This window comes from Chamaea fasciata, unplaced genomic scaffold (genome assembly GCF_029207755.1).
Source record: "Chamaea fasciata isolate MVZ Bird 193981 ecotype frontalis unplaced genomic scaffold, bChaFas1.0.hap1 SCAF_4, whole genome shotgun sequence".
NCBI classification, from domain to species: Eukaryota; Metazoa; Chordata; class Aves; order Passeriformes; family Sylviidae; genus Chamaea; species Chamaea fasciata.
The window spans coordinates 33,514,661-33,586,749 of record NW_027094089.1 but is presented as its reverse complement, the minus strand read 5'-3'; the positions used below and the strand labels follow the sequence as shown (position 1 = coordinate 33,586,749).

General features: G+C 38.2%; 1 protein-coding gene across 4 annotated transcripts; it reads left to right on the top strand.

Moving 5' to 3' along the window:
* Positions 1-22,060: 22,060 nt before the first annotated feature.
* Positions 22,061-57,460, top strand: TMEM161B (transmembrane protein 161B). 4 transcript variants are annotated; one of them, XM_066181262.1, is made up of 12 exons: positions 22,061-22,095; positions 29,404-29,507; positions 33,920-34,000; positions 37,014-37,111; positions 38,805-38,961; positions 44,047-44,198; positions 44,714-44,774; positions 46,491-46,631; positions 49,680-49,793; positions 50,928-51,102; positions 53,151-53,247; positions 54,110-57,460. In XM_066181262.1, the coding sequence occupies exons 2-12, from the start codon at positions 29,434-29,436 to the stop codon at positions 54,385-54,387; spliced, it is 1,428 nt and encodes a 475-aa protein (XP_066037359.1). In that variant the 5' UTR covers positions 22,061-22,095; positions 29,404-29,433; the 3' UTR covers positions 54,388-57,460. The 4 variants fall into 4 exon arrangements, with proteins under 4 accessions (XP_066037359.1, XP_066037358.1, XP_066037357.1 ...); XM_066181261.1 differs by lacking the exon at positions 22,061-22,095 and adding an exon at positions 22,281-22,360 and having other exon boundaries at positions 44,050-44,198; XM_066181260.1 differs by lacking the exon at positions 22,061-22,095 and adding an exon at positions 22,281-22,360.
* The last annotated feature ends 14,629 nt before the right edge of the window (positions 57,461-72,089 follow it).

Genomic DNA, 72,089 nt, shown 5'->3' with positions numbered 1-72,089 from the left:
TGAGAAAAATAAAGTATTAATAATACATGGAACATATTAAGAAAATGTTTAGGAAGGCTTCTTAAATTCAGGTAGAAAATCCAACTTTGTTTTAACTCCTCTGCTCTTGGTCAAAATCTACTATTATTAAAATTATGGAAACACTATAAAGGTAATATTCATCATTGGATCACAAACTTGTTTAAAAAAGACCAAACAATCTTACAAAACATTTGATCCAGTAACAATTTTGTGGACAAAATTAAAGCTTCCTAAAAACTGCAAATAGTTTGGATTTTACTCTATTCAGCAAAAATCAGTAGCTTACAAGGTTACTCTGTGGGTCGAAACTACAGATGAAGACCAAAGCAAATGGTTCCGTTTCAATAGGAAATATAATAAAACCCCCTTTATCTAAAAGCCATCAGGGACAAGCACTCAATACAAGTTAACAAGCAGGAACTGATAAGATAACATTTATGTGAGGTCAGAAGTCAAATGCCAGTCAAAAGCTTTTAACCTCTTGGGTCATAAACAGGAATAGGTAAAACACATAGATAGTTATTTATTGGATTTTAAAGGAATCTGATAATCGTAGGTGAATAACTCAATGATTTATGTAATTGATACTTACAGAAGAGGATTTTTTTCATTAACATAAAATGCAAAGCTTCTGGTCTATAATTCTTCAGGATTTTTTTTTTCTTCTAATTCACTTTTGTGTCTCTTGTTAATCTATACAATCCAAAACATACAGGCAATGAAAACAATAATCATTGTCTTAAAACAGGTGCATATCAAGTAAATAAGAGAATTGATCTGTGTAATCCAAGGTTTGTCTGAGCATTGAATTGGCTAAATATTTACAGTCAGCATACAAAAAAGAACATTAAAGAACAATAGTCAACCTCCCCATTGTGGTGTTAATACCAATGGAGTTTTGTTTTGTTGCTTTTCTTTGAGTCCACTAAAGTAAAAACAATCTCATTTCACAATAAAGAGATGTCCCTTTAAAGAAATTTTAATAAGAAAAAAATCAAAAAGCATCTGATATTTAAAAAAAATAAAGTTTTAAGTGCATAAATATTTAATGTAGATTTATAAAAACTTTAATTACACTTCTAATATATCCGGGAACACTAACTTCTCCCCTATGTAGTTTTTATTTCTTCTTGTATATTAAGTCTTCAATTTCTGTTTATTGCCTATTTTTTTGTCCAAAAGTAATTCTGAAGGCAATGCTAAAAATATTACCAAATAAAATGTAATACTCACCGTCCAAGAAAGAAACAAGGATTGACAGAAGGCCTTTCTAGGCATACTGCTTCTTTAAACATAGTTCACAATACACTAGGCGAACACTGTGGAATTAAAACACTTTAAAATATTTATCAGAAGAATTTTATCACCCTATTTAAATGCTACCTGGAGCACACTCACGTTTATTGACAATCTCTGTTCCGAATGTCCATCTGCTCCACGAGAGACCCCCAAGCAGAACAACAAGGACTAACTGTTTTGATTCAGTCAAATGTTTAGTAAAAAATCAAGCAACCCTAATCAGCATGCTGATTGTATCGTCAACTAACAAATAATTTACTACTCTCAGCATTGCATTCCATTACAAACTCATTAAATTTTCTGTTCTCCAATGGGAGCTTTAGCTTTTGATTTGCATGCTTTTTGCTCCAAATTATCACTTAATTCACTTTTTTCAGTTCCTGCTTGTCCCCTGTGCGCCCCCCCCCCAATCATAGGTAGAAATTTCAATATCTAGATACACAAAAGCAAGGTAAATAGAGCTCAGATTTTGATTTCTTTTCTGAATTCAAGATCTTTGGCTGCCAGGAGCAATCAAGAGCGAAACTACTTTGCTAGATTCTCACTCGAGCATTTTAACTTTGGTGAAACACCCCTCTTCCAAGGGCAGGAATGGCAGGTGATTTAGGTATGGGAATGCTTTGAAGAATTTGGTGGGTGGGGAGAGAGATACATACTGTTGCCTTGGAAGGCTGACCTGAAACAGAAACTGGACAGAGCTAGAGAATAAAGTAAGTATTTATTGAAAGGCCTCCAGGATCTGCCCTAGGCAGGACAGAAGCCTGAGCAAGGCTGCACTTCGAGTGGACCAAGAATAGTCACAAAATGCCCCCCCCCATCATGAGATCTTACACTTTTTATAAGTTTTGGTCCATTTGCATATTATAGTTCAATTGTCCAATTACAGCTCCAGGTTGTGAGGTCCCGTCTTTCTTGTTCCTCCCTTCAGTCTACCATTGTTTATGCTTTCCAGCCTGAAAGGTGTCCTTGGTTCTCCACAGAAGAAGGATTTGTTTTGTCTACGTACTCTGTGAAGAGAGCTTACTGCCACTTAATATGAGGCTCAGAACTACATCCCTAGGCAGCACAGAATCTGCAAACATGAGAACTAAAACTAAAACTTAAGGCATCATTTCGTTCCTTTAGAGGCTTGACAAGGCCTTTTCCTTGTCAAGTCTCTATCCTAAATGTCTATTAATAATAGGTGTTCAATAACAAATAAGTAACTAACAATAGTAAGCAGCTAGTGGTAATGAACATTTAACTATAAATAAAAATTTAGCAATAAAAATGCTAAACACTAGTAATAAACATCTAACAGTAGTATTGTCTTGTACAGTTAGGTATTATGCAAAGAAGAACAATGATCATTGTGCACAGTTCTTTAAGTACAGAGGAGAAATCATTTAAAGCATGTTTTTGTCTGCATCAGTCTTAGTCTCTGTTTTACAGTTGTTTCTGGAGCAGAAGCTCTCTTAACTCTGGAATAGTGAATTCAGGGGTTTTTGCCAGCAATTTTTGACTGTGGTGAGAGTGGTCAGCAGAACTTGGAATGGTTCTCTCCACTTAGCTTGTAGAGGATCATTGTCACACTACTTAACATAGACTCAGTCTCCAGGTTGGAATGGATGCGCAGGTGTGTTGAGTCTTGTGGGTTTGGTAAGCACAATGGAAGTCTCAAGCTTCTGCGAAGTGGAATTTAAAACTATTAAACATCTTTATAAACTATGTTTCTCCTTCATGTGAATTTCACTAAAAATACATGGGATCTGATATGGTTTGCTATATAGTATTTCATAGGGACTAATGTTATCTTTCTTTACATGGTAATTCTACAAAATCTATTTGACAGTAATCTTTAGGAAGATCTTTTGCTTTTGTTACTCTTAATGTAACTCTTTTCTTCATGTCAGGGTTGTTTTTACAGCAGATTTCACATTTGCTCACTACTGATTGTATAATGTTAGATATTCTCTTTCCTATTACCACTTTTTTTAGCTGTTTCAGAAGGTTTTCAACACTAAAATGTGTGTCTGTGTTCTCTTTGAGCTAGCTCTCGCAGGATCAGGGGTGGGACTACAACCTGATTTGCTGGTGTAATAGCCTACTCAATTTCTGTGATTTCAGCTTTAAGAAACTTGATTAGTTTGTGGTCTGCTTGGTCATATTTTGGGATGAACTCTGACAACCTAATTTCTTTCTGTGGAATTACTGTGAGAATACTTTTTTCTGCAATATTTCTTGCTGTTTTATCAGCCAAATGGTTTCTCAATTCTGGAGTGGTTTTCTCTTTTTGGTAACTTCTACAAGGCATGATAGCTACTTCACTTTTTTTTTAATGCTCTCTAAGAGGCCAAGTATTTTTTCAGCATGTTTGATTTGATTACTTTGAGCATTCAGAAGTCTTTTTTCTTTTCAGATGGCTCCATGGGCGTGGACAACACTAAATGTATATTTAGAGTCAGTCTATATATTAACTTTTTTTTTCTTCATTCCAGTCTAGGGCTCTCATTAGTGCAATCAGTTCGGCTTTCTGTGATTACGCATCTGCTGGCAGGGCCTTTGCCTCAATTTTTTTATCTTGCGTGGTAACTGCTTAACTCGTCATCTTTTTGCTATTTTTTATAAAGCTGCTCTCATCTGTAAGAGGTTCTTAAGCTAGATTTTCCAGGGGCACATCTCTCAGGTTCAATCAACTGGAATAGACTTCTTCAATAGTTATTCTCACGAAAGTTTGCATCTTTCTTACATATCAGGCTCTGGGAGTCGACCGATGGCTTCTTTCTGTTCTTTGCTGAGTTGCCAGTGTCTACAGAAGATCTCAAGGCCTAAATAAACTACCGCTTCTTTGGCAATCTGTGCTTTGTCTTTAGAAACCTTGTACTCACTTAGTCTCAAAAAGTTTAATAACTTTACGGTAAATCGTATGCAATCATCTTTAGTTTTGGTTGCAATCTGGATGTCATCTGCATATTGAAGAACAACTGCTTCTGGCTTCTGTTCACTCTAGTCTTCTAATTTTTTTACTAGCTGGTTTCCAAGTATTGTGGAGCTGTTCTTGTAATCTTGCGATAAAACTGTCTATGTGAGCTGAGTTTTTCTCCTTGTTTTAGGATTTTTTTCACTCAAAAGCAAAGAGCTCTTGGCTGTTTTCATGCACAGGAAAGCAGAAAAAGGCATCTAAAACAGTAAACCACCCTAATTCGTCTGTCAGTGTGGTCAAAAGAGTGTAGAGATTGGCTACTACTGGGTGTATGTCTCTGGTAGTTTTGTTAATTGGTTTTCAATTTTGTACTAATTGATAACTCTTACCATCTGCTTTCTTAACAGCTAGAATTAGGGTGTTGAATTTGGACTCACATTGCACTAACAGACTATGCTGCAGGAATTTTTCAATTACAGATGCTAATTCTTTACAGTTTTCTAATTACAAAGGGTATTGTTTCTGCCTTACTGGTGTAGCTCCTGGTTTGAGTGCAATACTCACTGTTCTGCTCGTTTGGATCTTCTTGGGATATCACTGGCCCACATTATTGGATTTACTACATTTTCAACTTTAGCAGGGATTTTATCAAATTTTTCTTGTATAAAAAGTGCAGCAACTTGGACAAATTTAGATTCAGGAATTACTTGTACACTTTTCTTTTTTTAAAACTTAATTTTTGCTTCTACTTTTTAGCAAGTTTTTCCCTAGCTTAAATTCTAAAGGTTGGAAGAAATTCTGTGTTTTGCCCGTGTGATGCAAGTTTACAGGCTTGAGAGCAGAGAAAAAAACACTCTTCCCATGGGAGGTTCCTTCTCTGCCCTCTCTACAGAAGGCTTTGCCCCCTGGCTCCTCCTCTGGGGGGGGTGCCGTGGGCTGCAGACGCTGGCTGTCCCTTCCTTCTCCTTCCTCCTCCTTTCCCGCCTGGGAGCCCGCCAGGGGCATGACCTGCCTCCCCCTGTTCTCGGATGGCGGTGGGAGCGGTCTGGTCGGGGACAGGGGCGGGAGCAGGGGGACGGGCTTAACTGGGGGCAGCAGCGGCAGCGGCCCCTTCGCTCTGACCGGGGGATGTGACAGGAGCGGTGGGGGGCATTCCCATCAGGGGTGGCGGTGGTTGTCTTTTCTTCTCTGCTTGCTCTAATGTCAGCGGGGGTGGGGCCAGGACTGGGGGGGCCTGCACCGGCAGGGGCGGGACCAGGGGTGGCGGGGCCCTGCTCGGACCCGCCCTCGGCTCCCAACTTTGATCAGAGTCTGTGAGGTCGAACTCCACTTTCTCCTTGTTTTTACATTCGCTATTCTATATCAACTCATTATTTCTCTTACTTTTTCTTTTTCTTTTTTCTTTAAGACTAATATATGCTCTTTTTTTCTGGCTCGTGGTGACAAACTAACACTATAAAGAGAATAGGATATTCTAGATCATCCAAGTATTGGTCTTTGCATATGTGAGAGATTAAACCTGATATTAACTTCTTATCAAGATTCTTGAATTTATGCTACATTTGGTTGTTATCTAGTTCATAAGTCAGCCAGATTCTTTTTGAGAGTTTAGTGAGTTTAGATTTAAAGAATAAGGAATCTTTCTTAATTAAATCAGTCCAATTTGTCAAAACTAATGCCAAGAGATTATCTCTTGGGATGTCAGTAATACAATATTCAGAAAAAAATGTACACCCTATACTTCAGCAGTTGCAAGAGAGAAAGTACTTAGGGCGAGAGGGAAAGAAAACAAGCAAGGACGGGATTCGAATCCCTGCCCTTGGTAGCTACAAGGCAGGGACTCACTTCCTGTGTTTCTGCTGGCTTCACGTTAACAGCACTAAGATCCAACTCCAAGGCAGGGACTCACTCCCTGCGCCATTGCTGGCTTCACACCAACAGCACCAAGATTTAACTCTAAGGCAGGGACTCACTCCTTAACATTTAACTCAGATGCTAAACAGAATATATTCTTATTTAATTGCTCACGCGGCTCTGTCAGGTGCACAGAACTTTGGATTCTTGGGCTCTGATACCTCCTGGGCCACAGCTGGGGCCACCACCCTCTCGGGGTACCGGCAGGAGCTGGGTGTTCTTGTAGTCCAGGGGGGGGTTTTCAGATGCCTCACCATCCCATCTGGGGTGGCAGAAACTGTTGCCTTGGAAGGCTGACCTGAAACAGAAACTGGACAGAGCTAGTGAATAAATTAAGTATTTATTGAAAGGCCTCCAGGATCTGCAGGACAGGAGCCTGACCAAGGCTGCACTTCGAGTGGACCAAGAATAGTCACAAAATGGCCCCCCCCCATCACGAGATCTTACACTTTTTATAAGTTTTGGTCCATTTGCATATTATAGTTCAATTGTCCAATTACAGCTTCAAGTTGTGAGGTCCCGTCTTTCTTGTTCCTCCCTTCAGTCTACCATTGTTTATGCTTTCCAGCCTGAAAGGTGTCCTTGGTTCTCCACAGAAGAAGGATTTGTTTTGTCTAGGTACTCTGTGAAGAGAGCTTACTGCCACTTAATATGAGGCTCAGAACTACATCCCTAGGCAGCACAGAATCTGCAAACATGAGAACTAAAACTAAAACTTGAAGCATCAATACCACGGCAACGTTTTGTCCCTTAAATTGGAAGCAATTGTTTAATAAGAGAGAAAAGCAAAAAAAAATATAAAAAAAATCCCAAACCCTTTCTATTTTATTCATGTAAATAGTGAACAAAAGAAAGAAACCCACCCTTTAGGTTACAGTGCACAACATTTCTTGTCTGCCCTAAATATCAAGGATTGCATTTAGGACACTTTGGTAGGGCTCACAGGGGAGTAAAAAGCTCATCTTCCTCAGCCTTGCATACTAAGGAGCACATAATCATTATATTTAATAAGTAAAATGGAAGCAAGTGTCAGCCCCTAAATCAAAATGCATCTTTGGATTGCTAATTGTGCTCATAGCAAATTTGGGTCATTTTGCATGAATGACTCTAATGTAGGGCTGAGATTGCCGTGTAGCACAGTGAATTCCTGATTCTCTGTGCTAATCCTGAACTCAGTGATTGTGTCAGGTGTAGTTCTGTATGCTTCAGCCGCTGGTTCATCCGCATCAATGCAAATAAAGCAACTCCTACAACTAAAGTCTCATGAGTGTAAAGCCTGATTGCTGAGGACAGGCTAAAGTGCTACACAGGCTCACTTTCAAATCACACTAACTGATCAAACAACTTTAATGTCTCCCCCCCCCCCCCCCCCCCCCCCCCGTTTCAAAGCCAGCCTTGTGCCAAAAAAGACCAAACAAACTGAGAAAAAAACATACATATGGTTTGTTGGTTGGTGGTTTTTTGGTTTTGGGGTTGTGTTGTTTTGTTTTGGTTTTGTTTTTTGTTGTTGTTTTGGTTTTGGTTTGTTTTTAGTGCAGTACAAGCATTGTTTTGGGTGCTTAGAAAATTCGTATATATATGTATATGTGTATATATATATATATATATATATATATATATAAACTTGAGTGAATGTCTGCAGTGGCAATAATTAACATAATATTTGAATGCTTATGAGAAAGCATCCGAAGCCAGTGAGTACTGACATAGCCCGCCTCTTTTCTCAAGGACGATCCTCCCAGGCGTTGCAGTGTCTCCACACCCACCCTGCACACCACTCATCTTAAAGGCGAGCGGGTTTTGTGTGTTCCACACCTACTCAGCTCTTCCTCCCGGCTTTCAAGAAAATCCTATGGAAACCCCTTACTGAAATCCTCCCTCTGTCTGCTCCCCAGCTTTTAGGGTTTGTTCTGCCTGCCTTTCCATTAAGTCCATTAAGAAGCTGGAGAAAAACGCTACCGTGAAAAGAATAAGGCCATGAAAGGGGCTATAAAAATCCAAAGGCCACTCCAGGGGATCCATATCAATGTATATAATACGAAAGCATACAGTCTAACGCACACAGTACTATAAATGCAAAACAGGAGAAAAAAATAGCCTTTCCAGCAAGAGCAAATCCCCTTGGGCATGGCGAAGAGGAGACCTACAGCCCGAGTAGCACCGCCCAGAGGCCAAAAACTTGTCACGGGAATATTCGGTTCCAGAGAACCGGAGTTTCAGGCAGCAGGAGCTGCGCCGCTTCCCTCCCTCCAGGCAGAGAGAGAGAGGATGGGAGCACGGCAACCCGCGTCCGAGACAGGACTTCGAGATCACCCTCGTACGGGACACAGGGCAAAACCAAACCACCTCTGCAAAGTATGGGAACGGAAACACCAGATTTTCCTTTCCCTCTTCACACCTCACCCCTTCTGCCTACTCCGTTCACAGGTTTTAGGAGGCGCGGGCAGGGCCATAAGTGCAACAAGTTAGTCTGACTTCAAAATCCTGTATTTCCACAGTGGCTGCAACCCGAAACCTGGTCTGCCTCACCACTCACCCCTCACCCCCTCCCCATAACAGGATTAACAGATATTTTCCTAAAAGCAAATCAGAATTTGGCACATCGTGTGTGACAGTCGATTTACTCACAATATCCACTCTTTTCGGGTATGAATTCAGTGCGGTTCTCAGACAGTTTAACCTTGGCCGGCACGGGGCATCTTCAACGAAAACGTTTGCCTGGCAAAACACTTATACCCCCCAGCATATCTCCTTCAGCAACACCCAAAAGGGGGGTCCTGGACCCTCGGGAACCATTACATCCTGATGACTTATAAATAAGATTATTGCCATGAAAGGATCCCGAATATGTTTCAGTAATCTGTTTTCTGTGCTGTTCTGTTTTGATTCCTCCCCCAAGACCCTCCGACCCTTCCCTGCTGCACTAGCCTTTAAACACCGGTGCAACTCACGCTGCAGGAGAAAAACTAGCTCGGCCCATCCAGAACAGGGCTGAATCCTGCAAATCGATACACCTGGGGTCAGCTTTCAGGTTGTGTTCCCTCTAAATGGGATGAGGCAGCTGTCCCTCCCCAGCCTTGGACTGGGAAGGCTGCTCAACTTGTCACGGCTACTGCAGGGCCCCGGTAGGCTCAGGGGAGATGCTCTGCATCCTCCAGGTGCTGCAGCTATCTCCTGAGGAGTCTTAAAATTTAAAAATCTGTTTCGCTCCAAAATCCATTTTACCTTAGGGTTTTGTGGGGTTTTATTGGTTGGTTGGGTTGGGTTTTGTTGGTTTGGTTTTTTGTTTATTTGAGCTGTTTTTCCGCCCCTGTGCAGGGAGATCTTTTGGCTCTCTTTTTGTAACAGGTGCAGTTAGGCAAGAGAGAACCCCTAAATACATCCTCTCAAACAGAAATTTGTCCATACTTCGATTTTCCTATATACTATGAGAACAGAATGAGTGATTATTTCACTTCCAGTAATGATACGCATCTCTAGCTCTATAATTTTGTGGTGTTTTCTGTGTCTCTCCCAAGGTGAGGACATCAGATTTGAATTAAAAGTTACTTGACTTCTCAGTAACCTCCTTATAAACTAACTAGAAGCTTGTGAAAATAGCAGTAATGTTTCACCAGTCCCATTCTAATGCAACTTTCCCTCCTTCCGTTAGAAGTATTTCCTTTATGTGGAACTCATGGTCTTTGGCAATTTGGGGTCGGAGGAATAACATGGGTACATGTAACAAAAATGACACATTGACTTTTGAAACTTAAAAAAATAGAGTGACCCACATTTTCTGAGTAATTCACAGTGAGTTCACAGAGCAGTAGCTCCATAATTTGCAGTTTTGAAGAATATGGCATAAAGGCTTTAACCATGTCCGGTCAGAGGAAACAACAGTGCATGAGCATGTCTTTTCGGCAAGGGAGTCCCCTGCCAGCAGCAACCTCCTAAATCCATTTGAGCAGATACACAGGCAACTTTTCTCAGTATAACCTGAAAGCTGTTTGGCTAACAGATTTCCAGGACTAGTAAACAGAATGCAAACAAAATAAATTCCTCCATTCTTAGAAACACCAAAAGCTACCTTACATTCATCTCCACAAGTCTCTTGGTGGGCTTGGTAGGCTCCTTGCAGATTGACTCAGCTCCCAATCTCTTTCCTGACCAGCACAGAAATAGACATTTAGCTTTCCCTGCTTTTTATAGTGTCAGCTAAGGATTTCTGACTTGTCCCACACTAAAGGCCATGTATTCCTTTTTCACTGAGGGGTGGCAGATGTTCGTGCCCATAGTAAACTCACAAAAATATATCAAGAGCCTGCTCATGATCAGTGACTGTCCTCAAAATGGTTATTTGAGCACCTGTTGTTAACCGACATATTTTAATAAGGCTCCACATTTGTACACTCCTTAGCCCTCAGAGCCACCATATGTAGGTGAGGTTTACAGCAAAAGCTCACTATGTTCTCATACTCCATGACATATCACAGACTTTAGGAGTTGGGATGTCCATTCAGTATGAGCTAAGCAAACAAACAGGGAAGCAAATAAATAGCAATATAGCTAAAACACAAAAAACAAACAAAACAACACACACACACAAATAATTAATGTATGAAGATGGCCTAATATTGAATGTCTTAGTGACACGTACTAAACACACTAGTTCTAGATAACAGTAGCATATTCCATGGTAAGAGTCACAGTTTTGGTCAACACAGGTTATTGAACTGGAGTGAAACATAATCATGCAGCTAAATTTAAGAAGTCAGCTGCCATCCCACCTCTCAGCTAGCCAAAAAAAAAAAAAAAAAAAAATATCAGTCCTGTACAAGAAAAGAGGAAAAAATACATGCCAAAACATAAAGCTGGTTGAGGCACATACTATAATCTTTAGGATTTATAATTTCATCTTTATACTGACTACCAAGTACACTTTGAAAGTATAGACACGATCCTTACATATTCTTTGAACTATCTCACTGTTCCAGCTGATAATCTCTACTGTTTTGAATTTATCAAACCTATACACCAAAATGCCTTATTTGAAATTCAAATAAAAACTGTAAAATGATCACATAATAACTGTAAAATTATCTAAATTTTAAAAGTTCCAATTCTGACCATTAAGGCAATACTAAAGATACTCTGCTGATAAACAAAGAGGATCAACTCTTACTATGAAGAAGCAATGTGTCAAATCAGAACTATCAAAACAATTTCATTTTCCATTATATCCACATTTTCTTATTTTCCTTGTACATAGACAAATCACTAGTATTTAAAGGAATATGGGACGGTGGAGCTGATTATAGCATATTTACTCAAGTAAGTATTTGGGTGTAGTAATGAGTTTGTTTTAAAATATTCGTATCATATAAATGTTAGTTGAAGTTGACAGTAAATATTGAATAGACATATTGAAAGGACAGCATGTCACCTTCACTTCTCCTGTATTGTGTAATATCCAGGCAGCTGTTTGCTCTGGTTGTATCCATTTTCTTACAGAAAATTAATTTTTAAGCCTATACCAAAATGATGATTGAGTATGACAGATAAAGAAGTCGGGATTTTATCGGAGGGAGTTTAGCGATTGAGCCACTCACAAGAGATTATGATAAAATTTCCAGGGCTACAGTTCCATTTGTATCAACAATGACTTCAGGAGGGGAGGGAGGTTCCGGGAAGGGAAGGGAAGTTTTGGGAAGGGAAGTTTTGGGAAGGGAACTTCCGGGAAGGGAAGTTCCGGGAAGGGAAGTTCTGGGAAGGGAAGGGATGTTCCGGGAATGGAAGTTCCAGGAAGGGAAGGGAAGTTCCAGGAAGTTCTGGGAAGGGAAGTTCCAGGAAGGGAAGTTCCAGGAAGGGAAGTTCCGGGAAGAGAAGGGAAGTTCCGGGAAGGGAAGTTCTGGGAAGGGAAGTTCTGGGAAAGGAAGGGAAGGGAAGTTCTGGGAAGGGAAGTTCTGGGAAGGGAAGGGAAGTTCTGGGAAGGGAAGTTCTGGGAAGGGAAGTTCTGGGAAGTTCTGGGAAGGGAAGGGAAGGGAAGGGAAGGGAAGGGAAGGGAAGGGAAGGGAAGGGAAGGGAAGGGAAGGGAAGGGAAGGGAAGGGAAGGGAAGGGAAGGGAAGGGAAGGGAAGGGAAGGGAAGGGAAGGGAAGGGAAGGGAAGGGAAGGGAAGGGAAGTTCTGGGAAGGGAAGGGAAGTTCTGGGAAGTTCTGGGAAGGGAAGGGAAGGGAAGGGAAGGGAAGGGAAGGGAAGGGAAGGGAAGGGAAGGGAAGGGAAGGGAAGGGAAGGGAAGGGAAGGGAAGGGAAGGGAAGGGAAGGGAAGGGAAGGGAAGGGAAGGGAAGGGAAGGGAAGGGAAGGGAAGGGAAGGGAAAGGAAGGGAAAGGAAGGGAAAGGAAGGGAAAGGAAGGGAAAGGAAGGGAAAGGAAGGGAAAGGAAGGGAAAGGAAGGGAAAGGAAGGGAAAGGAAGGGAAAGGAAGGGAAAGGAAGGGAAAGGAAGGATTGCCTGATGCAGTCCCTCTGCCCAAAGACCAATATTTGCCCAAGAGGTAGATAAAATAATTTTGGTAAATCCATTTTTTGGTCACCTAAGTGGCTAATTTCTAAAAGATTCAATTCACCAGTATTCACTGGAGTCTAAATATAAAGTCTTCAATTGAGGACGATTCTCAGAACGTTAACTGAAAATGCAGCAACAGCACTTAATCAAGTTTTCTGTAAATACTAATCTATATACTATATAGACACACACAAGCATACATGAACACACATTTAGACATGTGCACATCTATACATATATCTCTAAAGACTTTTCAAATATATGTATATTTATACACACACACACGTATATGTACTGTCTTTCTCTGTACTTCTGAGTGTCTACAAGGCCAGGTGCCACTTGTCTTTAATGTGAAGACACTTCAGAGATTATTGCATAAAAAACAGTGCATAAGTTTTCAAAAACACTATGAAACAGTCAACTTTCTTGTCCTGGGTGCTACTAAACAAGAGGCTCAAACTTGACTGGGTAATCTCACATTAGCAGTGGCACTAATGAGGCCTGATCTCCTTTGTATCTGTGTCTTGTGCTTGGATTTGCTAGTGTCTTAATAAGATATGCAGGCCAACTGATGCTTTGCTTGCATTTGGACATAGATTTTCATAAGGGGGGAGTTCACACTGTAGCACTATCTCTGCTTGTAGCAATAATGAGAGTCTCCCTTGTAGGGGTGTGACACTGGCTAGAAGTCAGGCACCCATGAAAAACCATTCACTCATTCTCCTCTGCTATAGTTGAGCAGAGGAGGGGGAAAGAAAAACTGAAAGGCTCATGGGGTGAGATAAGGGTTAGGAGAAAACACTCTAAGGGCAAAACAGGCTCAAAACTTAAAAGGTATAAAGCAAAATTTATTAACAGAAGTAAAAGAGGATAATGGGAGCTAAAATAAACATTTAGAACACCTTCCCTCCCCCCCACCCCAGCTCTTTTTTGCTTCCCAAAAACAGAGCAGGGAGACAAAACATGGGGGGTTTTAGCCAGCTTGTTACTTCTAAAAATCTTTCTTCAGTTTTCTTATGGAGATGATTTTCTTCTTCTGTGTCATGGGGTCCTTCCCATGGACTTCTCCAAGGTGGTTCTAATTTTCAGTCCTGCCCAACCTGCTGTACCTTGAGTCCCTCCCACAGACAAAATAGTCTTCTCAAACTACATGGCACGGGTCAGTTTAGTTCATGGGGTATAGTTTTTAAGGATGAGTTGTTTGGAAGCAAGGCTTCTCTATCTCTATCTTCTCTCTCTCTCTCTCTTTGAGTTTCCCACTAGAATACAGCTTTTCAGCATCCATGTGCTCCAGCGTGAACACCTTTTCTCACGGGCTGCAAGTGGACCTCTGAATCCCCCCATGCACTTCATGAATTACATGGCAACAGTTTGTTTGTTGGATTACCGTCCTCATCATGGCTTGTAGAAGAACCTCAGCTCCGATGCCCGGAGCACCTCCTGCCCCTTCCTCCTTCCACCAACCTTGGTGCTGCCACGTTGCTCTCCTCACGTGTCTTTACCTTTTCCTTTTCTCTGACTCAGGAGAGAATTGGAGTCTGTAGGTTTGTTTGTTCTCAAGTTCCATCAATTAAGAAGTTCTTAGCAGTGCTGAAAAGTTGATCCTGTCTGGGCTCTGCACCGGGAAATGGCTTGCCATGCCCCTCGCTGTTGGCCACGTGGTCCTTGCTGGCTGCTGCTCCATTCAGGGCCTCTCTTCACATGGGGCACCAAAAAGGAGAAGCTGCTGCTGCCCCTGCCCTTCTGCCCTCAGCACAGTAAATTAAAAGAGGCCAAGCAAGCACAGTTCTCTGCTGACCATGCTGAGATAGCCCCAGCTCCATGGTCCAGCGGCTTCCATGGGAGGAGAGGAAGAAAGAAGAATTGCACGCATTTTTTCCCTCCTTAAATATGTCATCACAGGGGTATTGCCAACTACTTTAATTGGCTTGGCAGGAAGTTTATTTTCAGAGCCAGCCCACGATTGGCTTTGCCAGGCATGGACGAAGCTTCTAGCAGCTTCCATGGCTGGCTTCTTCCCTCCTCACCAAAAAATCAAGTAATGCAAAACTAACACATCTCTCGACAATCCCTGGGGTTCACAGTTTCATCAGACTTATAAGAACTTAGTATCTTTCAGGCAGGCTAGCTAGGAATTGGACAATAAGGCCTGAAGTAACTGGGTAAAATTATCACAAAACTATCATGAACATCCACATGCAAATAAATATAGAATGATTCATAACAGCAGAATTCCTTAGAAAACAGACTGAAATGCTTAAGGATGTAAAAACATGTTTACTTCCAGTATGTTTGAGTCTTCCTGTTCCCCACAGTATGGTAGGCTGTTAGAGAATCACTTTAGAGCACTATAGCAGAGTTTGACAGAATAATAGTTTTATTCTTTATAAATATTTTCCAATTTTTAATTTATTATTCCCTTTAATCTTTGAGAGACAGAAGGGCACAATTGAAAAATTCAGCTTTTTACAATATGTCTCGAAATTTAAGGATCCTGGCATTCAAAACTATATAGCCCCCGCTAACACCAAAACACTGATTGTTTCAGCATCATTTATCCAAAGTCAGTTTATAAAATTAATTGATCTCTCTTTATCATACCAGAGAACTAATGCTAACTCTGCCTCTGTGACACTCCACATTACAGAAGAATGGAAGAATTCTTCACATTTTTACCCCAGGGCTATGTTGGAATCACAGTAAGGCACACAAGGACACACTTGAAAACACTCAACAGATAAGTTGTTCTGTTGCACTTTTTCATTTGAGCCTCACATCATGACTACATTTCTTTTGGACATTTTTGACCGATTTATCCTGTGTTGAAAAAAATGAAATTACATTGGGAATTAGTTTGGCCCGTTATGCTAACATCCGTATGTCTTCATACTATGCCTGTATCAAGATGTTTTTTAAGATTTCATTTTAAACTGCTTAAAGAATTGCTCCTATATATATCATTCTGATAAGAAGCACAGTGAAGAGCAAGAAAAAATGGAGAGAGAAGTAAGTACAGGCAACAATACCTTGATAGCTTTTATTCAACGATCACAGAGCACCATTTCTAGTTAATGCTACTGAAGAAACACAAGACTTTATTACTGGATATAAACAACACATAATGAGTATCTATGGGACACTAGATAACTCCCATTAGTGAAGGAAGATCTTCATAACTCATATGTTGGTTTACCACTTCATTTTATTAGCTCTCACTTATTAGACGGCAGTTGTGCTTTCCACTACAACAGCTAAATTCTTCAGGGCCCACTGTGTGACAGCTTCCCCAATGCTAGCTTTTTGGGGATTTTTCTGAAGAAAGGATTGCACATATGATTTGTTTATGTGTTGGAAAGGTAGACAGATAACAAATAAAAATGAGGGGCTGCTTGGTTTTCTGTGTCTGCAGCCTTCTGTACAAAGCTGACTGAGCCTGACCTGTTCCCTTCCCTGACAGCATAGGAAGCTAAAAAATTCATCACTGACCTTGACGAATAGCAGAGGGACGAGGAGGGGGCGAAAACTTGTGTTCTGACCCTTGTCTCCCGACCAACAACATGGGACTAGAATACCTAATTACCTGATCACTACCCACTCATGGTGAGTCTATCTGGGGCCTCTGCTACGGTTTAGAGCTCTACAAATCATCATTCTTGTGAGGAATGGAGAGCCATGTGATCAGAGCATCAAAGAGGGGCTGGAGAATTCCTAGTCCTGAGTCTTACAAATATCTATATTTGATATAGCCTTTATATTGTTTTGTAGAAGTAGAAGCATATTCTTCTAGTCAGTGTTTCATTTGCTTCTTTGTTTGTTTTTTTTTAACATATGGTTGTAATACTTACAAGTGCTTGGGATACACTTCCTAATGCCCAAGGAACTGAGACACTGAGCAGAGGCCTGTGGCACCATCCCCAAGCATTTAAAGAATATTCCTGACAGGTAGCTAGCTTGCTACCAAGCCTCCAAGCATACCAGAGTTACTCTGCCCACTACATTGCTTCTCTGAGAAGCTGTTGGAGTCCAGGGCATTCCTTTGGATGCCCTTGGAGGCCACAGACCTCGGCAGAGAGGTCTGGGACCCGAGCAAGAGGGTTTGAGATCTGTACAGGGGGGTCTGGAATCTGTACAGGGGGGTTGTAGACCCTGGCAGAGAGCCCAGGAGGACAGAGTCTTTGACTTCAGCCCATGGAAAAAAAGCTTCTAACACTGAGAGAAGAATTACAAGTCACAAAGATGTGACAGACAGTAGTGTAGTGTGTCACAGGGTGGAAAATGTTGTAGTTTTAGGATTCTTAGTATGTAGGTGCATGGGGAACAAGATGGAGGATTTAGGGTGTTGCCCAGAGTTATTCCTTCTTCTCCCCTGGCCTCCATCTTCTGGTGATGATGACACAAAGTAGTTGAAGGAGATTGGGTCAGAGTAGAGTTGAGTACAGTTGACCCCTTTAGTATAGATATTAGGCATTGGCACATAATTGTAAATAAGATACACATAGTTATCTGTATAAAAGGCAGCGACCTCCCATTGCGGAGGGAGTCGTCCTGTGTTTGAGCAGCTGAGCAGCTGTGAACATCTCGGCCGGGCAGGCGAGAAACAAAAGAAAACTAAGACCTTGAAGACTCTGCTTTTTTCTCACGTCTGGCTCGGGGTCTTCAGAAGGCAAAAAAGGCTCACTCAAACCACCACCTGAATCTCAGGAAAAGAAAACCAAACCCGAGAAGAAGCAGATGAATAATTTTAAAATTCTGGTTTTGATCTGCAAGACCTTCAGTGGTCCAGCTTCTGCACATGTACACAAGACCTTTCCCCAACTCACTGCAGATTCCAGTCCACTAGTCATCATCTACTGCTGGCTCTAATACCAACATACCATCCCTTTTTTTGCATTACACATCTGGAATGCTTTGTCAATTTTTCGCCTGTTGACTTAGGACAGGATTTTTTTTACAAATGCCACTCTGGGACACTGCAGCATGTACTAGCCCATTGCTGACATAGTTATGTTCTGATGATGCTGTTATGACTTTGTTTTTCAGATAATTTACTGTATATTAAATCAATGTACATGAAACCTCAAGACACAATACAGAGAAAAAAGCATCAAAACAGTGTTTTTTGAAAGGAAATACTACCATCAGAGTCATGTTTTTAATTTCTTCTAATAAACAGTGGTTAAATAAAATCACAACACTGGCCTTTTTAGCAATAAACTGCTCAGCAAGAAGGCGCTTGCTGCTCATTGACTTGATTTTTTAGGGGGAAAAAAGTGCTATCAGAAAGCATATTTCAAGTTAATTGAACAGAACAGTAATGAATTCAGAAATGTCACATAGTAGATAAAATGAAGAGTGCCTAGTTTTAGCAGTGATATATTTGTCTGTTTTACGCTGAGTTCCATTTGAAACAGCACAATTAGACAGCACAAGTTTTCTATGCATATATATATGCCTGTGTGAATATTGTGTGCATGCCATAGCTGTGTGAACCATGTATTAAAAACATGTCCTTTCATATGGAGTCAAAATAATTTGGTTATATTTTTAAAATTCAATAGAGAGGCTAGGGGTGGGGATTAATATTTAGAAAACTCAGGCCAGACCTAGATCCTGAGGCAACTTAGTAAACACAGACATAGACACATGCACACAAAAATTAACCCAATGCCTTTGTAGTTGTAATTTTCTGCCTTAGGGTAAGGTAAAACAGGTGAAACAAACACTCAACTGGCAAGATACAAGTGTTTTCCTTTCGTTCTGATGACTTATAAAGTATATGGCGCTGAATATGGGCCATATGTATATTCCTATGGATCTGTCTGCTTCTATGCTGCTAAGCAATTTTTCAATTTATTCAGAACCCACTGGCCTGTTTCAAATGAATTTACCAGTAGAAATTCTTGATTATAATTACACTGCCCGTGTGTCGGTCAATGATACCATAAATGCCCCAAGCAGACACACTTGAGAAACAGAAATGTGCATTTCTAATCTAACAATTGTGAGAAAAATCCACAGGAAGCCAAACTTCATTAGCTCCACTATTCATGGAACTATTTCAAATAAGCTGGGCAGTCAGCTGTGTAAGTCCAAAGTACCACAAAGCAAACCCATTACCACTTTTTATATTTTTATATTAAACCATAAAGTCACCATAGAATGGTTTGGGTTGGAAGGCACTTCAAAGCTCTTCTTGTTTCAAGCCCTTGCCATGGGGAGTGACACCTTCCACTAGACTAGGTTCTCAGAGCCCCATTCTAGCTGGCCTTGAACACTTCTAGGCATGGGACATCCACAGTTTCTCTGGGCAACCTGTGCCAGTCTCACCACCATCACAACAAATATTTTTTTCCTAACATCTAATCTGAAGCTACCCACTGTCAGTTTAAAGCCAGTTCCCCTTGTCCTGTCACTACATTTTAAAATGCTGGGAAATACTTCTATAGTAGTCAGAAGATTTAGAATTATATCCCTAAATGGAAAATTTTTAGCCTGACATGCTGCTTGCCAAAATAGAAATTAATGACTCCTTTTTGGAACATACTTTGATGATTTTGCCACTATTTTTCTTCAGTATCCTCTCGTGTTAAATTAGGCTTTACATGAATCTCTTAATATAAGTCTTTACCTTACAAAAATGAAAAGTATCTCAAATAATAGAAAGCTAGAAATAAACAGGACACATGGCAATGATGTATTCCTGTTTTTCACTTAATAAATTCATATAGGATGCAAGTTTTCGTGTATCAGGTGACTTGGCCTTTGCTGATCTAAAGTTACCTTTTGTCACTTAGGGATTGTAGACAGTGTTATAATGAATTTTCCTTCAGCACCACAGTTCCTTTTAGCATTACACTAGAAGACTACTTAATTATCTTTAAGTGTTTCAAGTGCTTCAACTGTGGCTGCTGAGACTACATTTGACAGTCTAGAAATGTATTTTTCTGGGGAGCCTTGCCTCTTTTCTGAATAATGAGGTATAGACATCCAACTTAAGAGAGCCTTGCATCCAGCTCGCACAGGCAGTAAAAACGTGTCTGCTCTAATGCATTTCTTAAAACTTACCCACCGTTTGAGACAAGAGCACCCAAGAGAGCAACTTCACAGATTATGTGGTGTTTGTACCAGTGGCAGTAATGCATGGTAAAGCTTTCTTTACCTTGCTGCTGCAAAGGTTCCACTAAGCCCATATAAATCCATTCAAAAATCCATTTTTCCATAGTGAACAGAACAACTTTGGCCTTGTCTTTGTGTGAAACAAATTTAAACCACATTAGAATTAAAATACTAGAGCTCTGAAATCATGATTCTTAGAGTTCAAGCTGACCAGTTGTAGTTTCAGTTAATGAAACAGTTCTGCTCACTTCCAATTTTGATTATTTTGTGTAAAATGCCACCAATTCATATCAGTGATGAAATCTTATGTCAAAGAGTTCCACAAGTAAGAATTTTGTTTAAAACACTTTTGAGACTCTTACCTCCACAAGTAAACATGTCTCAAATCAGTTGCTTTCCAAATGCTTCTAATCTCTTACCATCTCTACAAGATTGACACCTTTTTGTTGTAACTTTGCCTTTTAAAGAGCTAATTAATTTTATTTAGTACTCTGTCTGCAAGAAACACATGGTGTAGAACAAATGCCTTTAGAATGTTATTTTCTTGACATGCTTCATTTGCCATAAATGTCACCAAATTAGCATTAATAAATTGGGAAGCCAAAGACTTACCCGTTGACTAAAATTAAATGGTTTGAATGGTTGTATATTGGTACTATAGTCTCTGGTATCTGGAATTCCTTTGAAATCTATTTGTTCTACTGGTTTAGAAATGTGATTTTGAGTGGGTTTTGTTGTTTCTTCAGCTGTGACATATTTCAAAGGAACAATTAAAAATGCCAAACTAACAGTTTGTAACTCTTCCTTACAGCTGTTGAGACTACTAATTAACTTCTCCTAGGGATTCATGTGTGGAGCAAGGATTTCAAGGTTCTGGTGGACAAAAAGCTGGACGTGAGCCTACAAGGTGCATGTGGAGCCCAGAAAGACAACCATGTCCTGAGCTGCATCCTAACCAGCCAGGTCAGCAGATCGCAGGAGGTGATTCTGCCCCTCTGCTCTGACCTCCTGAGACCTCCACCTGGGGTTTTGTGTCCAGTTCTGGGGTCCTCAGTAAAAGAAAGGCAGTGAGTCCAGATGAGGTCTGCAAAGGTGATCGCAGGACTGGACCACCTCTGCTAAGGACACAGGCTGAGAGAGTTGGCAAAGGTCAGTCCAGGCAAGAAAACCCTCCTGGGAGACCTCAGAGCCCCTTTATCTAAAGATGGCATTACCAGAAAGAGGGAGAATGAGTTTTTACACAGGCAGATAGTGATAGTACCAGGACAAGCAGTTTTAAACTAAAAGTGGAGAGATTTAGATTACATGTTAGGGAAAAGTTCCTTTCTGTGAGGGCGGTGAGGCAGTGGCACAGGTTGCCCATGGAAAATGGATGGAAACTCCATCGCTAGAAGGACAGGTTGGACAAGGCTCTGAGCAGCCTGCTCTGACGAAAGACATGCCCTGGACATGGTTCGGCCTTGGAATAAGATTATCCATACGGTTCCTTCGACCTCAAACCGTCCTGCGATTCTATGAATTGCCCTCCTGGGTTTCTCAGAAGGCAGGCAAAGCTTGACAAAATACGAACAGACGCTAAGTACTTTCTACAGAAATAGTATTAATCTGTTCGACCAAAATACTCCTCTATTTGTTTCCAGACCAAAATACTCCTCTATTTGTTTCCAGCTCGCACATAAGGGACCAGAGCGATGCACTTAAAACCACACGATTTACGACAAAACTGCTGAGCGACGCGACTATTTCCCAGCGCTCCTTTGGGACAGACTATCCAGGTGTATCCCTTCCGGACAGACCCAGGCGGCGCGCAGTCTGGGCATTCTGGAAGGACACCTATTTCCCTCAGGTCAAGGGACTCCGCCCCTTCCGCGGAGCGCCGGCCTCGGGTACCGCTAACCGCGGCCACGGCTGGGCACAGGCCCAGCAAACATCCGCCCTCAGCCGCACCGCCGCGCATGCGCAGCACCGGCACGGGGGAGGGCGATGTGACCTCCGCGCATGCGTATGCCGCGCTCCTGCCCCCCTCCTCCCCCCCCGCCCCCGCCGCTTTGCGTTCGTGCCGCCGCCGGGTCGGGCCCGCTCCCCCCGCTGCCCCGCTACTGCCGCTCCTCCCCCACCTCCCCCACCGCTCCGGCGGTGCCGTGCCTCACGCGGGGGTCGGGGGTGGCGGGGAAGTTCCGCGCTCGGGACAACCTCCTGCGTCACGTGGTTGGGGTCGCGGCGGTGCCCTAGCCGGGACAGGCTGGCCCCGCGGCGCCTGACAGGGCTGTCGCCAAACGCCCCGCGGGTCGTGCGCTGCGGTAGGCGCCCCCACCTTCTAGGCTTGTCGCCAGCCCGCGGGCGTGGAGCGGGGAGGCCGGGGCTGTCCGTCGCGGTGCGGTCTCAGCGTTCCGGGGCCCGGGCCGCACAGGCAGCTGGTTGGACGGCTCAGGCGGGCCTTGTTCGTGGCGGGATCCCGGCGTGACCTCGGCGTGCGCTGGTCGGGAGCGGCGGGCGGGCGGGCGCATTTATGTGCCGGGAGTGGGGCCGAGCCGAGTGGTGGCAGTGGCTGGCGCGGGCACCATGGTGAGCTGGGCGGCGAGGAGCGGGGCGGCCGGGTCCGCTCGCCTCCCGTGGCTCGGGGCTGAGCCGCTGCAGGCCCGTGTCCCCTGGCTGTGGGGACAGTTCGGGGGTTTGGGCGCGTCGGGGGCAGGGAGGTGGCGGGGTGACACCGTCGAGCTCTGTAATTTGGGCTCGTGAACGGGACACCGCGGCATCTGCTGCCTTCCGCGATCTTACACCGACACGGTTCCAATGCCCAGTGGGTGTTTCCCTCTCTGCTGCATTTCCACTGGGAAGTAGAGTGAGCCACTGCACTTAGTGCTGCGTAGCGGGGTTAGGATGTCTCTTTATAAATGCATAAGTTTATGCATGCATTTTTCTTCTTCTCTGTAACTATCTGACAGCAGGTTGTAGTGGGGTGGTGGCTGGTCTGGTTTACCGTGCCTGCAGTGAAATGCAGAGAAATGGCCTCAAGCTAAGACATTGGAAATACAAATTAGATTCTAGAAAATGAAAATTCACTGTTCGGTTGGTCAGGGATTGGAATAAGTTGCCCAGCGAGGTAGTGGAATCACGATCCCTGGAAGTGTTTTAGAAACGTTTGCACCTACTGCTCGGTAATGTGTTTTAGTGATTCAGGGATTTCAGTGGCAGTGCTGGGTTGACATTTGGACTTGACGATCTTAAGCTCTTCTCCAGCGTTGATTCTATGAGTATAACTGTTTTGTTGGATCTCCTTAAGTCCCCTGTAAATGGAGTGTCTTTGTGATCTTGGCTATATCCTGAAACCTTTGCCAGACGGTTTTGTTGCTCACGGCTACAGGTTCACACTTGGTGCTCTGGGTCATGTCACAGCTGCCATGTGTGTTGTGGCAGCACGTGTGTCATAGAATCATAGAGCATTTGGGGCTGGAAGGGACCTCATAAAAAATGTCCCACCTCAAATTGCTTTTCACAGCAAGAATTTCAGCACAGCTACAATTTATTTGGCTAAGTGTAGTGCACAATAAATGACCTTGTAACATTGGAGGAGAAAACAAGGATTGGTGTAATTCCTGCTAATGATGTAATCTTGTTGGATATATATTGCTTCAATAGAGCAGGCTAAGTATTTAATGAATATTAAGTTGTATAAAAATATATTTCTATAGGGATATGCTGAATTTTTTATTTAGGTCTTAGTTATTGCTTAAAACACTGGAGTTGATTGGCTCAGCTTTTAACATACTTATATTTGAGATACAAAGAACCGGGTCTGCAGGTATTTTGTAAGTGCCATTAATATGTTATATTTCTCTTCCGTATGATTATATGGACATAAGTATCAATATGTCATTTTAAGTATGGCACCAGTGTTTGTTCATTGATCTAAGTCTTAAGAAATGCACTTTACAAGTATAGTTTTGATAAAACCTGCCTTTTAACTGTTCTCATACTTAAAAGTTTAATGATGTTATTCCACTAAAGTACTTTTTGTAGTGTAAAATCTGGCTTATGAAAGCAGTTGTATTTTTTTCTCTTGAAGTCTTTCTTCTTTTTTTTCCTTTTCTCCAGGCACTAAAATATTTATTCAAAAGGCCTTGAGATGCTCCTCTCATTTGTAGGAGTCCATGAGTGCTGTGGTCTGGTCTTGGAAGCTACATTTGTAAAATTACAGGCAAAAAAGTTTTTCCTTTCAGTGTAGGTCCTCATTTGAATTAATTGAGTGCTTGCTTGTGTTGCCTAATGGGTTTGAAAGATCAGGTCCAGTTTTCTTTGCTGGGTGCTGGTAATGTAGTCAGATAGTCTTTGTGTGTGATTCCATGATGTAAGCAAAGGCAAAAGGTCTATGCTCTTTTTAAGGTGTATTTTCCAGTTTCAAAGCAACAGGTGAATGAAACAGTCATCAGTTTCTTTTGCACCAAGAGGCTTAGAAATCAAGTTATAAATGTCAACAGCTGCCAAGCTGGGACAATAAGGACTCTCCTGTGCAGCTGCAATGCCAGTTAGGCCATAACTTTAAGCTCTGCGCAAGTGTCTTAGTACTTTGTGAGATATGATGCTTTAGACTATTCAGGAGAGGCATTAAAGGCTTTTCACTTTTTATACTTTGAATGATTTCTGTAATGGCAGAGCTTGTTGTTTAAAAAGCAAGTCTTCTAAAGAGAGTAGGAACTTCTGTAGTTCCTACTTGTCTTATTTGTGGAAATATTGGGCAAACTAGATTTTGTAAATCTTGGAAAAATTATAATGGAATATAACCTTTTCTCTGTATAGTACATAATTTCTCTGAACTAGTTTTACTTATAATTTAATTATATATTCCATATATATTGGTGTTCACGGCAACAGGTATTGTGTATTGCTTTTTTGTAATAATGAATAATTTGCATTTTTATAAATGCTCTTTTTCCGTCCATGAGATTTCTATAGCAATAATTTGATTTTCCTGATGACCACTAGTTCTGTAATCTTCGTGCTTAGCCTCAGTGGTAAATTAAGCAAGACTGTCAGGTAAAATGCTGTTCACCAACTAAAGCATAATTTTGATTTCAAATGAATCACCTTGTTTTAAAGGGAGTCATCCATATCTGAGTCCTTCCACAGAGCAGTTTATGGCTCTTCTTTGACTCTCTGGAAGGACACTGGTCAAGAGACAAGTGACCTTTGGGTGTGAGTGATGTGGTGAGGGTGAGCAGTTGGGTGGAAGTATTAAACACCTTGCATATTCTTCGTGCCATTTCATGCATCTTTTGTTGTAAACAATGGTAGGTGCGTGAAAATTCTAATCAGGGAAGCCTTGGTCATGAGAATAGAAAAAAAGGAAAAAATCTGAATTTGTTGAAGAGTTCTCTTGGCATAAATTTCTTTTCCAAAATTAGCTGTAAGAATGTCTGATTTTTACAAATAATAGGTTTTGAACTGTCTAAGATTGCTAACTATAGCTGTTCTGTGAAAGTAGTCCTTTTCACAGGAAGGATTCACTTTAAGGTGTTGCACAGCAAACTCACTTTTCTTTGGCCATCCTATATAATATTTTCTACTGTTAGGAAACAATTTTGAATTGCATTTATGTTTCAGGAGAACACTGTCTTGCTTTTGCAAGCTGGAGCTTTAGCATGGATGTATACATTCAGAGAAAAATCTGTCAATGAAGAAAAATTTATCTGGGGAACAGTCTTATTTATAGCAAAAGCAATAATGTGTCAGCTATTATATGGCATTTCAAAGCAATTGTATTGATTTATCTTCTGGACTTCACAAATGCCATTGCACTTTTAAATTTCAGGAAATAGGGAGATTTGTTATATTCTCTTACTAATCTTGGTGGCCACAACTGTTACACCTTTTCAATTTTCTACTTGAAAAATCACAGCTGTGTTAGTATACTGTTTGTGTGCTACCACTGTAGATATTGTTATTCCCTGTATTAACATCTGTAGATTACTCAAGTCGAACTGTGTTAAAACCTTGTTTTTACAATACTTGCCACTTCAGAAAATAAGCATTGGGCTTTAAATTTCTGAGCGTGAAAGTGTGAGTGGGATTCTACCAGCTGGTTTTCAGTCATGCAGTTGTATCCCTTCTGCATTCCTGGTGCATACAGGAAGCAGTTGACTTCAGCTTAAGACCCTCATCTTGTAATGGAGGAGATACTTACTACCAGAGAACAAGCAATTTCAAAGTCCTGTGTAAGGTTGGGTATTTGAATTATTTGTAACATGTAGATAGGTTGTAAAGGGAAGAAAAGAAGGAAACCCCTGCCATTTTACTGCAGGTAAGGAGGAATAACCTTGGGCAAGGTCAAAATAAAGAGGCTGGAGTGGTGTCTTTGCATAATACAATCAGCCTTGTCTATCTTTGTACGTCATGTTCTATAAATCATTTAATGATGAAAAGAAACATGTTCTTTAGGTAGAAGTACTTTTAAAAATTTGTCGGGTTTTTTTTTTGTTACTCTGAGATAGCTGTTGGTGTTTTATAAGTACACTTAATTTGTAGATAAGAGTATTGTAACTTTATCTTAATTGCTTAGTCTTAGTTTTTGTCCTTCTACTAATCAGCAGATCTGTCTTCGGGTGTGTAGTATAAAACACTGTGAAAACCAAAGTCCAGCTTATATTTTATTCAACCTTACACTTTTGCCTTTTTGGCCTGCCTTTTTTTTCCAACCAATTTAAAGAAATCTGTCAATCTTCACTTTAATGTAACTGCTAAAACTATTCTTGTGGACCACTTAATGCATTCTCTGCTATGTTCTATTTAAAACTTTTATATAATGTGTGCTGTATTACTCAAACAAAGGTAGGAATGCCATGGTTTCTGGAGGATTGGGAAGTGAACACAGTGCTGAAGACTTCTGAGGGACATCTCATCAAAGATCTTCGTCTGTGGCAGAAACACGGCCAGACTGCAGTTTATCAGACCATGTTGCTGCTGCATGGCTGTACCATTTCAGTCTCCTTTTTGACCAGGGGGTTGCTTGCCAGCCTGTGTTTTGCAGAAAAGTTGACTTACATATTCAGCTTTGGTCCCCATGCTTCCCAGCATTAGAGAGAGTGGCAGAAATGTCTTTGATCAGCAGAACACACACCTCTCTCTCTAGTGTCTTGAACTTGGATTTTAAGTTTTAAGCTGCAAAGCTGAAGCATGATAGGGACATAGATGTATATGGAATCAGTGTTGAAGGCCTTAAGAAATGGTTTAAATTCCACAAATTATTCTATAACTGCAGACACTTTATTTAATAATCTGTGCAGCAGTTTCTCATCTCTTAATGTGTGAGTAGTGCTTCTCTTAGTTTTGAGTCGACCTGATCACTGATTTTGTGCTAATTACTTCAGCACAGATCAGGTGGTGGGTTCCAGGGTTTGTTTACTGCAGGTCCTCAAAACGCCATGTAGTGTTGGCTTTGCCATTGTGCATCTTCTCCCTCAAACACATACCACTCTATTTCTCATGCTCTTAAGATTTTTAAAGTTGTAGATTTCTTACTGTGTCCTCTAATTTAGCGTGTGCTAGTAGAGGATGTAAGATGTTTGTGAAAACCAACACCTAATCTTCATTTATGTTTCTGAAATAAATGGTTTTGAATTTAAACTGATATTGGTGTAATGTGAACACTCAGAAGCATGGGGGAGACTGGATTGAGACAGAGCCTGAATTGAACCCTGTATTTGGGATGGAGTGAAAATGTGTTCTAGTGTTGTAATATGGGGTAGTTTGGGATATTGTAGATTTTTCTGGAGTGTGTTACTAAACATACAAGAGTGTAAACACATCCAGGCAAAAAGGTAGAATTGCAAAAAATCATGCTGTTCACATAGCATGTTATTTTGACTCACTGTATCATCTGCTGTGCTCTGTGACTAGTGTTCTTGGCAGGTTGCAGGAAGATGAATGCGGTGGATTTTTTTTAAATTTCTTGTGACAGCTTTTCTCTATTAGCGTATTGCTTGTGATTGATTACAAACCTTCAAGAATTGAGAAAAATGCCCATATAGGGAAAATAAATGCATACATTTTTTAATTGCCCAAAGTGTAGAAAAATACCAGAAGTGTATTTCGTCCACAAAGTCAAAATTAAGTTTAGAGGTATCACTGAGGTTTTAGGTTTGATTGTTTATTTTTTCAAGTTGCTTAAAGCTTGCTAGGTTATTTTCATTTGTATACTGAAAGGTTTGTGGGTATTTCTGTTTTTGTCAAATACAGCAGTTACTTCATGGGCATGAGCACTATAAATTCCTGCTGGGAAGGAGTAGATAGGGTGCAGAAAGACCTTCCTTAGCAATTTAGTGAGGTAAGTATAGCATATATATTATGCATGCAGCTAGTAACGCTTTCTTTCATTAGAAGTACACTTCCCTTAGCTAGGGGACTGGTGGAATTGGTACAAGGAATCTCTGTGCAGAACTATGCATAATGTTTAATAAAGGTTGAGTGTTCAAATACATACAGCTCTTGGTCCTGATATCAGTGAAATAGAACATAAACAAAAGTGAGGTTTAACTTCTTGAAGTACCTCAAGGAGTTGATGGCATCAACGTGTAGAAGCAGTAGAAATTCCAAGGAGGGAGAAGGTGAGGCGGCTTTTAAGTGCCAAAGAAACTTGGTGGTACCTGACCCCCCTCCAAAGGTGTTACTTCAAAGTATAAAAAGTAGCACCTACTTCTGATTGATTAATGTCACTGTTTCATGAGACATGTGGTAACATATTGAAAGTGTTTATAAATACTCAAATGATAATTAGTGCTCTCTCAGTCTCCCTTAATCATGTTAAATTACAGATGATAACTTATATCCAAAACATTTCATCTGCCTATGTTTTTTAATAAACGCAGTATTGACACAGTTTCTATTTTACTAAAGGAGAAAGCATTGAAGGAAGGAAAGAGTAGAACTTTCCTTAGTGCACTATTTAGGATGAAAGATTATACTGCTGGTAGGGAGGGGGAAGGTTGATGAAGAGTTGTTGGTTAACAGCTCATTGCAAAGCAGGTGTTGATAGCAGGGACTTGGGTTGTACGACCATGGGACTCTCTTGAGGTGCAATGACTGGTAAGACAGAACAGTATCCACCTGACCACGTGGTACAAGAGCATCTCTGCCAGTAGTCTGGCCAAACTGGTATTTAGACTAGGACTTAAGAGAGGAAAGAGGTGATGACCCTCAAATCAAGAGGAAAAGGTCTGAGCTGGTAAGCTACGGATGAGGATGGTGGGGAGAGGAGTCTTTGAAAACAACTGATCGGAGAAGATAGAAACCCATACATGTAGGTAAACAAAGAAAAAATATCTGTACATAGATATTGAGGCCAGCATTATGAGGGGGAGGATCTCAGACCTCTTCAGGGAGATTAGCTGTGGTGATCCGGGAATGCCTTTTCCCTTTGATGAAGTTTGTAAGTGATTATAGCAAGTTTCAGAGAAACTTTTTAAAAAACTGCTACAGTATTCTGCCCCCTTCCTCTTCCCATTCCTCCCCAGTGTATCATGCCTGTTATACAGTGTGTTATTAAATTTTTTTTTAAAAGATTCTTCACTTTTCTAAAACACATACTGACTTACTATTAACTTACTTCTCCACAGGGTGTGATAGGTGTACAGTTGGTGGTAACCATGGTAATGGCTAGTGTCATACAGAAGATCATACCTCACTATTCTCTTGCTCGTTGGCTTCTTTGTAGTGGCAGGTAAGATAAGTATGAATATGGTAATACAGTTATGCATCAGAGTAATAACAGTAAAACTTACTGATTTAGTTTGGGTTTTTTTAAGTAATTGACTTTTATTAAATTTATTACTATAGCATTGTTACACCTGATTTGTGGGCTCAAGGCAAAAAGACTTACTGTAAAAGAACATACTTGTTTGTTGCTATTAATTGTATCAGTCGTAAAGTCAGTTGTTGTTCAGCTCTTATATCAAAGGTACAAGGTGCATCCTTAAATATTAAAAAGCTAAATTGAATGCAAGATAATGAAGAATAAAAGGTTTTTCTTTTCCTCTGTGTTGTCTCTATGTTGTTGATAATCTACCTCCTGTTTAGCTTTGTATATGAAGAGTGCTTAGGTATTTATTAAAAAATTCTATTCCTTTTTAAAAGTCAAAGGACAGGATTAGTATAAATTTCAGTACACTACTTGCTTGTAATATAGATCAAACAGATATAATAAGTTGCAAGGAGAGTATTCTCAGTGTGGCTGTATCCATAATAACAATGAAAAACAGCAGCTGTTTTGAATATAAATCAGTATGTTAAATATTGAAAGGAATCATAGATACTGTGTTCTTTCATTTGGTAGGAAGAATACTTTGTATGATTAGCAGTGTGCTGTCTTTTATAACTGTTAAAATTTTGAGAATATAAAATCTTTACTGCCTGTTTTCTGAAGGAGTGTCCTGGAATAATAACGTACTCCATAGGAGTATTAAGAAGTCTTTCCATTGACTTTTTTTTCCCTTTATATCTCATAATTATCAACTTGTTCCTTTTTAATATTCCAGATTTTATCACCCATCAAGCTGCTAATGAGAAGTGACTCTTAATGTTGTTTAGATGTGTGTTAGGCATAACAGTAAACAGTAATTGTCTGGTGGATAATACAAACAGGAATCATACTCTTAATTGTTGTGTGAAGTTTCAGTGTTAACTATATTGGCAGGGTGTTTGTTGATCACCTTTCTTGTGGTCTAAAAAGAACATGACACTAATGAATATGAAACTGCCTACCATGTTTTTTAAGCTGTGTGACCATGAGAGACTTTATCAGCAATTATCCAAATGACATATTGTACCTTTTATGTCTAAGATTGATTTTAACTTTTATTTGAAAATTTAAATATCTAATTGCTCTTGTAAAATAATTTGTCAATATTATACCCATGTTCTTCATTCTGGTGAAGTTTTCACTCCCTGTATCCTTGTTTTAAGGCATGCATGTACCAGTGATAGGAAGAAGTTTGCTGTTCAAGTATTTTTCAAATCCATTTCTCTGTTTATCTTTGCACATCTGCAGATTGATAAATATCTCAAGCAGGATTTCAGCACTTATGCTTCGATAATTTTGCTCTGAGTGAGGTCAATGGGAGTTTTATTGTTGCCTTCCATGTTAATAGCCTGGAAAAACTCGTTGCTTTCCAGTGTTCTTTTATTTGTCTGGTAACTATTTCAGTGCATTGTAATTTCAGGCACTGTATAGGAATTGTATAGAGTCAGAAATAATCCTGTATTCTAGAAATAAAAATAAATCAGAAGATTCACCGGAACAAGAATCTAAATTTTAATAGCAGAAAGAAAAGCAGTTATTTTTTTGGTTCACTTGATAAACTCTCTTTCATCTTTAACCCATTTCCCCTTAGTGCTGTCTTTTTGCCGGAGGTGTTTGACCTGTGTGGGTGGCATGGCAGAGGGTTTTATACACCTAAGTGTTCAGGTACAGGCACACTTCTGAAGCAGTCCAGCTAAGGAAAAATTACTGCCTGCTCCTCCTTACCTTTGTTAGTAGACTTCAACAAGTCTTTGGTATTCAACAGTGGTTTTTAAGTGACTTCGTTTGTATGTCTTGCTTCCAAAGGATTAGCAGACAAGACAGATCTGAAGTGTCTGTGGGTAGCCTATGCTAAATGGGAGGGAGGGTGAAATTGTTATCAGACAAGACAGAAACATTAAGTGAACAGTTCGTTTAACGATGCCTGTTTGTATTTATGTGAAGTCCGTTAAAAGGAAACAAAGATTTTTCAAAATCTAAACGAATTGTTAGGATAGACAAACTCAAGGTAATTACTTGTTAATGGAATAAATAGCTATCATTGACTCTTGAAAAGCAATTTACATAAATTTATTAAGAAATACGAAGTTTTTCAGTCAGTGCTATTTGCAGAGCTTGGATGCAACTAAATAGACTTACTGAAATATTAGGCAGACTAAATATCTGTGTAGGCCTTGCATTATTTTTAACTAATAAAACATTCTCTACCAAAACATTGTTTTTAAGGTGCTCAGCTATTTCAGTTATTATGCTTTCAGGCCATGTGAGAAAGACAGGAGAAAATGGATGTTTTGTTGTGGATTCATTAATGACCTTTATTCAAATTAAATAGGGCACGACTGTGTGTCTGTTGTTATTCAGACTGGCTTGGTTATGTCAAAGCCACAAGGTAATCAGTTGTGGGATTTCAGTTTTAAGCATACGTAAGCTAAAACAGATATAAACCACTTTTTATTAGCTCTATCTTTATGAAAATGTTTGTTCAAATCTCTTGGGTCTGAGATTTTAAATGCAAGGTGTGTAGGGTTTATCAACTGAAAAATACCAAAACTCTTTATCCTAATAATTGTCATTAGGTATCACTTGCAACGTTGTTTCACAGCGTAATTAGGAGCAAATTGTGGTCTAATTTGTGGTTTGATTTGTGTTAGTATGCTATGCAGAAAAAGGAGTTTCTTTGTTCTGCTGTATTGGGTGCTATTTCTCTGTGCAGGAAAGATTTTGAAAAATTTCTTTACTGCATAGGTGGCTTTCATCATTAGCATCCTAAATCCAGATTAGGGTGATGTGGTAAATGACAAAACAGGAGAATATATCTCTGCTTTTTCACAATTGCCTTGGGTCATGAATAGAAGTTAACATCTCCAGAGTAGTTTGCCTTCTTGGCTGAAAAGCTTGTTTCTCTGGTTTATTTGTGTCTCAGTCCTGAAATCTCTTTTGCAGCAAAGTTTGCAAATCACAACTGGTCTCAACAGGACCATACATAATAAAAATAAATTAATGTAGTAACTTTCACTCCTACTTATACAAAATTCAATTCCTTTTTCCCCATCCAAAACTGTGTTCATGCAAAATTCGTAATATTTGCTGTTTTCAGTTTTGGAACTGGCAGTGAATTCCTTCAGTGGAAATTTGCAATTTGCAATGATTTGATGTTCTGTTGGCTGGTACTAGCATTCTTTTCTCTTGAAGAGTTCCAAAGGTTCTAAAATTCCAAAGAAGCCTTTCTAAAAAAGAGCTGGGAATCAAGTTTTATCAAATGGCTTGAGTTCGAGTTTTGATGCCTTCCAAATTTGTCTTTGCTAACATTTGAAATTGGATCTGACATCATCTCTAATTCACCAACTTAGATTTGAATGGTCATACTTGGTAAAGTTTTCTTAATGTGAGGGGTGGTTGTGATTTCCTTTACCATGGTGATCTGTTGTCACCAGTTAGTGGCCTTCTACTTCGTCACACATTTCTCAAGTGTGTTCTTGTTAATACTTGGTCTGCTTTGCCTCAGCATTTCAGAGTGGAGATCATAGTGACATCCTTCCTGCATCTGGACAGTAACCTTCCCTTGAATGTGAAAAAGGCCTTGTTTCAGCTACTAAGCTTTTTGCCATAGTTAGAGGTTTAGGTAACATACACCATCTTAGACAGTTGACCATCTCTGTTTGTGCTCTTCAGAATTTCTATGCCATTTCTTGCCTTTTAAATGAATGGTGCATTGATCTGTGAAAGTGGAAAAACTTGGAAGTCAACTATGTGTAAATTAGTGATTTTTTTAATAGCACTTTTTTTTAGTAGAAGTTGAAGATATCACTGAGGAGGTGTTCAAGGAAAGGGATGCTCGTGTTACGATTTGCTCTGCTTAAGAAAAATCACTGATAATGATTATTAGATAATAGCTATTTCAGATTCTGGACAATTTCTGGGTCTGGAGGGGATATAATATACTTCATTAAGTCATTTTGAATATGGTACTGGTGAGTGATTGTAGTGTTATAATTATTCTACTGAACTTTGCCAGCTTGAATTAATGTGTTTGCTGTATTTGATGATATCCTTAAAAGTTGGTGTTTTGAGAACTGAAGGGCTTTCATGTGAATGACAAAAGTGGCAAAGCTTTCTAATTTTGTATAAATGCCTTATTTGCTGAAGAGAGCTGAACTCTAGCTGTTGTTCAGTTTAGGCGGAGCTGGTACTGGCACATGAAGGTGCCTGGCTTAGGAATGACAAATGACAAGTGTCTTAGTATAAAAGTCTGTGTTGTGATACAGTTTTCTAATAAGCATGCTCTAAATTGCTAATAATGGTATTGTTTTACTTGGGATTTTCTTTTTCTTTAGCTTGCGGTGGTATCAACATCCCACTGAAGAAGAACTGCGGATTCTTGCAGGGAAGCAAAGAGGGAAGAGTAAAAAAGATAGGTAAATACTTGTTTTAAGGTTGTCTTCTCCCACCTTTTTGGGTTTTTTTCAGCGTGATATGGTTCATCTAATAACTCTGCCAGCCTACTTTTGTCTTAGTGTGAGTTAAAAACTGCTAATTGCATGTGACTGCCCTGCTTGCATTAACTGTCTCAGTTCCTTACCAAAACATGTTCTTTCAGATACAGTCACTGCCCTGGTTCTGCTGCCCGCAGTCTGTCTGACAGGATGTCCTTGGTCTTCTTGGCCCCCTAGGCCCATGCTGCCTTATGTTCAGCCACTGTTAACCAGCAGCCCCAGATACTCTTCCGCTGGGCAGCTCCCAAATGACTCTGCCCCATCCTGTAGCATGGCCTGGGGTTGTTGACTCAAGTACAGGACCCAGCACTTGGTCTTGTTGAACCACATGTCATTGGTGTCAGCCTGTCCAGATCCCTCAGTAGAGCCTCCCTGTCCTTCAGGAGATCAACACTCCCATACAATTTAGTGTTTGGAAATTTATTGAGGGTGCCCTCCATCCTGTTGTATGGGTGATCTTTAAAGATTGAACAGGACAGGGCCCAATACTGAGCCTTGTGGAACTCTATTCGTGACCAGCTGCCAACTGGATGCAGCATCATTGACTGCCATTCTCTGTGTTACCTTGTTCCTTGTAAAGTAGTAACTTTTTTTTTTTTTTTTGTAACATTCCTTAAAATTAAGAACCTCTTATCTTAACAGTTTTCTGTGACAAAAAGGAGGCAAAATAATTGTGAATAAGATCGTAATTTATAATTATCCATTCAACCAGTGATATTTATTCATATGTGAAATAACATTAATTATGTAATTATAAGTTCAAGTCCACTCATAGGAGCCTTATACTGAAAAGCACAGTTGCACTGCCAAATAATTGTATTTTGCTCTTTTTGCCTTTCCTCAGCCTTACCAGTGTTTCACAATAGTAGTAGTAGGTAATTTTACCAGGGTGAACGTTAATCATGGGGGAATATAAAACTTCAAAGAAACTAAAGCGGTAATGAAGAGGCTTAAATGATGTTTTCTTTGCTTTGCTTATTTAATAGATGAATAATAAATTATTTTTTAATGAATAAATGTGTCTGTATGTCCTTGAAAGAAGCAACTCTTGTTCAGGAAGACCCGTAGTTAAGTGGGATTTGTTCCTGTGGAGTTGGTTTGGATTTACTATTTTAGGTTGCACAAAATGGAATGTACATCTTGTGAGTCATCTCAACAAGGAGACAGTCTGGGAGAAATAAGGACACATCTATTTGATACTCCCCATGATAAAGAATACTTTCCAAGATGAAGAATCTGCTTTGTCAAGCCCATAGTCTTACAAAGTGTAATACCTACTCCTTAAATACATTCTTAGTCTGAACTAATTTAAAGATAAGTGATTAAAGGAGATACAAGAAGGTTGCTTGAAAATTTGCCTTAGAAACAGCTGTAGTGTGAAATTTTTGTTAATTTTATTCAGTGCATTATACACTTCAGTATATTATGCTGTAGGCTTTAGGAGAACAGGAATATTAGGCAGGTTTTCTGCTTCAGAATAGTTTATATTAAATGAAATTGTTAGGCTAATGAAAAGTTCCATTGCTGCTGTGAATTACTTTGAAATAAAGCATTCAATGATCCTGGGTATGATCTGCCCGTGCCTCTTGGATTGTGGGGCCCCTGGGATAATTAAAATGTAGGAACACTAAGTTTTGTTGAAATGGCTTCAGTGGTAAAAATGCGTATCTCACTCAAGATGATAGTACTCCTGGTACAGGCAGTAGGAAATTAATCAGGAGTACAGCTGGGGACAGGGAAGTACACAGGAGCTTGCAGGTAGTCTAGTCCTTGGCTACTGTTTGGGACTTCTTGTGTATATTCACACAACTGATTTTTTTGGGTAATGGTTTAGATTCCTGTCTACAGTCTGTCCATTAAAATTCTTGTGCTTCAGGTTGTATTGAGCATTAATATAACCTGAAAAATTTTATTAATTCTTTCTGCATGTTTTTTTCTTTTTTCACATATGAGCTGAGATGAAAGCATTCTTGAAAGCTAAGTTCATGATTGATTTGATTTCTTTTTAATGCTTATATCCCAATGACTTGTTTTTCTATGGAAAATCCACCTCTCCTTTTCTAATTTCAGAGGTGGTATTCTAAAATGTGGCAGTTTATTGTCTCCTTCTAGCCTTTTAGAGGTTTTAAGTTTTAGGTTTGATTTTTTAATCTAACAAAACGTCTTCTGATCTCCTTTAATGGTATTTTTTTTAATAGTGGGAGAGGGAAGTTTCACGTTAGTTTGTAATGCTCATCTACCGGACCAAATTCTTCAACTTTGTGCATGTTCTTTTAAGAGTGTGCTGGGTTTTTTAATTTGAAGTCTACTAGTGTGACTTAATTTCAGGGAAGAAAAGATCATGATAATGGTCTAGTTTGAGAGCTCCAGATGAAAAGTGTCTTTTGTTCTAAATACGCACCTTTTTAGGTTAGAAAGATACCTTAAATTGCCTTCACTTGATGGCTAGTAGGTTAGACACCTCAAGAATCTAGGTTAGTTCAGCTCATGTGATGTACCTGCTTGTTGTTACAAGATGGACTGATGCAAGGTTTTTTTTTTTCTTTTTTTTGACCTTGGGAACACCCTGTAGCTCTGGATAGTGAAAATTGGTGTGCTGATTTTTTAAATACTGTCCCCTGGATCTTGACCCAATACGTGCTCAGATTGAAGCATCTGGAAGGCATTTAAATCCATACCACAGCAGTATGTCAGGGTCTGTCAGGTTATAGTTGGGAGCCATCAACATACCTGGTTGTTTTCCAAGATTTGAACTTGAAGTTCTACTTTTAGCTAGAAACCTAAAAATATTTGTATTTGGGGGGGAAAAAAAAAAGCATTCTGCATTTTTCTAAAAATTGAAATGTTATTATATGTTGAAAAAAAATCTAGTTTGTCATACCCATGCTTGTACTATCTATCTATCTATCTATTTATTTATTTATTTATTTTACAGAAAATATAATGGTAATATTGAAAACAAACCCTTAACCATTCCAAAAGATATTGATCTTCATCTGGAAACAAAATCTGTTACAGAAAGGGACACCATTGGTAAGAGTATGCAAACAATAATACATTATTTCCAAAATATGCTGATTCTTTCTATCAACTATTTACTTGTAATTAATGCTAAAGTATTTTTTTTGTAGACAGTGAATGAATAGAAGCAAGACTTGTCAAAAATGAGAAAGCAGGTAGTAGGGCTAAGTCTCTTCTTGTGTTCCATGAGTGACAGACATTTAATAGCAGTGTTGTGGAAAGGGATGAGTAGATGAAATCCAGCATAAAGTCCAACTTTTGTGTCTGGCATCCATAGCGATATGAGACAACACTGGAAGAATTGCATCATAGTCTATTCAAAATAGAGTTTTTAGCTTTGTACAAGAAAATAACAATTGGCAGATGTCAAGTCATATACTTTCTCCTCGTCTAAAATAGGAAATGTACTGTAGCATTGGAACCTAAGCCCTTTCAATCATACATCTCAAGCATTCAGGTAAAATGCTTAAAAATTGCAAGTGACAGTACAGAAATATGCATCATTATGTGTTTTTGAAGATACTATTTTTTTAGATGGTAATTTTTGATTATTAAATCATTATCAGTCATGCTGTTACAGAAAGTTCATATACAAGTATGTATGTGATATGTGTTTTCTTTCTACTTACATTTTTATATTTATATGCTCTCTGGATAAATATAAGAGAAAGGATGCATATTCCTATGCAGAAGACTACTCAGCTTAAATTGTAGGAGACAGCATTTGTGTAACAGTAGTGAAGTTTTTGAAGTAAATAAACAAAGCATTCACAAGTTTCAATTAGCGTTACTTTCCTGAAATTATAGCATTTAATTGTCAACCTGAGTGATACAGGATAGGGTTGGACTGTGTTTGAAAATTAATATATACAATTCGTTTGTAAATCTAACTATATTGTTATTTCAAAACAAGTGTAGGACTTGGAAATACCTACGTTTGCCCAGTTTCATTTCTTTGCCAACAGGTAGCTTGTAGCCAAGTCAAATGTTCAGAAATGTTTTTTCCACTTACAAATTGTGTAAATGTAGGGAAGGTGTTTGGGAGGTACAATTTGTGTTGTCACAAATGGTTTTTTGCAGTTTCCAACAGCTATGGGAACTCTCTCCATAACATTCAGCCTGTATGCAACACAGTATGATCCCCGAATTTTTACAGTGAAGTTTGCACAATTATTATTGCTTTGTAGGATGTATTAACAAAATCTTGATGAGCAAGCCATCAGTATCTTAGATGGTGGTGTTTGTAAAATAAAAAGAATTGTTTATTTGTAATATAATAAAAAATAGCCAGTGAGATTTTAATCTTTAACAAAGGGTCGGAACAAACCCTCTTACTTGGAATTGCAGCCGGAGTCAGCTGGGAAACTGTTTACTCTCTGTGTTGTGAAATCTAAATTAAGTATGCTTTCTGGATTTAGGATGTTAATGTATAAAAGCTGGGGTGATAAAATAGTAAAGCCTTGTAGCCTTATAAATTTGAATAGTAATCAAGTATTAGATGGCAGAAGTAAAGAATGAAGTTCATATTGTTGAGTAACTTTTTCATTGTTGTTGCATTTCACTTGGCTGATCTGGGTCTACCTAAACTTCACTTTAATACACTTAAAACAGAATGGAAAACCTCTTTTAATTGCTACTCTATTCTATATACATTTGTAACTGCCGTAAAACATATCTTTAACATTCACAAACTTGTATTTTTCAGCATTGCATTACTTTCCGGAATATCAGTGGTTGGTGGATTTCACTGTTGCAGCTACGGTTGTGTATGTGGTGACAGAAGCCTATTACAGCATTACGAAGCCCTCACAAGAAATGAATATCAGCATAGTGTGGTGTTTACTTGTCTTGGCTTTTGCAGTGTATCCTTTTCTGTTTTGTTGAATTCCCCTCTACCTGTTCCAGATGGTTTACATCATTCTGCAATTTGTATAAATCTCTGTGCCATTGATGTGTGGGATACAAAAATATTTAGTATTTGGAAGAAGGATCCTGTAAGCTAATGCCTTTGTTGAATAATATATTTGCTGTACATTCCCTTTGTAAATGCTGGTATCATTAGCTTGTTGACATTAATACCAGACCATTTAGGAGAAAAATACATGTATGCAAATACAGTTAGTGCTCACCTGCAGAATGTAGCCATTCTAAACTAACCTGATTTTGCTCAGTTTGGCAATTGGAAATAGTTGTGTCCAGAAAGTACAGCTATTGAAGAAGCTTGGAAATTTACTGCATGCTTTTTGTTTCCAGTATGTTTAATCTGATACTTCCTGATCAGAACAGTACAGTGATGTGTATACTAGTTTATTGCAAAAATACATGTGTGAGTTCATAATTTTAACATACATTCAAGGCATTATTACTGAAAGTAAGGTGAGCAGAGAGTTGTAGGAACTGAGCTCTGTCAATAACTAAACTCACCTTTGAAACTGAGGGAAACAGAAGTGGAGTATTTGGGAAACAGGCATTATCAAACCATAAAATGTTTGTTTTGTTATGGAAAAGACAGATAATTTTTTTTTTTTTTCTGGAGAAGACAGTATCAGACATAGATGCTTGCATGGTAATTAACTGCATTCCACCTATGAATCCAGATACACACTTTAGGGGGGAAAATTGCAGTTTAAAGATGATGGGGATGAAACATCAAAGTGGAATTGAATAAGGGCTTGTAAGAGTGCAGATTATAGAAAGGTGAACTCAAAAGTGAATTGCTACAGCTCCTCTCCTCCTTCAGCAGCTGAGAACAGATAAGTTACAGTTGATAAATCTCTTGAATATTCAGAATTGTTTCCCCTGTATAAATGCAAGTTCTTCTTTAGAGATTCTTAATGTGTTGTGGTTTGTTCAGTTGGTTAGTAGTATATAGTAGCAGTAGCTGGTGGTGGTGTGTAAAACCTTGAACTCTAATGTTTGGTTCCATTTGGCTAAGAGTTCTGAATATGCTTCATACTTGCCTGTCTTTAATCATTATTAAAATATATGCTGCCTTTGTAATGTGGACGAGTTTTTTTTCTAAGTAGACTGCAGTATAAATGGTAGAATTTTTCCAGAATTTTTGCTTGTAATGTATAAAAACTTGATAGAAGAGAAAGTCAACCCACATCCGGAAAAGAGAATGTCAGTAGCATACTTCCAAATCAGGTATTTCCCCGTTTGACATATCAATGAACAGATCCATGGTCCAAAATGTTTTTTTTCTAGTCTGCTGTGAGAAGAAAATCAATGTCTGGCTCTTGTGCACCTTTTTATTGTATTATAGCTATAGTATAGGTAATATATAGTTGTTACTGCATGTCCTGTTTTATTTTTTTGTGAGAAGTCAGGAATTTTAGTTTAATCTTTGCAGAAGGAAGGAAAAAGATATAGTTACTGTTTCAAAAATCAGAAGTGATAGCCAACACCTTTCATTCTGATTTTGAGGATGACAGGGTGTTTAATAGACCTAATGGAAAAACAAGCTTCTAATAGTAAAGCCACAGTGTACTCTTAAATTCATTGGTGACAAATGCCCTGTTTGCTACATCTCTTGTATCTCAGGAGTAGTCAATTTAAATAACACTATAGTAATTGCAATTCTAGGTGAAACAGTGTTGTGAATTACATATTGTAGGAAAATCCACTGCAGTAACAGTTACTTACTGTGGTTTTGTACACTGTCCTATCATTGTTTTCATCTGGTCTTCAATTCAGGGCAAAACTTCTAAAAATATTGAAGTTGTCTGTCAGTGCAAGGTTTTTGTCTCAGTAGTGTGAATGTGCAAGTAGCTGTTAGAGTCTGTGCTTAATACCTGTTTGAGGAGTTACTGGCAGTGTAGAAGGATGCACTACCAGGAAATACAGTCTAAACTTTATATTAGCCTTAACATCTCCATAACTATGTTAACATAACTTATTCCAGGCATTACAGCTTTTGAGGTGAAGGAGGTACAGTACATAGGCATTGTTAACAATTCTTGTGGTCAGTGGAACCTAGTCAGATGAGATTTCAAAAGAGGTTCATTCATGTGTTGTGACATCAGGCTTTTGGGATGCAGAGAATACTTAAAACTTATTCAACTAACTGATAATTCAGTATGTCAAGACCAGAAATGATTCTGTGATAATGGAAGATTCAGAAAAAAATTATCTTTGATGGAAAGCAGTCAACATGATATGTCAAAGTTAAATATAGAACAACTATGTATTTTGCTGATAAGTGTTTCTTCTGTTTCATGCCTGTGTGTTAAGAGGTGAAAAGTTGTACTAAGGATACAAAGCAAGTTTGCAGATGATAGAAAACTGGGAGGAGCTGTTGGCTCCCTTGAGGACAGGGTGGCCCTGCAGAGCAGCCTTGACAAACTAGAGACCTGGGCAGTCACCAATCACACTACATTCTGCAAGGGAAAGTGCTGGATGCTGCAGCTGGGATGGGGCAATCCTGGTTGTGTGGGCACACCAGGAAACGGGAGTCTGGAAAGTAGTGCTATGGAAAAGGACCTGGGCTGCTGGCTGACAGAAAGTTGAGTGTGAGTCAGCAGTGCTGTGGCAGCTAGGAGGGCAGACTGGCCCAGCATGGCCAGCCAGGCAAGGAAGGGTATTGTCCTGCACTAAGACAGACATTCAGGTATTAGAGAGCATCTAAAGGAGGCCACGAGGATGATGAAGAAGGGGAAGCCATATGAGGAATGGCTGAGGTCACTTGGTGTCTTCAGCCTTGAGTAGAGGCGACTGAGGGGAGACCTCACTGCAGTCTGCAACTTCCTCATGAGGGAAGAGGAGGGGCAGACAGAGAGATTTAGATTGAAAATTAGGAAAAGGTTTTCATGTGGAGGGCAGTTGGTCACTAGAACAGGCTTTCCAGGGAATTGCTCACAGCACCAAGCCTGACAGAGTTCAAGAGGTGTTTGGACAGGCAGATGGCATGATTCTTGGGGATGGTGCTATACAGGCCCAGGAGCTGAATGATGATATGGGTCTCCTCCAACTTGGAATGTTCTCTGGTTCTGTGAATTCACATTTTTTGTGTGTTTTAGTAGGAACAGAAGATAGATATTTTTCACTTTAACAAAATGAATATAAAATTCAAGAATACCATATTCACAGCAGTTTAAAAAATAAAATTATTTTTGTAAAAGGGTACATCATAAATTCTGAAATGCCTGCAACTATATACAATATGTAAAGTATACAATTCTATAATGCCTTTTATGGGAAAAAAAACTGAATGAAAGGCGGGGCTGGTGCAGGCAATCTATGAACTTAGCACTCAATACTCCCAAATTATTCTTTCAGTAGATCCTGAATATTAGGTCTTGGAATGGAGGGAAACGATGATGCAAGCTATAATTCTTCAATTTCCTCCAGCACAAAAATAGAAGCAGTGGAAGTGGTTTAACTAACAGAGGGTTTCAGTCATGTGTAATTTGCATAATCATTAATTTATTGAGTTCTGAATCTGCACTATAATTGTAATTTATTGTTAGTATGCTTTCTTTTTCCTCCTTGAATTTGCCAATTCCTTCAGGCACAATCTATATTTGAAGTCATGAAGTAGGGACTGATAAATCTGATGATAGGGTTGGGACTTTTGATCACAAACTGTTATTAAGTCCTTTGTACAACTTCAGGGTGTTTTCAATTTGTGATTAATGTCCCTAGCTGTAAAAAGAGCCTTGGTTTAAGCATGTGTTATTAGAGAAGCAAACCCTTCCAGTACACAATCTGTATGATCTATGATGTACTTCTTTTTGGGATGAGTTAAGATTTCCTTTTGGTGTATCAGTTCTTTCTGTAAAGTATAGAGGGGTCAGAAGGTGTTTAAATTGTGAGATTAGAATTTCTAATTCTAGAACTAGAATTACTAGACCATATTATGCGTATTAGAATCTCTTTGCATATACATGAAATTCAGCACTATGTATGTTAAATGTGCGCTGCCTGTTGAAGTGTGATATTGCATAATCATAGTTTCATGAGAAGCTGATGATTGTTCAAATGTTTTACTGAATAGATACCCCCAAAAATGTTTTGTACGTGTACTCTATATATTAAAGTTCTTTCAGTATTAGAAATGGGCAAATACAACTATGTTATTGCCTAGTGGGGGGAAAAAGAGTGGTACAGATAACACTTGAAGTACTGTTTTTCCTTTTTATGTTTGGTTTTTTTTTTCAAATCTTGTAATGTCTGGAGTTATCTCCAAATACTTTATTTAAATCTGGACTGGTATTGCCTACTATTTAAATTATAATGAGCTGCAGTTCATAGTAATAAGAGTTGACAGTGTGTCATGATAAATTTATCCTAATCTGTTTTAATTTAGAACTAATTTAGAATTGTGTAAAAAAAAGAATACTTAATATTTTTAAAACACCCTGATAACAGAGCAGCTAATGTCTTAAATGTTTGTTGTTATGACAGTGGGGCTAGATAAGAGGATTTGATATAACAGGTCATGGAGGGGGTTTGAAGACTGACTGTATTTTTCCAAGGTGAACATGGGATATATTTTTCTTTCCTAGATAGGACTCAGTGTGCTGTTGTCTTACAACTGTCTTTGAGCTAAAAGTCTCAAATGTGTGCATAATTGAAGAGCTTGAGGAAATGCCTTAGTGGTGAATTTGTTGGTGTTAGGTTGATGGTTAGGCTTGATCTTAAAGGTCTTTTCCAAACAAAATGCTTCTATCTGAAAGGAGAGAAATATAAGTTTGTCTTCTTTCTTACTATAAGTAAGCCTAGATCAAAACTCTATTCCAGGGTATTCCTGGCTATGCATTATGTGATTATTATGCTTTAATGTGTTCTGTAATTTAACCTGAAATTTGCTGAATGCATATTACCTTCAAAAGAAATAAATTCATGTCACAGAAGAGCACTGGTGTAGACGACCAAAATACAAGATTATAATTCTTAGTTATAGTTATTTTACAAACTTAATTTTCCTTGACCTACTTCCTACGTAGTAGGATACTGTTTTCATTGACTACCCATTACTTCAAAGTTGAGGATGGAGGTGAAAGATCAGTCTGTGTCACCTTTGGTTTTTTCTTCTTTGTGAAAGCAATGGCAATACTCATTGTAACAGAAAACTATTTAGAATTTGGATTGGAATCAGGTAACTCCTTTCTTTAGTGTTTGAAACAGCTGTAGTGATTACATAATCTGAAAAAATTATTTCCAGCATTTTTTTAGAAAATCTATGTTAAAACAAATGGTGTAAGTCATGAGCTTTTAAGAAAATTTGCTTTAGAATGAAGATTCTAAATAATGTCCTATATATTTTCCTGCCTTTCTCTTAAACAGTGTAATCTTTGCCTAGCTTGTTTGTTTTGTTAATTGCATTTGCCTTCCAGTTATAGATTTAGCCCTTTTTGACTTTCATAGTAAAATGTAGTTCCCTTACTGGAAAAGTATTTAAAAAGTTACCTTTTTTTATCTTCCCAAAGTGTCCAAATATTACAGATGTTGTTAATCAAGTTTTATTGTATTGTGGCCAACTAATGAGCACATGAAAGAGCTCTCTAGACATATGAAAAATTGTTTAAAAGATGACTTGTTACCCAGCATTTTATTTCACAAAAGGGATTCTTCATTTGTACTGTAATAAAATAAATATATGTGTCTCTGCAGGATTCTCAAATTTCTCAGAAAGTGCTATGCAGTTTCTTGAAAAACAAGGTTTGGAATCCCAGTAAGTTTATGAAAATACACTTGTCTGTTTATATGTGAATTTATAACTTGTCTGTTTACATGGGAATTTATGAACCATTTGGATTTTCTTAGCAAGCCTTTGTATTGCCTGTTTTGCTTTTGTACATAGTTATTGTTGCTACAACAGTTTAAAGATGTTAATAAAGAGATCTGAAAGTACCCACAAGTAACTGAAGTTGCATTAAAGTTTTCATTTTAATATGGAGATAATTTCTGACATTTTGATTTTAGTTCATAAAATACAGTTCAAAATTGTAAACACTTTTTTCACAGTGTTTCCCTTCAGCAAGGTTTGTTTAGATAATTATTTTTTTGTCATCCTATGGCATGCAAGAGGATGAGTGTGCAAAAGTAACAAGATGGAGTTTGTGTTAAACTTCACATTAGGAATAAATTGCGTTGTTCAGTCTTGTCTTTAGGTTATAGTTGTGTTCTATCAGGCAAAAACATCTGCTAACTACAGGACATTCAAGCCTCATATAGACTGTTGAAGAAACATGCCACAGCTTACGATGTTACATAAATACACAAACACTGCCACAGGCAGCCTTTGTATAATATTGCAAAATGGATGTCTGTTACAGTTCCTTATACATGTGTGCTAAAATTTAGGGAGCATTTCATCACTAGGAGCACAAAATTGAATTTCTTGGTTGGTGGGTCTCAAGTATCATGCAGAAGCCATGGGATATCTTTATTTTTGAGGAACAGAAGTTTTCTCATACTAGATTAGTGTCATTTATGAATAAACTCATGGGAAACTGGTAACTGAATCCCATGTGTTTCTCAGCCTTTCTTTAATCTTTCCTAAGCTATTGCAAGGTCACTAACTTCTGTATTCATTTTCATGTTAAGTGTTTGTTTAGTTATAAACTATTGCAGTGCTTTGCCTTTTTTAGCAGCAACTGAGTTAATGATGGTGTTTCTCAATAGTTTAGGTGACATAGATTAAGAAAGAATCTGAAATTCATTTGAAACACTAGATTTGGGTTTGTTCCTCTTAGTTACATTTCACTGTAACTGCAGTGTTTTTGTTGTTTGTTTGAAGGTTTTGTCTTGTTCTGTTTTTTCTTGGTGTAATCCTGTGTTTGTTACGTATGTAATTAATTCTGTGATTTTGTTGATCCGGGATATTTTTCATGTAGTTTTTTTTAATACACAATACTAATTACTTGGAAGAGACATGTTAATGACCACATGTGCATTTCAGATAAATCTGTGAAAAGCTGCAGTAATTAGAGTTTGATAGAGATTTTTAATGGATAATAGTAGAACAAAATATCAATTTTGTCTTTGAGCAGTTAAACTTACGAGACATCTGTTCCTCGTAAAAATACAATCCTTAAATTCATTCTGTTTTAGCTATTTCTCTTACATAATTGGTTGTTAATTACAATATAAAATTATCCTTTTTTTCTTCTTCTCTACTAACAAATTAACATCTCAGTCAGTAAATTAGGTTTTCTGTTTTTCTAGGAAATAAATAGGTGACTTGGTTTGGTTTTGAAAGTATTTTATAAAATTTCAATTTCTGATTGCTTTTTGATAATGCTAGTATTCCAGAGGAAGCCTATAGAATACTGTTGGCTTTTTAAGTTATATGTTACGTACTGTTGGGTTGAAAGTAGTCTCTGATACTCCCTGCTCCCCCAACTTCCTCCCCAAGAAAATGCTTATTTCCTTTCTTTTCTTTTAGGGGTCCTGTGTCTAAACTAACCTTCAAATTGTTCCTGGCTATTCTGTGTTCACTTATTGGTGCTTTTTTGACATTCCCTGGCTTGCGACTGGCTCAAATGCATCTGGATGCTCTGAATTTAGCAACAGAAAGAATAACACAGTAAGAGAAAATATTTGCAAAATAGGTATATGCTACTCAGTCTTAAATCTCTTGTGTCTAAAAATAAAGCAAACTATTCCAACAAGAAGGTAGTGAGTTAAGACTTCTGTTGCTGCCTGCTTATCATATCTTGAGCAGATTTGCCACCTGCTACTTTCTGCTCAACCTGTGTTCTTCCAGTCTGTTACATTCTTTGCCTTGTAATTGAGAGTCCCAATTAAAGGAGCATTCCTTTCCTCCTGCAGGAGCTCCACCATGTATGTCTCTGTGTCCAGCTTTCTTTCCCCCATCATGTCTTTCCAGAAGTAAAGACAACCTTCAGGAAGTACAAATAAAGCCACAGACTGTTCTTTTCCACCCACACTTCCAGCTGGGCATTATTCCTTGAATAAATGTAGCATAGGATAAAATGCAAAAATGACCCAGAATATTTAATAAGGGTCACATGTTAATACCAATTTAAAGGAATATTTTAATTTTCAGCCATCCTTCCATTTGGTAGTAAAATGTTCTGTCCATTTTAACGATTTCTCTTGAGCATTCTCTGGTTGAGAGGGTGACACTCACAAGTGGCTTTTGGAGATCTTGACTGTTGTCAATACATGATAATGACAGATTCTGCAGCATTGGAGCAGTGTTGATACTCAGTCTGGTAAATTTCCTAAGAGAATCATTATGTTTTCCAATAGGAAAATAATTTTTGTTCAAACTGCATTTTTTTTCTTTCCTGTCTGGAGTGCTCAGCTTAAAAATTAATGTGTTCGAAGTGAGTCCGTCAGTCTTGGTAAATTTATAAGCAAGTACACTTGCACTCAGTCTAGTTGTTCACATATAACAGCCAACTACTGGCTTGTTTTATCTGCTATTACATTTCTCTCTGTGTGTAGACTGTGACTGAGTCACTTCCTAGTCTGATTTTTCCAGATAGATAAACTACTTAGCTCTTAATTGTGATGGTTCTCAATATTTTAAAATTCCTTGTGTCTTTTCGGTCAGTATGCCAGCATCTTCCTTGATCAATGGACATGACCTCCTAGGCAGAAATATAAACTCTCAGAAACAAAAATCCATTCATCAAGAACTAAAGGGCAATTAATATTCATTGAAGTGTGGTTATGAAAATTAAAACTTCTCTAGCTTCTTTAGATAATATTGGAACTGGTTGTTGAAGATAACTTTGTTCAACACCACCAAGTTATTTTTGAAAGTCTACCAATACTTCAAGTATTCAACTGGAACAATGTGAAAATTACATTAAATGGATTACAACTTGGTAAGGTATCCATATAATTAGGCAAAGCCATTATAAAGAGTGTTTATCAAGTGATAGGTTCTTGTAAACCTGAAGAATATAACTTGTCCTTGCTGGTGCATTTTTGTCAATGGTTAGATTGTTTATTGACTGTAGTTGTTTGACAGTGACTAAAGGGGGGTTGTAAATGAGGATGATGTGCCTCTGATACAAAGCTCTCCAAGTTGGGTGTTAAAACAATGTCTGTTCCTGCAGGCAAATACATACTCTACTTAAAAAAACCCAACCAAAACAACTACAAAGAAAAAAACAACCAACTAAACAAAGCACAAAAACAAAAACCAAAGAAAAAACCTTAATCAAACCAAAAGCCCCCATGTCCCTCAAGCGACCCAGAAAAAGCATGAATCTCCCTTAAAACCCAACGAAAGGACCAAAACGAAACAACCCAAAAAGGCCCAACACAAAATCTGTTCCTTAATGGAATGGAACACTTAACTTGCAGGGAACATGGACAAAAAAAAGCCCCAAAACTTAAAGGTTAATGATCAAGTACTACTTCACTAATATGTTCAAAATGGTTAGTATGATTCCTTTATGAGTATATTATGAGTATAGGGACTAAGATCATTGTTTCTGGGTAAACAGAATAAAAATGAAAGGGTGTCCCTTTTGGTTTTGAGAACTGGTATGATTTTTTTTTCCTTGGCCGTAGTATCCTTCCCTGCAGATATCTGGAGTCTTCTTAACAAATTTGTACAATTTTCGTACACATTGCCTCCTTTGCCAGAGCCTGCATCAAGAGTATTTCAGCTTTTCTGCCTGTTGCAAAAAAGAAAAAAAAGAAAAGAAAGAAAGTGATTCCAGCCACCCATTTGCACATTCCAGTCCATTAACTCAGTAGGATCTCTTAAATAAGTAGAAGCTGAGGTAAAAGGCTTCCAGAATTTAATGAAATGCTTTGGACTTATCCTTGATGCTTTTGCATTCCCTAGCACACTTAATAGCTAGCAGAGCTTATTTCTTCATCTGAAACCAAAGATTTAAATTTGTGTGTGATGACAGCTCTTGTAACTTGCAAACATTTTAATGGTTTTAGGAAGCTTGAGAGTTTGCAATCAGGAAGGTCTTGTGTTCTTTAGAATAATTTCTGATTGCATCATTATATAGTGTAGAAGCACTGTGGTGAAGACAATCCTGGTTCTGTTAGTGAGGAAATACTGAACTAACAGAACAACCCAATCCTTTCAACTGTTCTCATTTCATTTTAGTAATGAAAAATGATTGGGGAAATGGGTTTAAAAATAGAGGAGAAATTTTAGAAGTTCAGAAATAAAGAAGGATATTAATTTCAGGAAGAACTCAACCTATCCCCTTTTTAAATTCTTCTGGTTTTTACTCAAAGATTACTAGAGAGTGCTACTTTTATTTTTGTTGTGCAGTTTCGTACAGTTTTATGGGGTTTTTTTTGTCTGAGTACATTCAGTTGAAGTACAAAGTTTCATTTAATCAGGGTTTTTAAATAAAATGCTTCATTAAACTGGGAAATCTGAGCTTTGACAACTGTTTCTCCTGGTTTTTTTAAAACAAAAAACCCGGTGTGATTTCACAATATATAATATTACTGTTTTGCTGAAATGTAAGTCATACCTATAAAATAGGGAAGTAATTTTCTTATTTATCTTTCTCCCAACTATTTTTAAGTTAATATTTCTCCTTTTGAATTTGTATACACTTTCAACAGTATGGTCCTTTTTTTTTGTTTACTAAGTTCCCTCTTTTTTTCTTTTTTTCAGAACATTGCTACATATAAACTTCTTGGCACCTTTATTTATGGTTCTACTGTGGGTAAAACCAATCACTAAGGACTACATTATGAGCCCACCTTTGGGCAAAGAGAGCATTCCTTTGTAAGATTTCCTTAAAAAGGTCTTTCTGGGTTATTGAGAAAAAACCATTATCTTAGAGCTCTTTGGAAGTAGTAGAAACATGAAAGACTTCAATAGCATCTGCTGTCAGAGGTATTGTAAAAGGTGCAGCTGAAGTCTAAAGAGCTTCTGTTACTGCAAAAGAATGAGAATTGGTTGCAGAATGTTGAGTGTTAAGGTCGTGGTTCCCAAAAAGCTGCTGTTTTCTGACATCTCCTTGGCAGTAATTAGTTGGTTTTTGTAGGGGAGGAATACCACCTCACTACTTCCTGCTGGAACCTTTTATCTTGCGTATTGGTGTAGGAGAGAAGTAGTTTCACTGAAAACAGTCCGAGATATCTTGGCATGAGAACTAAGCTTAGGAAAAATGTCTTAAGATTTACATGCTGATGAAGTGGTATTGAATTGATAGGTAAAATATTTAAAATATAAAAAGGGAAAGACTTTCCAAGAAGAGTGGTGTCTGAAATACTATAAAAGAATCATAGTTGATTGTCATTGTCACAATTAGTCTTGCTAATCCAAAATAGACTTGAAACAGATACAATGGGCTGAATACATTTCTTGCTTTCTAGAGGTGAGATAAGGTTCTAAAGGGATCCTGTGACCATTGAACTATTACATAGCAAAACACTCAATTGTGTTCTATTACATAAAACAACAGATAGACATATTTTGTGTATCTTTTGTTCCTCAGCTCATCTTGCAATGAGGGTTGATGATTATTGGGTATCTCAGACAACTGAAGTACCCATTTACAATCTAGTACTATTTACTGTCTAGTCCTGTGTGTCTGAAAACCTGTAGTTACCTGAACAACCTTGGTTTTTAGTGTCCTGCTTTCATTACTCAGAATTTAAGCATTTAAGAACTGCTCTTGTTTACAGACAAATGAATATGAATTTGGATCTAATGCTGTAGGGCTATTAAGAAGTAGTAGGATAGAGAAGTAGAAGGCAGAAGTAAATACTACTTGCATGTGAACTTCATAACTGTAGTTCGTGTGTTAACTACTGACAATTTGCCTCAAGATTACTTTACAGATGATACAAACAAATAACTGTAGCAGTAGGCGGTCTCTGGAAAACAGCATTACCCTTTTTTTTTCATCCACAGAATGTCAGAAGATACATTTGATACTATCAGACTGTGGATTATAATCCTGTTGTGTGTTTTACGGTTGGCTATGATGCGTCATCATTTACAGGCCTATCTGAATTTAGCCCAGAAAAGCGTGGAGCAGATGAAAAAGGAAGCTGGTAGAATAAGTATGGTTGATTTACAGAAAATGGTAAGTATGGTGGCACTGAGGTTGTACATAGTACTTTGTCTGTGCAAACTGATTTTTTTCCAATTTGTTGTCTTCTGTGGCAGCAGAGCTCAAATCTGAATGAAGCTTTCTAGACAGTGTCTCCTATAAAAGTAGCATCATTACAGAGAAATACCTGCAAACCAAAATTGGAGACATGTTTCATCTGTGTTATGCAGATACTTTGTCCTTGGTAATTTCCAAGTTGTTATAAAAGATCCCTTCCTAGGAGTGGTGGTCTGTAACTACAACATGGGAAATAAAAACCCATATTTTGATAGAAGGGTTAAATACTGTTACCAACGATGATTTTTAAATCAAGGGAAAATTTATGATGAGGTGGTTATATTTTTGAATAAAATGACAGATGTTTAATTCTGTCAGACTACTTTGAAGTGCACCACATTAGTTACAAAATTGCTTATCTTATTGTGGACAAGGCCAAATTTCTGAGGATTCTTTTTTTTAAAGAAAAGTTGTAAAGCATACCTTGAACAAATGGAGAAGGTAGTAGGGCTGTTGTGTATTGTCTGCAAAATAAACTAAAAATTCTAGTGTTGCATGGTAGTGCTAATGATCCTGCTGAGTTGGGGTCTGTTGCAGGAGAAATATTGAAGGGTGCTGTAAGAAAAAGACTCCTCTTCCAGGATTGTCATTATTACTTGTAGTTACACTAAGTGTCTGAAGGTCGTAAGTGAACTGTGCAGTAGTTATTTACAAACAAAGTGGCTAGGAACTTGCTCCAGAAAAAAAATGAGGAAGTAGATGTAGTAGCAACTGGTTAGGATGGAGCTGTGCCAATTGCTGTAAGTGCGCTATTTTAGTACTGGGAATTGTATTCCTATCTCTGAAACAGTAATGTCTTCTTGATGTGGCATTTCTTAAATGCATTTCTCCAGTATCTTCTCTTTGAGAAGGCCATAGTCACTAGATGTAATCTTGTCTTGTTTTACTAATCATACCTGCTTTACCTTTTGTAGGAACTTCTGCCACTGAATTCTTTCCTGTCTGTCATTCTGCAATGATCATTACTTTTTGTTTTGTTTTTTTTTTTGGTCGTATTCCATCAATTTTTTGCCAATCTTTTTGTGTTGTGCTTTTTCTTCTGTCATTGTCTTACTACTGTTTTTTTTCTCATGTTAGTTTTTTGATGCTTGCTCATTAAGAAGCCCTTTAAGTCTTGAGAGGTATTCCCAAAACGATCAGATCTGCTTTCATAATTTTTGCCACCCCGCATTCTGTTCTTTTTTGAAACCCAGGTAGTTTGATTTCACTGCTTGATTGCTATTGATTTCATCACTTTCTTCCATCTTTATTTGGTTTGACCTTTTAGGCCAATAGCTTATATAAAATAGGTAATGTTACAGTCTTGAGAAAAATGGAACAGACGGAGAGCAGCGGGAGGGATATATCTGAGTGGATTTTGTTGAAACACAGTGTATGACTGAGAAAAAGATCATTTAAATGCTGTTGTTGATCTAATGAAAACTCTTCATTGTTTTTAAATACAAGTGTTTTCCAGTTGGAAATGTTAAAAATACCTTGCTTTTGAAAAAGGACTGTAATATTAACCAAGCTTTCATTATGAGGCTTTGGACTGTGACTATTACTTCATTTTTGGAATAGGATTTAGTTTGTAAATTACTGGGAACTTGAAAAATTAAACATATATATTTATTTTTGTTTCTGGTGTATTAAAATAGGAATCATTGAATGATGGCATGCAGCTTGCAGAAGCAAAATCAATTCTCTCTTTTTTTAACAGAATTGATGCTTTTAATTATTTCCTTTCAACACTTCCTCTCATATTTGTAAATGTCCTGAAACCAGAATTCATTATGGGGGTTTCTTCAGCAGGTCTTTTGGAGACAGTATGTCACATGCCAAGAGTTACTAGAAAATTCTTAAAACAGCTTTAATGTATAAGTACTGGGGATTTTTAGTAAATTTTTTGTTTTTTTCTAGATGTATTCATAAAGGTCTGCTTTGTTCAACCAGGACTCATGAACTTTACTCTTTTGTTTTTCCAGGTGGCTCGGGTATTCTATTATCTTTGTGTAATTGCACTGCAGTATGTTGCACCAATGGTAATGCTCCTTCACACAACTCTGCTCTTGAAAACACTAGGTAGGCAAAATTGAATCAACAGTAGTTTATTCAGTTCTACACAGGGCTTTTTAATTTTCACCTGGCTAAAGAGAATTACAGTTCATGGCTATTTGTCATACGAAAATACCTTGTAGTTTCTTGTACTTTAAAATGTTCATATGTGACATTTAGGTAGTTATTTCTGTTGCTGCTTTTGATATCTTCCAATTCCAAATGCTAATTTTGTTTGATTTTTTTCTGAGAAATTGTGTAATGCAACCGATTGAACTCTTTACTTCTGTTGAAAAATTTGTCATTTTAGAAGTATTTTTAAAGTTAACTGTATAAACCATGATTGATTTAATTTCATGAGCATCTCATAAAGGAATTTTTTTCAGTTTTTTTATCTTTCATAGGCTTTTGGAATGGGAATTGTGAGATATGGGTTCATGAGTTACTGGGAGATCTGAAGTTGCTCTGAGTTGGGTATTTTTTCTTTCTTTCTTGTGAGACATGTCTTTCATAGCCTGCCATGCAGTTGTGTCATTCTCTTTGCAAAAAGGCAAGGGATAGACTTTAGTAGGTTATGTTTCATCCTGCCCTGGAGTAGACATCTCCATCTGGTGAGATGAATCATACCCGGACATACAGTGGTCTCAAGGCAGCTATAGCACATGTAGATAGTAGGATGCCAAAATACAAGATGAATCCTATCCCAGTAGCTTGCTGGTATGACCAGGAAGTCATGCAGATGAATATAGTTTGTATTTATTAAGTTATAAAAACTTAATATTTTTGTGTGTGTAATAATAATATATCAAAGACGATCTGTAGAGTGATTGAATTAACAGAACTTGAATTTAATTCTACAAAAATCTGTTACTTTTTTTCTTTTTAACAGGTAATTATTCTTGGGGCATCTACCCAGAATTGAATTCTGACACTCCAGTAGAAAACAGTCTGCTTCCCAATTCTGTTTATTCTGAGTCTCCACCTGCTGATGGAAAGATGAAAGTAACTGTAGTACAAATAACAATGGCTCTGGGAAGCCTAAAGAATATTTTCACTCCTCTCCTGTTCCGGGGACTCCTATCTTTCCTCACCTGGTGGATTGCTGCTTGCCTTTTTTCTACAAGCCTTTTTGGGCTCTTCTATCACCAGTACCTGACTGTGGCGTGAGCAAGTCAACTGGCACAGCAAGTGTCAGGTCAAATTCTAGATACAAACCCAGGTACCCAAGAGGAGATGAAGAGAAAAGAAAACTATATATGCGAAGAGAAAACATATCATAATTATTTTTAAACACTTCCTTGGTGTTCTCAGGGTGAATAATCTTAAAATGTTTAAAATTGCAACTGGGTTTGTTATTTTTGTTACCTAAATGGTAGGTAACTAGTTCAGTTATAGTCATAGGACTGACTGACTGACATTATTGGGTTGTAGATGATGGTAAGCGTGCTGAAAAGATGTGACCTCTGAGTATCTTGGTTTCCATAAACAGCAAGCCAAACTCAAAAATTTGTTTTTTAAGCATCAACAGTCACTGACTGAATTCAAAGGGTACTGGACATAGTGATGGTGGCTGCCTATCAATTAAGTCTTGAAATTGAGCCATACAGTGAAAGGAGAAAGAGGGGATTTAAAAAAAATTCTGTTGGATAGCTATTGACCACTTTTCTCCTTGGAGAATGAAATAATCCAACAGGACAAAAGAGATGCTGTATATTACAGCAAGAAAAGTTGTATAAAATATAAATTTAACAGGAGTAGATGTATGTATCTGACAGGTATTGCTGCCTACATATTTTGCAGGAGTGCTTGTGCAGTAAGAAGAGAGTTATAACAAATATATTATTTCAGTCCCTGCAGTCATTTTAAAGTAATGGCCATCTGTATTGGTGCTAGTATTGATCCACAGATTGCATCTGGATCTTTTAAATTTCTTGTTTTGAGGTAGTAGATAAATTCCATTGAATTTACAAAAGAATAGAAAATAATCAGTGTCACCAGTCAAACATTTCTAAACAAAACAGTTTAATCCTGCTGACAGACAGTGTATGTATATGTGTAGTGTACATATAAATATATATTATATATTAAATATATAATATATATGAAGGTATGAAATATGGAATCTTTATTTTAAATTCCTGACTCTATCTTACAGGGCTGTGAGAGAAGAGTGTATGTTTATCTAGTAATTTCAAGATTCCCTTTTGAAATGAAACAATGAAACACTTAACTTTTTTTTCTCTCTCTTTCTTTATTTTGTTGTTGTTGTTGTTGTTTAGGTTGGTTTGTTTGTTTTTAGTGGGGTTTTTGTTGTTTTTTGTTTGGTTTTTTGTGTTCTTTTTTATTTTGGGGGGGTTTGGGTTTTTGTTGTTGTTGGGTTGTTTTGGGGTTTTTTTTGGTTAAAAGGGCTATTTGTTTTCTGTGCCTCTTTAGAGGTACTTAGCTATACTAAAAAACTTACACTGTCTTGGAAGAAAAGATCTACTTTAACTGTTAATCTTAAAATTTCTCCTCTGTCAAATTGTCGTCTTTTGCCACTTTATAATTTGTGCTAACTTGACCACATAATGATAATATATCTTGGCTTCAGAAATAGATTTTCTGTATAATAAAACAGCTATGTAATAAGAAAAAGAGCAAAGTATTAACTTTACAGTTTTTGCTTAACTGGAAAGATAGATTTCAATCATAAAATTATTGACAGTTTTTCAGATGTTTTGTGTATTTGCAAAACAGGAATGGGGATTTATATGCAGTAGCTTTTTTAAACACATGATATTACACTTTGCAAGGTCAGTGGGTTTTTTAACTAATACTAGGTGTTTTTATGTTACTGTTATTTTTCTCTTGAATTTGTGTTCAGCTTTGGCATATAATAAGCATTTATAAATGGAAAAGCTTAACTAAATATTTAATATGTAGCAAACCTACCATATGGGAAAACAAACTCAATGAATGCAGAAAATTAAGATTTTAAGCTGGTGATAAACTATCTTACTGTGTTGAAAGCCTTTGAAGTTATTTATTAGTTAATTATGTTGGATTTATTGGGGAAAGATTTGTATACACAAGCCTAGTACCTACTGCATGCATTTAGGATGTCTGAGAACACCTCACATGATGCTACTGGTTTCATGGCAGTATTTGAGTGTGACTGGGGCTGCAAGCTTTGTTGTTTTCACACCAACTTTTTGTAACTAACAGGGACAAAGGCTTTACTGTGAATTGGCCAAAAAAATAATATTTGACCTTGTAATTTCAAATCTCAAAGCCTTCCTAGGAAGTATCTTTTAGATGAATAATTGAATGACAAATTATGACAGGTTCAACAATACTGGACCCACTTTTGTATTAGTTCAAGACATGTCATTACTGCAAGATGCATCATTACTGATAGAATCAATTAGGCCAGCTTTTAGGTTAGGGTTAGGTGTTCAATGCCAATCTTTTGATCAGAAAAATAAAACAAAGCAAAACAGTTTGATTCTGATAGTGAATTTGCTTGATGAAGCTCATTATTTAGGAAATGTAACCTGTTGTTGCAATCTTAAGGAGTAAATTTCAGTTACTTGAGAATACTTCGAAATAATGTTAAACAGCAGTTTCTGCTGACATATTCTGAAAGCTCATAAGCAAAGTGAACTGTTGTTATATAATAACACATTCAGCGGTGGTAATAACTGGATCATGCAGGTGAACTTCACAAAGCTTTTCCTAACAGCTCATGCCACCTTACTATTCAGACATCACACTGATCATGGTGAAAAATAGGCACCTGGTGTTACAAACATGAAGATCAGTGCTTGTAGCCACTGTGCTGTTCCACTGTTCTACAGACCACTGTTCAGCAGAATTGAATGATTGACCTTCTGGTCAGCAGTGAGTGGGAGATGGTCTTTCTTTGGATCCATTTAATCCTGACATGAGTCCAGAAGACTTAGGAAAAGCTAAAATATGTCAATAAAAGCCTTTGAAATGTGTGGTGACAGTGAAACAAGGGGGACCATATTGCTAAGGTTATGAGCAGTGCTTCCTACTAGTATGTGATATGATCAAAAATGTGTTTTAAAGTAAAGTAGCCACGCTGATAGTCCTGACTTCCGTGTATATTGTGTAAGGTTCAAAGGAGTATCTGCTCACTTCTGTAGTAAGTTCCTTTGAAACAGCAGCTGGCAAATGCTTTTTTTGTGTGTTTGTTTTATGGAGACCTTTATCAGCTCCTGGCAACTGGGGGAAACCATCTTGCAGAAATGGAAAACCAAGTAAAATGTGACTGAAAGGTTAGTAGGTGTTACTCAGGTTTCTTAAACATTTTTGTCTAGCTTTTTGCCCACTACTTAATCCAAAAATTTTAGTATGGTTTGGGTTGGAATGGATCTGGAATGGACTACTTTCCACCAGACCAGGTTACTCCAAGCCGTGTCAAACATGGCCTTGAACACCTCCAGAGATGGGCAGCCGCAGCTTCTCTGGGTAACCTTATCTAGTGCCTCACCACCTTCACAGGCAAGAGTCTCCACCTAACACCTAATCTAAATTTCCCCTTTTCTAGTTTAGAACTGTTCCCCCTTGTCCTATCACTTCCTGCCTGTGCAAAAAGTCATCCTCCCTCTTTTTTATAAGCCTCCTTTAAGTACTGGAAGGCCACAGTGAGATCTCCCTTAGTTTCTAAGAAATTTTAGAAGGAAATGTTCCTTTGGCAACATGTCTGGTTTTTTTTCTTAAATTCAGATCTCCCATCCTCTCTTAGTGATGTGATTTCCGTTGCTGATTTGCAGCGCTTTCCCTATGTTCACTACTCAGAACCAACTAGGTTAAATTAGTTCAAGATTGTGTTTTGACTTCTGTTTAGTTTAAATTTACCTGGTTTTGAAGGATTATTTTCTCTAAATATTTCAAATAACTTCAAATTCCGTCTGAAACATAAATAAATTAGTTAACATTTGTTTAAACTCTGCACTTTTATTGTGTAGATCCCTTTAGACAAAGGTTTAAGATCGTGATAAATCCAAATCTTCCAGGAAGTTCAGGGAGGTCCAAACATAACACTTGGGCTATTTCTGAGCTAAGGGAGATTGATGAAGAACAGGAGAATAGATTATTGAAAGCCTGTTCTTGCACTTCGTAGGTGACATTCTCAGGCTGCACTTGTCTTCTTTTGATTCCTTCTCAAGCTACAGGTTATGCCAGTTTTTGAGGTTTTGTTAACTGCATAGTCTTTTCCTTTTCCAGAATTCACTTGCATAAAGGATCAACAGATTAAATAGTAGCATCAGTACAAGAGAACATCCTTGTACAGAAGGTACTTACAGAAAATTAATTTCTGTTGCAGTTGTTCTCATTTGGATCACTAGTACTGCAAGGTGTTTAAACAGAGATATGTTCTTCCCTGGATTGTAAAGTCAAATTTGTCTTAAGAACAAAAATGCTACCAAGAAATCAACACAACATTTAGGCCGCATAACCTCACTCTATTTAGTGGTTAGCAAGTACAGAAATTTCAGCTAACTTCAAAGGAACAATTCAAAGTACTGTATTTCGTTACAGTAACTACAGCTACGTGGTAATAGGAATATTAGATATATCACATAGAAGTTGAATACATCTGATCTTAAAGTTGTTGGAAGGCTCTCCAAGGTAAGAGGCCTTATGTCTCTTTATTCTCAAATAGCTGTGCTTTCCACAGAGATAATTTTGATCTGTTTTTAAACACTACACTTCATGCTTTTAAACATGACCTACTTTGTACTATTATTTGTTCAACACATCCCCTCTACACACAGACTTAACCCCACAGTTTATTTTTGTCACTATAAAATTCTTAGATAGTTTTAATTAAGGTTTAAGAATTAAGTGCTCAGACAAAACTGAGACATTGAACAAGAATGAGGCCAAGGAAAACTTTGTTCTCTTGGAGGAATCTGTTACAGCTCAGCAAAATCTTAATGGAGGAAGGCAAGAGCAGGTTCCTTGTATCCTAAATCAAATATTAAATGTGAATCTTTACCATTATGAGTAAGACTGTTATTTTTAGCATCTGCAGCCTAAATCCCAAATGGTAAATATAGAGCAATATTTTGACCTCACGGATCCCTACTCTAAAGAGCATCTAGGCAACAGATGCTTAGAAGCCAGATGTCTGATCTCACTAAGCAGGCTGATGCAGATTGGTCTGTCTGTGCTTCACAGTGATTTTTGTGCAACTCCTTCTTTAGGAAGGCCTGCCATGCTTTGTGACCTGTGCAGCACATGCAGTGAAGTGGATGGTATGTCTCATTTGCACTCCTGAGTTCTAGACTGAAAGGTCTTCCTCCTCTAGGTGAGATCATGAAGCCATCATGTCATTTCCAGGCTGCTTTTACTGACATCTGTATAAGCTGCACTTCACTTTTTCCAGTCTCTCACTGTGGATTGCCAGGAGAGTAATATTGCACTGGAGGTTGTTTTGCATGCCAGTGTATATGTTTTTTTGTACCTTTGATTTCAGTGGTGTTTTTAATGGAAATTAATTTTAATCCTAATGCCATAGATCATATTTTCATTTTTTAATTTAATATCGGTGCCTGCAACTAGAAGTCAAAAACTTCTGCACTATTTAAAAAAAAAAAAAAAAAGATGTTCAGGCTGAAGTATTAACAGGTATGCAGTTTTATATCGAAGTTCACAATCCACCTGTAAATACCAGATTTTTTCCATGTGATTACACATCTGTCAAGAATCCTTAAAATTTGTACTTGCAGCATTTTTTCTCAGCAACATCAGTATGACCCTGCTATCTGTAAAATGCATGTCTTCAAAGCACTTTGAATAGTTTTTTTACAAACTCCTTAGTAGTAAATCATTACTCTTTTATTGTGCTGCAACATATTTTTTAAAACCTGGCTTAAAATTCTTGGCTTAAAGTCAGTGTTTTATTCCTTCTTCCTCTGCTCGCAGTAACTGCCTCCTGTATGTGTTCTAAACTTCCAGAATGCATTTCACAGTATTTTTCATAAAAACATAGGACAAATAAAAAGGCACCAAAATTGTATTTTATAAATTCAGTTTATACTCAGGTGCCAGCAGTTTATTTTTCCCATCTTTGGTCATTTCTTTGTTCCGTTGTTAACAGTATGTAAGGTTTTCTAGGAGGAATACACCTTGAAAAATATTATGTAATAGAAGTTTCAGAAAACTGTCTAGTGTTTCAGTCTTCCTATGTATGTGAGGAAATATTAATGCGAAGACACTATCAAATAATTTCAGCCTAAAATTTCTCATAGGTATACATGTTACAAATTGCATAGGGAACATCTTACAAGTTGTAGTTATTTTACTTTAAATCTTCTACTTGTCTCTTTGTGTCTGGGAACACAGAAATTCAGTGGTTTTCTTCTGTTAATAGTTTGGGGTTGGGGTTTTTTTTTGTTGGTTTTTTTTTGTTTGTTTTGTTTGGGTTTTTTTTGTTGTTGTTGTTGTTTTGTTTGTTTGTTTGTTTTTTTGTCTTTAAGTGAAAAGCACATAATACTTTCTACTCTAGAACAAAGACCCAAGACAAAAAGACTCCCCTCCCTTCATTTCAATGTCTGCCAAATGGGAAAGACTCTGATGTTACATATGTAAATTTTAGCTTCCTCTTACTGCTACGATACTGTTAAAATATGATTTTTATAGTAACAGCTTTACGAGTACTAAGACTCTCATGCTTCACAGTGAGGATGGTGTCAAGTGGTGTTTGCATTATATGGATGTGGTGTTGCATTACCTGCTGTTTAAAAGCAAATTGGTTCCTATGCTTTTAAAGGTTCATCAGGATCTGTGATCAGAAGAGCACAGCACAGGTTGAAAAAAAACTCACTTTGGGGATGTTTTTTGGTTGTTTTGAGGGTTTTTTTAGTGATCTGGATAATACTTGGGTACAACTACTACAGCTAATAACAACCTTTAGTAATAGTGCATTCTTTTTGTACACTGTAAAGTGCCTAATCATGGGTGATTCTGGTAGCCCTTGAAATGGGGTTTGCTATGAAATAATTTTTTCAGATTTTGGCTTATGTAATGTCCATGTGCAATTTTATGTTACTACATATTGGAGACAAGATTTTGAAATCTTTGCCATTCCTTTTAAATGGTAATCTAACAATTAAATGGTAATCTGACAATTTGCCCATATCTGACTGATAATTGAACACCCCTAATTTAAATTAACACCTCTCCCTTTCACATCTGCCACCTCTGCATTGTTTTCTTTATGACTGATGAGTATTTACAAGATTTGGAGCTGATTGACTTAAAAAGTTTTGTAGTGACACCGGGGTGTTAATTATAACCCAGTTATGCAGGCACATAGTGACTTCAGCCAGGTAAGTCATTCTGCTTGGGCTAAGAAAGGCGTTACTGGAGGTCACTGAATCCTTATGGCTTTGGAGCACAAAGGGTACCAAATGTGATACAGCTGACTGCCACCAAACTTCAAAAAGTTACACCTTGTAGAATTTTGTAGAATTCTCTTAGGGTATTCAGTTGTGAAACCACCCTTACTTTAAAACTGATGTCCACCTTCAGGAATGCAAGAGCTGAAGGTAGAACCTGACTGGTTCAGCAAGGAAATTTTAAGAAGTGAAGAAACAACAGGCGCTTGCTCCTGAGGTATTTATACATTCTGCATGGAAGTGCTTGTAAGTTGAGAAGGTCTTGCTGATTCAAGTCTACCAAAGGAAGCCTTCTTCTTTCTTAGGAAGGCCTGTCACAGCATGTTGAGCTTTTAGCTCTAAAAAGTGGCTACAGAAATCTGTACTGTATAGGTACACTGTTAGGGAAAATCTGGTACAGTAGGCTTGCTAAATATTTCCTTACACTATTCGTAAGAAATTACATCACATTTTCTACTGCAGAGCATTTAAGAAGCTAGTTTTGCCTTGCTCAGACAGTATTTTATATTCATGTGAAAATAATAAGAATTGATTTGTCATTTAAATGCCTAAATTTCTTTAACAACAGTAAATTTCGCAAAATTGAAGCAAGGTTATACTTTCTTATTCCGTATTAATTTTGTTGAAACGTTACAGTTTAACTCTGCTTTTACAATGCACACATTATTTAAATGAAATTTATGTTTGTTAGTTGCTCATGGTAATACCACAGCAAATCTAAGAGAAACTGTGATATCTGCTCTTTATCAAGTGGCCCCATCAGTTTGCTTGCCTTTGTAAAGCGTTAACACATGTTGGACATACAATGTCTACTGCAGTGATGTTCCTATAGTGTTTTAGCATCCGTACATGTAATCTGCATGCCCTGCACTTGTGCACTGTAAAGGATAGACTGTTTTACAGTACTTTAGGTATAAAAAAAAACCCTCCAGTATTATATATAGTATCTCCCGTATCCAAAATAGGACAATTTCTAAAGCCAAAGATCAATAAATGTTTATTGTCTACCAGTGTGATTCTTTTTCCTACTTTGTGTGATACATATACTATTTTTTATCAATTGCAAAATCTCCAAAGAGCATGTAATAACGAGGCTTCCTATCAGTTTTTCTACTAGTCTAAATCGTTTACTTTTAGAAATAATTGAGTAAACCATTTATTCCCTCCTCCTTTTGGGTGCAGCAGAATAAACAATTTTTGAGTATATTGTAGGTAGTGTCTTATTCACATGAACAGCAGTTTAACCACAAAGAACCATCAGAGATTTCATATGAGTGTTTTCATTTTTGTGTATTTCACTATTTAATTTTTTGAACCATTTCTGGAGAAAGATTGGCTATACACCATGGTAAGTGGAGTAAATTCTGAGTTTTACACTCAGATGATTTGTCACCCTTCTTGACTGTCACCCTTCCTAGTAGGAAATTACTTACAAAGGGGTTGTGTTTGCTTTTTATAAAAAGAAATGTGTGTAAAAGCATTACACGGTCTCTCTTATTTGTTTCATCCTAACAGCACCAAGGAGGACTATGCATAAGAACATCTTGTAATAACCACCTTGAATTTGACTTTTGGAATATCAGATTTGGTTATGCATGCATTTTCTTTCCATGGGTGCAAGTGAATGATGCCAAACAAGTGCAGGTGAATGACGCCAAAATTGCTCAAATAGGTCCACAGCTGTAAAAAAAAATTTCTTTTTTAGTGGTACCAAAGACCCCTTCAGCAATAGCCATCAGCTGTGTTGTAGAAGCATAGTGTGGCATGGTGCTGAGAAGAGCCAGTCTTGACATTTGGTATGGGGATTTGGAAGTCTACAAAGCATTTGAGCTGTGGGACCCCTTCCTGGAAGTGTAACAACAAAGGTGAGGTTTAAAGAAGTGGTTAAGAGGAAGGAAAGAAACTATAGTGGAAGATGTGCTTATGTCTCAGAAGGCAGCTTACCTGCTTTCTCCAGGCAGCCTGAGGCTTCAAGCTGCCATTAGAATCCACAGTCCCTGGGACTTTGCAGTAGAATGGTTTAGCCCAAAATACAACAGTGAAAGCCTTGGCAGTATGCTTCTGGAATGAAAGCAAGCCTTGGATTTCAAGGGTTGTATGAAATCTTGCTTTTGAATTCACCAGGTCCACACTCTGTAACTCAAAGGACTTAACAGGTCTTCAGCTGACCTGTGCTGTCATATGCAAACATGCATGATTCAATGTAGTACCATAGGAAGTACTCAATTTTTTGAAATGTTTATTTTAGCTGAGTATGTGCAGTGGGAGAGGAAAGCCTGGGAAGTATCCACCAGACAACAGGGTAAGCATCCAGTACCTGTGCTGTTCTGTCAGGTCTAGGTAGGGCAGAGAAAATGTTGAAGATGTTGCTGGTTTGATTTGCATTTTATGATGAATTTTCAAATATGCAACACAGTTATTGTTGCTTGCCTCCTTAGTAGACTGTTACCTGGACTGTGAAATGGACCAGCAAATCGCGCTTTTTAGAAGAATATTCATGTTCTATCTAAATCCATATTAAAAGAAAGTAGGTTTTTTTATATTTCCTCTGGAGTTGAGATTAGAGTTCTGCCTTCCAGGGGGTGCAGCGCTAATGAGTCTGAGGGAAGGTCAGCTTTTCAGTTGATGAAATAGGAGCATGATATGTCTCTCTTTAAAGCAGACAAAAATAATGAATCTTTCTCACTGAATTACGAGCTTTACAAGCTACTTTCAGTGGTTCTGGATAACCAACTCCTGTCACATTCCTCTCACCTGTCAAATTTTAAAGCAGCTTTTCAACAAGTATAAAATTTGTATGATTTCCCAACGTGGTCACTTCTATAGATATATAGTGTATACTGTGTAGAATTTGTGCATTGTCAGAAACTAAAAGAATCCAGGCCCTTAGTTGGAGTTCGGTTGGTCTTAAAGCATCAGCAATGTCCATTTTCTTCCTATTCATTTGGGTTATATTGTGAATAGGACAAACCTCCCAAGTTTTGGTCATATAATCTGTTTTCTTCGAGTGAACGCATATTTTGGTATCAGCCTGACAAGAAGAGTAAAATATAAAAATCGTAAGCCCAAACATCTCAATCTATTCTGGATTGCCATTTCCTCTTCATGGAGTGGGATTAAGCTGTTGCTGTCATTTCACAAGACAGCACAAGCTCACAGAACTGGGAAAGGGGAACGGGGAGGGACATCAGCTGAGTTGTATATCAAGGAATTTGGGCTGCAATTTACAAAATGAAAGCAGTTGTTCTGGACAGGGATTTGTTTTCCACAGGAAAGTACGATGTGTTTTCTGTCATTCCAATGCATACTGCTAGACATTATCCTCTGTATGAGGAATGAGTTATCACATTAAACAGCAGAAGGGGCAAGCTGGAGATGATATTGTGTACTGCAGAACAAGTAGGACAAATGCCTTAAAACCACAAGGTCAGGTGTGTATTGGTTTTCATGTGAAAACCTGGGACTGGAATTTTGGAACTTTTGGATTGGCATAGCTGTGGCTAGTTTGCCACATTAGAGGCACAAATGTAATTTTTTTAACACAGACTATGCATAGGGGGTTTTTATATATATTGTATTGCTTTTAATGCTTTCAAAAAGTTTTAGTGGTAAAAGATTTTAACATTTTGCTGACATCTAGTAAAAAGCTAATATAAAATTGAAAATAAATATAAAGTAAGGTAATACAAATGTTTTTTCTCTGTCTAAAGGCAATGATCTCTTAAAAGGCAAATTTCCTGTGAAAATTCATTTTCTAAATGCTGCTGAATTGAACTCCATTAAGCACAGTTTTTAGCTGAGGAGTGTTTTCACTGGAGCAACTTCCAAAGGTGCCAGCTGTGTCTTCCCATGGACACAGTGGGCTAGGCAGCCCAGGCACTTTCTATTTGCATCCCATACCTTGTTATCTCCCCCACAAAGAGGCCACCAGGCACTAATGCTCCTACTTGAATCTGTAATTGCAGATTTACAAAACTATTACTCACCCTGTGTATATTCATACAAATAGTACTGTGTTCATGGTCTTCTCATGCCACCCCTTATGCTACCCCCCAAGATAATAACCTCTCAAGTGCTAATTAGGCAGCCTTATTAATGCAGATCATAATTAACTTCACTTGTTTTGCAACAACTTTGCAGCTGTCTTACCTGGATATTTGATTATTCTCAGCTCCTTTTAGGCAGTACTAATTGCAAAGCAATTGTTTCCCCTTTTTTTAACGTGTATGTGTTTTCATTTTTATCAAATGCAGTACTTAGCACTTTTTTGAGATTCTTTTAGAAAATATACTAATTTTAGACCATTTCTCCAATGCATCAAAGTTACTTCAATTCAAACAAATTTTAACTTGGGTCCTTTAGACTTCCTTGTTTTCTACAGAAACATACTAGGATCCTACAGTCATAGAATAGTTTGGGCTAAAATGGACCTTTAAGGGTCATCTAGTCCAGTCCCCAAGATGTTAAGGAAAACACTGAAATGTATTGCCATCACAGAATTGCATGCACACATGCATTATATGTACGTTTACATATATGTCCTTTTATATATAACCACCAACTCCATGGTAGCCAGTGACTTGCCTCAAGCATTCCTGATTATATCTATAAAAATAATTTGTCTTAATATTCCCTAGTCTTTTTTCCTGTATCCTGGCCTGCCATTTTGAAAAACAAACAAGAATATTCCAGCTGATGCCTTTTCCTGGTCTTAAAAAATTGAAAGCCAGACAGGGTTAAGAGATAAGGAGTTTTACTTTGGTATTTTAGTAAAGATCCTTAATGGTGCACAGTTTTGCTAAGGTGGGATGTGCCACAATGCACCTACATGACAGATTGCCTATACAATTTATAGACCTTACAAATTAGCATATCTAACAAAGGTACTGCAGTGGGAGGCCTGGATGAATGGAATGACATTCCCGCATCTGAGGAATTCCCCCCTGGATGGGCTACATCTCTGGTTTACAGGATATGTCCTAGAGAAGACCTTGGTTTCTCACAATAGCAAAGGATTTTCCAGCCTCCTACTATGAGGCCTCTAGGATGTTTGGTCTCCTGGCCTAACAAAATCCTAGGGCTACACTAAGTTATCAGACTTAAGGAATTACAAGTATGCATGCTAAGAATACTGAGAATACATAAACGTTATTTTAAAGGTATATAAAAGACAAAAAATCATCCTGGCATCACAGCAGCTTATTTGTTGAATTTCCATCTTAAATGACAGCTACAAATTTTCCTTCTTATTTTTGTTGTCCCTTAGACATTCTCAGATTTCTTGGCTTTTTCCCTGTCTTCCTGTTGTAGATTCTTATGCTTCTTCTTATTTGTGGGCTGTTTGTCTGCTTTTGAGTTTGGTTGTGAAAGAAATCCATCTCTCTTCTTGCTCTAATTCTCTCCTTCCATGTTACTGTTTCTCCTATCCACTGTTATTTATCATTTCTCTTCACTCCCACTTAGGAAAGTCACATTTCATAGACATTTTACAGAAAGAGTTGTTGCAAGATTTAAAACATACCTAAGTCACCACACCGTGAATTTGTCATTTTGGGAAACTGTAGAAAGTCGAGGTTTGCTGCCTTTGTAAACACATCCGATCTCTGGCAGCTGCATAAGTTCCTGATGTTTGCATCTATACAAAACACAATTATTCCAAACTCACAGAAAAAGGATTTTTATTACGCAATTAATAGTTACCTTCAGTCATGCTTTACCATTTTTTTTACCAGATTTTGATTAATACAGTGCTTTCAATCTGCGTTCTCTTAACTTGCTAATCAACACAAAAAGCTTGGAGGTGTTTTCTCTCCATTGCAGAGCTGTACCAAGGAAGGCAGCATTTGCCAAGAAAGCAGTATCTGTGATGCACATTAAATAGAGATGTGCCCAAAGTCAGCTGATCCTGAGATGCAGAGCTATGCTAAATAGAGCAGCTCTTCAGCAGGACAGGAAGAACTACCCGGAAAGTTGTTTTATTTGCTTATGTAAATTTAGTGGTGTTTCTGCTTTTTAACAAATTCTGTTATATAAACATCAACCTGAAATACTGAGGACTAAGTTTTGAAGTGGGCAGAATATGCTGCTTAAATAAAATGTATTTCTTCAATTTGCATTCAGTCTCTACAATCTTGGTGATAAGAATGGGCAAGGAGACCAGATCCTTTTTAATGCCTTTATTAAGATCAGCGGGGGGGGGCTCGAGGGGTTGCACCTACCGCCGCGGCTCCTGGTGAACAATGCACATGCCGGGTGGTGTCATCGGTTGCCATGCGGGAGGCAGCAGAGTGGGAAGCAGCAGGGCTCAGGACGAGGCAGGGCAGGGATGGGTACTCAACGGCAAAGAGTACAATTCTAAAGGAAGGGATTTTGAGGTAAGTAGCATTTAACAGGGAAAGCATTACAATAACAATGGGTATAGGATAAACAGTATTTAACAAAGCAGACCTTTCAATAGGTACTAGATAATGAGATAAGTAGCCTTTAACGAAAGAAGGCAGGGATGGGGTAAACGGTATTTAACAAAAGAGACCTCTCAACAGGTGCAAGATAACAGGGTAACCAGTATTTTAACTGAGAGAAGGCACTTTACAGTAGAATTCTTTAACTGAGTTTAGAAACTTGTATTTTATTTCTTACACTGGTGCTTTTGTTCTGGCCACCTTCTTCACATCTATCTGACTAACAAAGGGACTTTTCACCACCTGCTCGGGCGCCTCAGGGGAAAACCCTGGGCTCCTGAGCCTGCCTTTCCCTGCCCTGCTGGGAGCTGGGCTGCCACTGCTGCGGGTTTTGCTGCACTGTAGCCCCGCACACCCGGCCTGCTGAGACACCCCGTGGGTCCAGCCACAGCTCCGGAGCTCCTGATACATCTCGTCCACCACCCCGGGAGTTTTGCTCATTCCTGCTGTCCCAACTTGCTGTTTCCAAGAGTCCTGCTGGGGCACCGGGATCGGCTGCCCCAGAGATTCGTGGAGCAAAGACTCTCCTCCCCCCCTTCCCATCTCAGCCTGTCCGCCATTACCGTGCGCTCCCTCAGCCCGCGCCACAGCGCCCTCTGCAGCCGCGGGGGAATCACCGCACCCGCCCGGCCCGCCGGGAGCCACCAGCGCCCCTGCCGGCTGTGACTGGAACTGCACCGAGGGGAAAGTGCCTGAGGCCGAGAAGGTGTCACTGGGTTTGGTGGTTCTGGTTGTCGTCACTGCCATTGTTGTTGTTGTTGTTTGTTTGCCTTGTTATAGACACTAGTAAAAAGCTGTTATTCCTATTCTCATACCTCTGCCTGAAAGCCCCTTTATTTCAAAATTGTAGCAATTCGGGTGGAAGGGGTTTACATTTTCCATTCCAGGGGAGGCCCTGCCTTCCTTGACAAACACCTGTCTTTCAAACCAGCACAGATGCTCTCTTAGTCCCTGCTGAATCAAAAGGGATGTATTTTGATTAATTTGAAAAAGACAAAAAAAAGTTTTTTGCAGTTTAGTGACTGGTTTATTATGTTGTGTGATTTAAAATATATTTCAGAAATTATTGTGAAATATGTGGTTTTAAACTCACTTGTAAAAACCAAGAGTAAGCACATTTAAAAATTGATTAGAGCTGCATGAAGCTGTTCCCTGGCAATTTGAACTCTGGGGCATATGCCCTCACAGCTACCTCACTTTTGCTATTTTACCCATTTACTTTGCAGCTGGTTCACCTTGTTCATTTGTGCTGACTGAGTTTTTGTCATTAATTTAGTTGATCAGGAGAGGGGAGGAAGGAAAGATTTTTTTAAAAAAAAAGGGAAGGGAAGAAAAAAGTTTTTGCATTCTGTCAGTTTTGTCAATGCACTCATTTTTTCTCCCTTGCAGCTTTTTCTGGTTTTTTCACATCTTTTAAGTGTGGGATTGCTCATGCACCATACTGTGCCACTTCATGATAATCAGCTTCAGCAGATGTCTCTCTTCAGGCCTCTTCTAGGGACAGAGACAGAAGGATTTTTGCAATAACAGTGTGAGCAGAAATGCATTTTCATGGGAAGATAAGTTTATACTTCATCAGTAAGCAGCATGGGAGGAAGTGGTGTTTTATTAAAATCAAATTCCAAAGGACTGCTCTTTTCAAGGAACTAAGATATTTGTGAATTAAATTAATAACTGTGGTTATTAATACAGCAACCTATCTTTTCCAATTATTTAATTTTTTTTTACAAAGCAGAAGCTGAATTATCCCATTCCCATCTTTATTTAAATAAGTGTTTGGGATGTTTTTGTAATTGATTTCTTAATTGAAGTTGAATAAATGTTCCTGTCCTTTTGAGTTATTCTGAAATTTTTCCTCCCACACACCAGTGTTCTTTTGTTTTAGTAGCTAAACTGAGATAACCCTTATTCGCACAACTTCCTAGTTGAGAATATCTGATCTAGACTATTCAGTGCTGCTCTCTGCTGTGTGGTGTGAGTAATAGAAAAATAAGTGATAAGCTGAATGTACTTGCTAATATATTTTCAGTTCCCAGCATAACATGCTTCAAGTATACATCTTCTGACCATAAAACACTTTCAAGTACTAAAGGAAAATCTCTGAAGATTGTCCAGCCCTTTCATGGTTTGGGGTTTTTTGCTCATGAAGTGGATATTAGCTAAGAGTTCATGAAAGAAAAGAGTTCATTTAAAGAAAAAGAGTTCATGATAGCTTAGCCAATGTTGCATAAGATAACTGATTATTATCCAGAAAAGTAATTTATTTTTGTCTTTTTCTTGCATCTTATAATCCACTTTTTTACTTGGTGAAGAGCAAAAATTCTAAGAGAAAAATACAGAACCATTTTATTTCACACCTGCAATTGAAGGAGTTGAATTACCATAATTTTAACAATATTCCTTTTATAAATATTCAGTGGTTAAAGGAGACTTTATAGGGCATGAGTGTTTGGAGCACAAGTGTTTCAGAGCAGTTCAGAATTATTGAAGAGCTACAGGTTTTGTAAAGTGCTTCAATTTGTTAGTGACTCCAGTGGGGTTGTACTGAGTTTTGTAGGGCTCTGAGCAAGGTCCTATGCACAACCTATAAATGTTCTTGTAATTTTTCCTGTCTTTTTTCTCCATCTTCATATTGGTGCTATTGCTGTAAGTCTCCCTCAGCTTACATAAATATTTCTGGTGTACAGCAGCATCCCACAGGCAGCCTCGGCCTGGCCAAGCAAAAGGGAAGGGAGGGGGATCAGTGGAGCTCTGCCACCGTACCCCAATCCTGGTGGTGACAGTACTCACGTGAAAGGGGCATCACTCCCTTGCTGTGGAAAAACAGAGTGCATTTCACCCTCACATATCTGAAGACTAAACAGTTTACGAAAATGATAAAAAAAAAATACTTTCTAGTTAAAACCAAACAAAACCAAAAACTAACAAAAACACAAACCAGACAAAAACCCCAAACCAACAACAACAACAACCAAAAAACCCAAATGAAAAAATTTAAGTTGTCACTTTCTCACTAACTATCTTGCACATGAAATTATTTTCCTGTTCAAAGTCATCTTAAAAATTGTAGAGAAACAGTTTCATCATGCAATGGTGTGGTTTGGATATTTTGAGTGCAAATCATGGCTTTCTTCAGTTTTTTGTCTCATTTTGAAAAGTAAAATGAGAATAGTTTGATTTGCTCAGCCACTTGTGTTGTCCATCCTAGTCAGGCAGGAATGCCTCAAAGTTGTGGATATATAATAGAGATGTTCTGCCTCGAAATAATTAGCATTCACAAATCCTATCAATAGTGCATTTTCAAGTCAATGTTTCACAGAATAAAGTAAAATTTCCTAACAAATTTGCACAAAGTTTATTGTAAAAACTTGATTTTTTGTTCAGCATTTTGTATTTGGAATGATCTGTGCCTTTTTCTTTCCTGGGTTACTTTTAACTTCTGAAATTCAACATCTTCCCGGCTGTGCTTCAGATTGTATTTTGTCTTCTGAATGAGTATAAACACAAGATCATAAACAAAATCACAGTAAGGCTGCAAGGGATCACTGGTGGGGTTATCTGGTCCTACTTGCCTAACCCCATCTTTACCTGTTTGGAGATGTGTATTTCTTTTCTCAAGGGTTGATTTCCTGGAGGCAAATGACAGCAATTTGCTTCCTTCAAAGTTGCTGGGAATATTCACACAAGGGAAAAAGAAAAAAAAAGTATCAACATTATTCACATAAAAATTGCATTAGTATTCAGTCAGGTCTATCCGTAATAATACATCTTTAGCCTTTAGGCAAGTTTGGGTGCAGGAGGAGAACACTCATGGAGTTTGAGAGCAAAATATGCATCTCTCGGGGAGCAGGATCAAAGGGTTGGGCAGGAAAAAGGAGGGCTTGGGAGCAAATCCCAATGTTTGACCCACACGAGATCCCGTGGACTGAATCCCTGAAGCGGCAAAGGAGCTGAAAGTCAGCATTGATGGGTTTTGGCTCCTTCTGACGTGGTGGGG

Excerpts from the sequence above, each read along its gene's own strand:
- TMEM161B (XM_066181260.1), top strand. Across the intron at positions 38,962-44,046 it reads CTTGTCTTGGCTTTTGCAGT|TAGGATACTGTTTTCATTGA; the intron begins GTATCCTTTTCT and ends CTTCCTACGTAG. Across the intron at positions 46,632-49,679 it reads GCAACAGAAAGAATAACACA|AACATTGCTACATATAAACT; the intron begins GTAAGAGAAAAT and ends TCTTTTTTTCAG.